This window comes from Canis lupus, chromosome 6, assembly GCF_003254725.2.
Source record: "Canis lupus dingo isolate Sandy chromosome 6, ASM325472v2, whole genome shotgun sequence".
Taxonomy (NCBI): Eukaryota; Metazoa; Chordata; class Mammalia; order Carnivora; family Canidae; genus Canis; species Canis lupus.
The window spans coordinates 37,941,037-38,007,562 of record NC_064248.1 but is presented as its reverse complement, the minus strand read 5'-3'; the positions used below and the strand labels follow the sequence as shown (position 1 = coordinate 38,007,562).

At 55.1% G+C, this 66,526-nt stretch overlaps 5 protein-coding genes, 1 long non-coding RNA gene and 2 other non-coding genes across 14 annotated transcripts; 6 read left to right on the top strand and 2 right to left on the bottom strand.

Moving 5' to 3' along the window:
- Window positions 1-127: 127 nt before the first annotated feature.
- On the top strand, window positions 128-3,814 carry IL32 (interleukin 32). Of its 2 annotated transcripts, XM_025416777.3 has the most exons (7): window positions 128-197; window positions 306-353; window positions 2,144-2,182; window positions 2,306-2,365; window positions 2,751-2,777; window positions 2,959-3,018; window positions 3,396-3,814. In XM_025416777.3, the coding sequence occupies exons 2-7, from the start codon at window positions 339-341 to the stop codon at window positions 3,714-3,716; spliced, it is 522 nt and encodes a 173-aa protein (XP_025272562.1). In that variant the 5' UTR covers window positions 128-197; window positions 306-338; the 3' UTR covers window positions 3,717-3,814. The 2 variants fall into 2 exon arrangements, with proteins under 2 accessions (XP_025272562.1, XP_025272564.1); XM_025416779.3 differs by lacking the exon at window positions 2,144-2,182 and having other exon boundaries at window positions 138-197.
- A 3,087-nt stretch (window positions 3,815-6,901) lies between these two features.
- ZSCAN10 (zinc finger and SCAN domain containing 10) lies at window positions 6,902-12,296 on the bottom strand. 2 transcript variants are annotated; one of them, XM_025416738.3, is made up of 5 exons: window positions 11,206-12,296; window positions 10,732-10,999; window positions 10,466-10,530; window positions 10,231-10,288; window positions 6,902-9,304 (listed from the first exon to the last, which is right to left on the bottom strand). In XM_025416738.3, the coding sequence occupies exons 1-5, from the start codon at window positions 11,599-11,601 to the stop codon at window positions 7,743-7,745; spliced, it is 2,349 nt and encodes a 782-aa protein (XP_025272523.1). In that variant the 5' UTR covers window positions 11,602-12,296; the 3' UTR covers window positions 6,902-7,742. The 2 variants fall into 2 exon arrangements, with proteins under 2 accessions (XP_025272523.1, XP_025272524.1); XM_025416739.3 differs by lacking the exon at window positions 10,732-10,999 and having other exon boundaries at window positions 11,206-11,583.
- A 15,764-nt stretch (window positions 12,297-28,060) lies between these two features.
- ZNF205 (zinc finger protein 205) lies at window positions 28,061-37,948 on the top strand. 5 transcript variants are annotated; one of them, XM_025416754.3, is made up of 7 exons: window positions 28,061-28,287; window positions 30,698-30,835; window positions 33,822-34,035; window positions 34,358-34,449; window positions 34,829-34,949; window positions 36,375-36,476; window positions 36,665-37,948. In XM_025416754.3, exons 2-7 carry the CDS (start codon window positions 30,779-30,781, stop codon window positions 37,786-37,788), a joined length of 1,710 nt encoding a protein of 569 aa, XP_025272539.1. In that variant the 5' UTR covers window positions 28,061-28,287; window positions 30,698-30,778; the 3' UTR covers window positions 37,789-37,948. The 5 variants fall into 5 exon arrangements, with proteins under 5 accessions (XP_025272539.1, XP_025272540.1, XP_025272538.1 ...); XM_025416755.3 differs by lacking the exon at window positions 28,061-28,287 and adding an exon at window positions 29,931-30,066 and having other exon boundaries at window positions 36,722-37,948; XM_025416753.3 differs by lacking the exon at window positions 28,061-28,287 and adding an exon at window positions 29,931-30,066.
- Window positions 37,949-46,822: 8,874 nt separating this feature from the next.
- LOC118354930 (uncharacterized) lies at window positions 46,823-57,835 on the bottom strand. The gene is made up of 2 exons (XR_004816382.2): window positions 57,701-57,835; window positions 46,823-48,036 (listed from the first exon to the last, which is right to left on the bottom strand). It is a non-coding gene; the product is annotated as an uncharacterized LOC118354930 (long non-coding RNA).
- ZNF213 (zinc finger protein 213) lies at window positions 47,338-51,770 on the top strand. The gene is made up of 5 exons (XM_035717258.2): window positions 47,338-47,736; window positions 48,458-48,581; window positions 48,787-48,857; window positions 49,082-49,205; window positions 50,141-51,770. The coding sequence occupies exons 1-5, from the start codon at window positions 47,338-47,340 to the stop codon at window positions 50,875-50,877; spliced, it is 1,455 nt and encodes a 484-aa protein (XP_035573151.1). The 3' UTR covers window positions 50,878-51,770.
- On the top strand, window positions 51,911-59,133 carry LOC112640472 (caspase-14-like). The gene is made up of 11 exons (XM_025416764.3): window positions 51,911-53,037; window positions 53,112-53,252; window positions 53,359-53,554; window positions 53,655-53,743; window positions 54,530-54,637; window positions 54,769-54,936; window positions 55,439-55,661; window positions 55,978-56,094; window positions 56,496-56,570; window positions 57,074-57,177; window positions 57,774-59,133. The coding sequence occupies exons 1-11, from the start codon at window positions 52,963-52,965 to the stop codon at window positions 57,885-57,887; spliced, it is 1,410 nt and encodes a 469-aa protein (XP_025272549.1). The 5' UTR covers window positions 51,911-52,962; the 3' UTR covers window positions 57,888-59,133.
- On the top strand, window positions 58,497-58,569 carry TRNAR-CCG (transfer RNA arginine (anticodon CCG)). Its single transcript has one exon. It is a non-coding gene; the product is annotated as a tRNA-Arg (tRNA).
- An 854-nt stretch (window positions 59,134-59,987) lies between the features above and the next one.
- On the top strand, window positions 59,988-60,060 carry TRNAR-CCU (transfer RNA arginine (anticodon CCU)). The gene has a single exon. It is a non-coding gene; the product is annotated as a tRNA-Arg (tRNA).
- Window positions 60,061-66,526: the final 6,466 nt, after the last annotated feature.

The window sequence follows — 66,526 nt, the reverse complement described above, 5'->3', positions numbered from 1 at the left end:
AGTGTTCCCGTCTGACCTTTGCTTCCATCTCTGTGTGTCACATAGACACACACACACACAAACACTCACATCCCCGTATCTTGCCTTTAGGACAGGCTCCACCCTCCCTAATCCCGCCCCCCTCCCTCCCACCTCCAACCTCTTAAAAGAGCGGCTCTCTCTAGAGCTCCAACCTCGGCTGGAGAAACTGCAAGAAGGTAACTGGCTCAGTGGAGGCCGGGGAGGGAGCTGCAGCCAAAGGGACTTTCTGTGGGGGTGGCAGTGGGGCTGCTTCTCTTTTCCTAACATGTGTTCCTCCCCTTCAGGTCATAGCCCCTGGAGCCCTGAAAGATCAAACCATGCACTTGGCCGAGGTGAGCTAGAGCGGCAGGCGGGGGTGGGGGGATGGGGGGGTGGGGGTGGTATGTCTGGGTGATGGTGGTGGTAGGAGTTGGGGGGAGGGGGCGGGAGGGGAAGGGGGTCGTGTGGGAACCACTTCCCTGCGGAGCATCCCTCCCTCCCACTGCGCTGGCCCCAGGCCTGCTGATCCCTCCACATGCACCTGGCTCTGTCCGGTTCTCTGGGGCCAGTGGGGGATCCCACTGGGGAGGCAGGAGTCTGAGGCTCTCAACAGGGCCCCAGTCTCATAATGACCCTGACCTTTGTTTGGTGGAATCTCTGCCCTCGCCATCTGGAAATTCTAAGTAATTGTTGACAAAAAACTCACAGTCTCATTCTGTTCTGAGTCATTCACTTTATACAGCAAGTCCTGATTGTGGGTGATTTTCTGTCTGGGGTGAGCTATGGGGGCAGCTCTGTGTGTGTGTCTTTGGCTGTGTGAGGGGCACTGAGAACAGCGCAAGCTATGGGACAAGCAGTTACTCTAGGAGTTAGACACCACATGTTTGTGGGGCAGCTGGAGGATGGAAGGTCCAGAGGGCCAGAAAAAGCACCAATCCTCAAAGACTCTATACCCTAGAAACCTGAGGGGTGGGGCAAGTTGGTTTTGGTTTCCTTTTAAGATTTTATTTATTTATTTATTCATGAGAGACACAGGGAGAGGCAGAGACACAGGCAGAGGGAGAAGCAGGCTCCATGCAGGGACCCCAATGCGGCACTCGATCCTGGGACCCCAGGATCACAACCTGAGCCCAAGGGAGACTGTCAATCACTGAGCCCCCCCAGGGACCCCATCCTGCAAAGTTTTCAAATTCCTCTCAGATGCCTGGACCTGCAGCCCAGGACCTGAATCAGCCTCTGTGTCTATTCCTTCCTTTCGGGGTGCCCTGTAGCCTCCCCTACACCCTACTGGTCTCCCGCTACCACAAGTTTGACCAGATGCTCCAGGCATCTCCTGGCCTTGTGGCAATGGGATTAGGGAATGACCCCAGGCTTGGTGGCCAGGCCAGTCTGGGAGGATGGGTTGGAGAGCAAATTGTTCCCACCGGCCCCGGCCCGTTGGGTCCTTCTTTTGTCCCATTTCGTGTGACAATGGGCTGACAGGATCACCGACTGAAAAAGCATGTGGACAGATGCCTGGGGACAGATGCCTGGGGAAAGGCGTTTGCCCGCGGCCTGCCCGTGGCACTGATTCCCCGGGGCTGCGGAAGCCAGCACCGCGGTTAGCCCTCAGGTAGAGCCTGGTGAAGGGGGTCTGGGGGACCTGGCACTGCCGGGGGTCAAGCCAGGAGTGTGGGCAGCCCAGAGAGGTCTTCAAAGTCAGCAGTCATGCGCAGCCTGGGTGGCTTAGCGGTTCAGCGCCTGCCTTTGGCCCAGGGTGTGATCTCGGGGTCCTGAGATCCAGTCCCCATCGGGCTCCCTGCATGGAGCCTGCTTCTCCCTCTGCCTGTGTCTCTGTCTCTCGTCTCTATCTGTGTCTCTCACGAATAAATAAATAAAATAAAAAAAAAAAAGTCAGCAGTCAGGAAGAGCTGCTGGCCACAGGCGTGTCTCTGTCACCGCCGCGGAGGACCGGATGCCACCACCTGTCCTCCCCTCCGCCAACCGAAAGGACAGAGAGGGTCAGGTATCGGGAGCCCCGGTCCACCCTGCACTCTCCACAGCAATGTTCCTACCTCTGCATGTGTGTACATGTGCTTGTGTACGACACACGGGGTGGGGGTGGCAAGGTCACGTGAGCCTGGATGTCACTGTTACCCCACAGAGACGCAGAACTCCCATGGAAAATCTACGTATCCAATTGGTAAGAAGCTCTTCCCGACGTGTGGTTGGGGGAGTGAGGGGCGTCGGGGCCCTGTGGGTGGACCTGGGACCCTGAGGGAGAAGGACCGGGTCTCTCCCATCTCTGCCTCTCCTCTCCGCACAGCACAGGGTGGTAGACGATTTCTGCGACCAAAATCGAGATCAACCAGAAGGACAAGAACAGGTGGGTCACCGTGCCCCCACTCCCGTGCTCCCTCTGATTTGGCATGGGTGGCTGGTTTCACGGTGATGGTAATGATGGGGAAGAGGACGTGCTGCCCCAGGCTTCCTCGTTCCTTCCGCCGCAGAGAAATACTCTCTCAGTTCACACCTGTGTGGCAGGTGTGTGTGCCCAGGTGAGGAATGCCGGGGCTCAGGGGGGCTTAGGAAGGCATCTGAGTCACTGGGCATGTTGATGACAGGCAGGGATGCCAGATACCTGGTCCCCAGAGCCCCAGGGCTGGAGCCAGTTACTGGGGACCAGGACACAGGGAACAGGCTGGGGCTTGGGGATCAAACGGTGTGGGAGAAGCTGGGAGGTTTTAACTGGTGTGGCTTCTCCCCAACAGGAGCAGTTAGTGCTGATGGAGCTGGAGGTGAGAGTTTTGGGCCTCGGCCCTCTACCAAAGCTTAGCCCCTGGGGTGGTGCTCAGCCATGTCATTGGGTCTGAGCTCCTAGCTCCCTGGGGACTCACCTGGACCCCTGGAGGCCCCAGAGGGACTGCAAGACCGCAGGGGCAGGAGCAGGGCTGCAGCTTCCCACCCGCCCCTCCCCAGATCAGCATCAATGAGGCCTTGATCAACACCGTGGATCTGCACTACCAGAGCAACAGTGAGGTGAGCGGGACGTGCCCACCACGGCCCTCCTTGCTTCCCCTCCCCGTCCCCACCTGTCCTGAGCGGGGGTGAACGGATGCCCCCAGGATGGGAGGTGGCAACCTCCCGGCCTGGCCTCAGTTCCACGTGTGAGCTAGGTGCGGACGCCGGGCAGCGACACACATGCATGAGCGCCGTGTTTTATGCCACGGAGAGGAATCCGGGCCTGAGTCTTCGCGCGTGTGGCGCTGTTGGCAGGAAAGCCACAGCCTCCATCGGCAGGCTTCCGTCTCCCAGAGTCTCACAAAGATTGAGAGTCCTCAGCCAGGGCCACAACCTGGACCTGGGGCTGCATCCCCCAGGGGGGACCCTGAACAGCCCCCACCCCACCCCTGCAGGAACCTGCCCTTCCTGAGATGCTGTGGATGGAATTGCGCTCCAGAGTCTGCAGATCCTCTGTCCCTGTTCTGGAAGGGGAGGGTCCAGAGGCCTGTGACCCCGAAAAGAGCTTTTGTGACAAAGCCCTGAGGTTCTTTCTAAGGCTGCTATGCTACCTGCACCAGAAGTGGCAGTTGGCACTGGCCTGGGTGCGGGAGGTGGCTGCTGGCGTGCAGACCTTTTGCAGGGCGGTGGAGGTCATCTGCAGTGTTCTGCAGGAGGTGTTGCAGGATTTCTACTATGGTGTGACCCAGGTCTTCAGGAGCACCATGCAGGCCTGATTAAGCCCCCTGCTCCCCACCCCTGGCCAGCCTCCTGCTCCAGGTCTGACCCATTGCTCTGGCTCTAGTGTCTTAATAAAAGCTGCTTGAATCATGAAGCACCTGGGTGGCTCAGTGGTTGAGCATCTGCCTTTGGCTCAGGTCAGAATCACAACCCCCCCTCCCCGGACTCCCACATCAGGCTCCCTCCCTGCAGGGAGCCTGCTTCTCCCTCTGCCTATGTCTCTGCCTCTCTCTTTGTCTCTCATGAATAAATAAATAAATCTTTCAAAAAAAACCAAGTTGGTTGAATCAAATCTCAAATCGGGTGCTTGTTGGGTTGGGACCAGGGGTCCCCAGTGGTTGGCGTGGGGCCGGGGCATGTGTCACATGAACCTGAGCTGGGGTCTCTTGACCTCTCTAATCTGATCTATACATGGGACACTGGTTACAGCTGGTCATGGACTTGTGCTGAGGACTGGAAGGTTATGGCCTTGCTTGCTGCATAGTAGAGACCCTGAATCTGTTTCTGGAGCAGCAGGGAGCTCAGGCCTGAGGAACTCTCAGTCCTCATCTCCTGCCCTGGGTCTTCATCCTTCCCCAGGCCACGGAAACTCCATTCACCTTCCAAGATCAGAGACTTTGGGTTGGGGGGCACAGAGAGGGAGGGAGGGGGAAGGAGGATGGACCCCTGGCTGGGCCCTGCAGAAAGGCACCCTAGGGCCTAGGGCAGGGCAAGAGGCCCCCAGGCCACTCAGGCCTGTGGCCTAGTGTGGGCCTACAAATGCTGTAACTGGGGAGAGGAGACCAGGGCTGGAGGGGTGCAGCCAACTCATCATTTCTTTTCCTTTTTTTTTTTTTTTTTTAAAGATTTATTTATTTATTAATGAGAGACACAAACTGAGAGAGAGAGGCAGAGACATAGGGAGAGGGAGAAGCAGGCTCCCCACAGGGACCCCGACGCGGGACTTGAACCCAGATCCTGGGATCACAACCTGAGTCAAAGGCAGGCGCCCAACCACTGAGCCACCTAGGCATCTCTCTTTTCTTTTCTTTTTTTTTAATATTTATTTATGAGAGAGGGAGATAGCACATACCCATGCCTGCAAGAGTGTGTGGGGAGGGGCAGAGAGAGTTTCTTTCTCATCTGCTGAGTTTGGAGCCCAAAGCAATTCTGGACTAGACTTCCTGAGATGATGACCTCCATCCGAAACTGACTGAGCCTCAACGAGCCCCACCTCCCTTTCCCCAAGCTTCTCCATCCCCCACTGAATTCCTGCCTCTGGCTCTGCACAAAGATTTTGCATTGAGACTGTCTGGCAGCAGCTGAGGTGCAGCTGGTGGGGGGTGGGGCTCCAGGGCCCTAAGAACAACGGGCCAGGTGGGAAGGGGCTTGGGAGCCAGGGGCCTCAAGGTCTGGGGGCATTTCTGTGACTCAGCATCCCAATTCCCTGGGTCCCAATTCTCTGTCCGCCAGCTTCTTCAGACCCTTTGGATCATAGGAATAAACTCTTGATTCTTAGAAAAATCACCTCCCTGGGGGCCACTTGTGAGTGCAACAGGAGGTAATGGCTAGACCATAACCTGATCATCTTCAAGGACCCTGCTTGCTCACAGACCCTGACCTGCAGGAAGAGGATGAGGGGTACTTATTGACCCTGGCCCTTTCTTTCCAAGTCAAAAGACACCCCAATATGTGGGTTCCTGTCAACAGAGGCCCGTGCAAGCCCACATCTTCTTTTACTTTCAGGAGAACCTTCTGACAGCCTTTTACACTGGAAGGCCCATCTCATGCTGGGGTCCCCAGCTCCAAGGGGTCACTCAGTGCCAGGGCCTGATCCAGCACTTACTTCCCCTTGACCATGTCCTCTCTTCCTACTTGCTGTCAGCATCCAGGTTCTAGATCCTTGCCCTGCATTTTCAAGTGACCCTGTGTCAAACTGCCACTTCATCTTATGACTTCACACTGAACTCCCTTGACAAAACCTTCCTCCTGTGCTGAAGCCATCAGAGGCTTTTATGACCCCATGGCCCCATCAAGCTTACCATCATCTGGAGCCTAGACAGCTTCTAGTCTTCTAATTGATTTCCCTGGTTTTAGCTCTTTCAAGCCAAATCTATCTAGCACCAGGGTCAAAGCAATTTCATTGCAAAGTGAAGTAACTCACTGTCTAAAACCCTCCCCTCTTCCCATCACAAATATACTCTGACCTTGGCCTATAAGGCCCCCGTTTGTGTCATCGGATTCCTACAGAGCTCCCCCATAGACAGTGTTCTTCAGCTGCCTGCTCAGTAGCTCAGGACCTTTGCACATGCTGTTCCCTCTGCTGGGGATGGCCTTCCCCCAGTTCTGTGGCTGCCTCTCCCTTCTATTTCAGGCCTGTTCTCCTCAATAGCCCAGCACATTCCCTAATACATAGTAGGTACTCAAGAAATAATAAAGCCTTCAAATGATCTGGGTCCTCCCAGTTCCTTACTCTCATTCTTTGTTGACTCAAAAAATTTCCTTCTGAGGTCTTCCATTAGTCTGATTTTCTCTACAACATCTGGTGACTCTCTCTACCCTATCTAACTTTCCTCCCAACCCCCAAAAGCATAGACCTTCCCCAGGCTCAGAGTTTCCCACTCAGTTGTGCCCAAGAACCATCTCTACTTTCCCAGATTTGGGGCCAGAGCTTCCCCAAGTCCTGTGAACCCCTGTTGACAAGTTCACTTTATATTCGAAGCAACTGCTAAACAGCAGCTATGTGTTAGGTGGAGGGACAAAGACAACCTAGAAATAGAGTATGGGTAAAAAGCCACAGACAGAAGCAGGAAGGGTGTGTGTGCATTCTGTAGTTGAGGGAGGTTGTTTTCTTTCCTGTAGCCTTTTTAAAAAAGATTTATTTGGATCCCAGGACCCAGGGATCATGCCCTGAGCCAAAGGTAGATGCTCAACCACTGAGCCACCCAGGCACCCCTCTTTCCTGTAGTCTTAGAAGTCACATGATTTTAGGGATACCTAAAAAGGCAGACACTCAACTGCTGAGCCACCCCGGTGTCCCGAATAAATAAAGTATTTTCTTTTAAGATTTTATTTATTTATTCATTCATGAAAGACAGAGAGGCAGAGACCTAGGCAGAGGGAGAAACAGGCTCCCTGAGGGGAGCCCGATGTGGGACTCAATCCCAGGACTCTGGGATCACGACCTGAGTCAAAGGCAGATGCTCAACCACTGGGCCACTCAGGCATCCCCAAATAAATAAAATCTTAAAAAAAAAAAAAAAAAGTCACATGATTTTAAACCTGTCTACTAGTCTGGAAAAAAATCTATCCTCTAGAGTGGAGAACAGGCCAAGATTGTCCGGTGGGTAGAAGGAGGGGAAATTGGCCAAACCAGGTTTGGGTTTACAGGATTATGGGTTGTTAGGGGTCTCCAGCCCACGACCATACCTGGCCATCAGGCAGGTTTCATTTCATCTGCTAGCATCTTCACTTTGAACTGGTCGTACCTCCATTCCAAAAACAAGGTTTCCCGCAATAAGCCAGGATCTGGGATGTTAATTTTATTCCATTTTAATTAATTTAAATTGCCACATATGGCTAGAGGATACTGTATGGGACAGCACAGATTAGGGGCAGACTCCAGAGAAGGAAGAATTGTAGGGTGGCATTCCTTGGCCTTACTCACAGCTGGCTCTGACAGCTGGCACACCTGTCACCCCCCCCCCCCCCCGACTCTGGGCCTTTCTGGGTGTAGGGGTAGTGGTGGACTCCCTCCGGGCCTACTTCTATCTACTATGATAGGTACTATGGTAGGTGCTAGGGGTAGGGAAGGAGAAAAGGCATCCCTGTCACAGTGGTGACGGTAACAGCGTTTGGATGGACCTCGAAAAAATAAGAGTCATTTTTCAAGTAGGCTGTGTTACTCTAGGCACTTTGAGATGCACCCCCGGGACCAGGGAGACATGCCTCCGGGGAAGAACCAGCCTACAGGGTTGGTGGAGCGGTGGCCCAGGACACCAGGGAGAGGCGCGCAGAGCATGCCTGGCGGAACCCAGGCGAGGCTAGTACAGCGTCTCTCGGGCGTGGGTTCTCAGGTGGCGCAGCAGGTGGGAGTTGCGGCTGAAGCTGCGGCCACACTGCGCGCACGAGTAGGGCCTGGCGCCGGTGTGCACCAGCATGTGGCGCAGCAGATTACAGCTGCGGCTGAAGCTCTTGCCGCACTCCCGGCACTCCTGGGGGGGCTCGGCTTGCCTGGACGCCGCCTCGGCGCCGGCGCCCCCGTGGGTGGCCAGGTGCCGCTGCAGGTGCGCGTTGCGCCGGAAGCTGCGGCCGCAAGTCGGGCAGCTGTAGGGCCGCTCGCCGGTGTGGCTGCGGCGGTGGCGGGCCAGGTTGGAGCTGTTTCGGAAGCGGTAGCCGCAGGTGTCGCAGGCGTGGGGCTTCTCCCCGGTGTGGATGCGCTGGTGGCGCGCCAGGTGGGCGCTCTGGCTGAAGCCCTCGCCGCACTCGCTGCAGCGGCAGGGCTTCTCGCCCGTGTGGCTGCGCCGGTGGCGGGCGAGGTCCTGCGTCTGGCTGAAGGTCTTGCCGCACTGGGTGCAATGGTGGGGCCTCGGGCCGCCGTGGGTCAGGAGGTGGCGCGCGAGACCCGCCCGCCGCACGAAGCGCTTCCCGCAGTGGGGGCAGCTGTAGGGCTTCTCGCCCGTGTGCACCCGCTGGTGGCAGACCAGCTGCGAGCTCTGGCTGAAGCTGCGGCCGCAGACCTGGCAGGCGAAGGGCCGCTCGCCCGTGTGCACGCGCCGGTGGGCCCCCAGGTGCTCGCTGCGCCGGAAGGCCTTGCCGCAGTCGCCGCACACATAGGGCCTGCGCTCGGGGCCAGGGCGCAGGCTGCCCGAGCACTCAGAGCACTGGTGGCCCTTGTCCTTGGCGTGGATCCGCAGGTGGCGCTTGAGGCTGGAGCGGCGCTGGAAGGTTTGGCCACAGTGAGAGCACAGGACGATGGCCGGCTCGCGCGCTTCGGGCTTGGGCTCGGGAACGCGCGGGGACTCGCGGTCCTGGGCGTGTGCCAGCAGGTGCTGCATGAGGTGGGCGCGGCGCTGGAAGCCCTGCCCGCACTCCGCACACAGGAAGGCGGGCTCCGAGGTGTGCGTCTGCAGGTGTTTGTTCAGGTGTGAACTCTGGCGGAAGCGGTGGCCGCAGAGGTGGCAGGCGTGCGGCCGCTCGTCCGTGTGCGTGCGCATGTGCAGCTTGAGGATGGAGCTGCGGCCGAAGCTCTTGCCGCAGCACTGGCACGGGAAGGAGCGAGCGCTGGGGTGAGACCGCAGCTGGTGCGCCTCCAGGCGGGCCAGCTGTCGGAAGCTCACGCCGCAGTCCGTGCAGATGAATTTCATCTCTGGTTCCGACCTGGAGGTGCTCCCCGCCACTTTGACTTCCAGAATGCCACTCTTGTCGGGAGGGGACCCTCCTTCACCGGTGCCACTCACTTCAGGGGCCGGCCCCAGCAGCTGACCGTGGGGCTCTTCTGCCGCCCCAGGAACATCTGCCCCGGCCTCTGTTGAGATGCCAATGGGCCAGGCAACCCCTTTGGGCTCTTCTTTAAACTCCTCATCTGGGGTTCTGTTTTCAAACCCTAGGAAAGAAGCAGAAAATGGAGATGGGCAAGCCTATTCCTAGATGCTCCCAGGAATCGCCTTGAACCTCAAGGTCCCAAAGCAGAAAGAAACCTGGGATCCTGCAAAGCTGGGAGGTGCGCAGAAGTTGAGGGTTTAACAAACAGACAACAAAAAGTTTACTATAGTAACCACTTTTTTTTTTTTTTTTTTAAGTAGGTTCCCTGCTCAGTGTGGAGCCTAAATGGGGGCTTGAACTCACTAGCCTGAGATCAAGACCTGAGCTGAGGTCAGTTGGAAGTTTAACTCACTGAGCCACCCAGGTGCCCCAATGACTACCCACTTTAAAAGCTCAAAGTTAGGGGCACCTGACTGGCTCAGTCACTTAAGTGTCTGCCTTCGGCTCATCTCCTGATCTCAGGGTCTTGGGATGAAGCCCCGGGTTGGGCTCTCTGCTCGGCGGGGAGCCTGCTTCTCCCTCTCCCTTTGCCTGCTTTTCCCCCTGCTTGTGTTCTCTCTCTCAAATAAATAAATAAATAAATACTCAAAGTTAACAGGGTTGATGATTAATTCAGACACAATAAGCCTCTAAAATAAATGAATAAATGACTAATGAAGGAAGAAATGAATGAATCCACATCGAAATGGCCCATTTTTATTTGTATATATTTTTAAAGATTTTATTTATTTATTTGAGAGAAAGAGCACAAGCGCATGAGTGCAGGAGGAAGGGGCAGAGGAAGAAGCAGACTCCCCCCTGAGCAGAGGCTCTGAGATCGTGACCTGAGCTGAAGGCAGCCGCCTAACTGACTGAGCCACTCAGGTGCCCCCAAAGAGCCCATTTTTAGGCAAAGAGGCCAAAAAGTCAGGTAGGACCTGAGCTTCATTGACCACTCCTGAAACAGAAAGAACGAGCAGTGGTTGGTAAGCCAGAAGGGCCTCTTACCCAGAGGGTGTGTGGGCCAGGCCTTCTTTGCTGGGACATCTTCAAAGGTCAGAGATTCCTGTAACAAAAGGATGGGCAGAGACCCTCGGTGACCGAGAATGGAGCTCTATGACCCAAGGGGGATGAAGAGCTGTTAAGGTTTAAATTAAGGAAGACATGAATTTGCTACAACGCAGAGGCTGAGGGCAACCGGGGCATGAGAACCATCTGGGGTGAGGGTAGCAGTCCAGCTCACCAGCACAGCTGCCAGCTCCTGATCTCGAGAGTTTTCTTCCAGCCATAGGACAGGGCCCTGGGGGACTGTCAGCACTGAGGAGAAAGAGCTGTTAGAAGCCAGACTTACGCTCCACGTGGCTACGGGGAGTGCACCTGCTGCCAGGGCCCCTAGGGGGACATTAGCTGCCTCCCATCCCTGTCAGAGAGGGAGGCTGCCTCTTTCTCACCCCACCCGCACATACTGGGCTTCCTAGCTCCCACCTTCCTAGGGTACCAGCTCCTCACCAGTCTCCTGCAGGACTTGGAATGTCATCTTGGGACCTGGGCTCAGGGGTTGCTTGGAACTAGGGGGGTGTCTCCAGGTCTCCAGCTCAGCAGGCTTGGAGGTCCCTGGCTGGGATGGTGGGGGTTCCTTTGGTGGCTCCAGGGCTGCAGTTCCTTCTGAGGGCACTTCCTTTTTGGGGCTGTGACTGGAGACCTGGGAAGAGCCTCCTTGTCCCTCCAGAGCAATGTCTGCACGGGGACAGTTCTTGCCAGTATTAAAACTAAAATCCTGTTCAAAATACATCTGTTAGACGACAGGCAGGCCAGGGGGATAATCCGCGTCCTTCTGACTCCCAAGGGAAATGTGACCAAGGAAGGGTGGGAGTCAGAGGAGTTAGGAGGTTAGAAAGGAATTAGCAGAGGGAGGGAAATGGGGTGCACTGAGGTCCCCGTCTCCCTACCTGCCGTCCGGCCCTCCTGACCCCCACCTCTTACCAGGGGCGCCACGGTGCCGGGCTCCCTCTGGATGCCCTCCAGCAGCAGCACCACCTCCTCGCCGTCCCGGAGTTGCTGGCCCTGGAGCCGAGCCAGGAGGTGCGGGGGCAGCACGCTCAGGAACTGCTCCAGTACCAGCAGCTCCAAGATCTGCTTCTTGGTATGCAGGGCCGGCCGCAGCCAGTGGTGGCACAGCTCGCGGAGCCGGCTCAGGGACGCCCTCGGGCCCATGTCCTCCTGATACTGGAAGCATCTGAAGAGCTGGTGAGCCACCTCGGGCCGGGGCCTGGCCTGGGCATGCTGGAGGTCCTCCTGCCCAGCGGTGTCCTCTTCTTCCAGTTTGACGGCTCCAAGCTGCTCTGGCTCCCGGGCGGCCGGGACGGGCTCCTCAGGCATCTTTCAGCTGGGGGAAGGCTCACGGCAGCTGGTCCCTCTCGGGTGGCACCTGTGGTATAAGAAATGCCTAACGGGGGATCCCTGGGTGGCGCAGCAGTTTGGCGCCTGCCTTTGGCCCAGGGCGCGATCCTGGAGACCCGGGATCGAATCCCACGTCGGGCTCCCGGTGCATGGAGCCTGCTTCTCTCTGCCTGTGTCTCTGCCTCTCTCTCTCTCTCTCTCTCTGTGACTATCATAAATAAATAAAAAAAAAATTAAAAAAAAAAAAGAAAAAAGAAAAAGAAATGCCTAACGGTGTGACCTCCACGAGAATCCGTTCTCCCGTTGGTCAGAGGTAATGGCTCGGAGAGCAGGACGCTGACAGGCAGAGAACACTGTTCTGGCTCTACGTTCCCTCCTGCAGCACTTAGAACCCCACGTTCACTTCCCCCCAGGGATCAAAACTGGCATTCCCGAGACAGGACCGTTTAGTTTCCCTGCCTCTTGATGCTGGGCCACGGGGAGTATGCGGCACCACCAAACGTGGGCCCTTGCACCAACGGGCCATCGCCTGCGATCCAGCTCTACTTTCCCAGCTTCGCACTGCCAGGGACGGGGGCGTGGTGGGTGAGTGATGGAATTTCCGGTACAAACGTGTAACTAGGAGTAGTAATACAGAGATTTAATGCACAATATGATGAATATAGGCAATAGTGTGCTGTAATTATGTGGTGTGATAAGTAGCACTCCACCAGCAGTCATACTATTATACATGAGTGAATCAAAGTACCAGGCTGTGCATCTTTAAGGTACACAATGTTACACATCACATTTATTCAATTAAAAAAAAAAAGAGAATAGGGCTCCTGGATGGCCTAGTCCGTTGAGCTTGAGCACCTGACTCTTGGTTTCGACTCAGGCGATGATCTGGGGGGTGGGATGGAGGTTCTGCACTTGTCACAGAATTGGCTTGGGGTTCTCTTTCCCTTTCCCTCTGCCTCTCCCACTTGTGCTCTCTCTCGCTCGCTCGAATAAATACATAAATAATTAATTAAAAACAAACAAGTGGGGATCCCTGGATGGCGCAGCGGTTTGGCGCCTGCCTTCGGCCCAGGGCGCGATCCTGGAGACCCAGGATCGAATCCCACGTCGGGCTCCCGGTGCATGGAGCCTGCTTCTCCCTCTGCCTGTGTCTCTGCCTCTCTCTCTCTGTGTGACTATCACAAATAAATAAATAAATACCTTAAAAAAATTAAAAAACAAACAAACAAACAAACAAGTGAAATGATCCGTTAAGGAAACAACGGAATAATTGTAAATACGGGACATTCCCGCAAAGGAACGGTTTCTTCCGTGTTGTTTTAAAAAAGCGCCTGTAGGGGGCGCATTGCTCCTGAGGAAACTAACAGCCACGCATCCAAATGAATGAACCTGGACTGGAGCCTGACGTCTTTATTTTATTTTTTAACTTAAAAAAAAAAAAAAAAAGATTTTATTCAATTCTTTGAGAGAGAGAGAGAGAGCATGAGCAGGGGAAGGGGCAAAGGGAGAAACAGACTCCCCACTGAGCAGGGAGCCCACTTTGGGGTTTGATTCCACCTCCCTGAGATCATGACCTGAGCCAAAATTAAGGGTTGGCAGCTTATCTGACTGAGCCACCCAGGCGCCCCCGTTGTGTTGCTCTTTCAATGTCTCTGGAAGTTTGAAATTTTGAAGATAATAGGTGTGCGTGTGTGGGTGAGGGCAGGGGGGGGGTTCATGCATCTCATTTCTCCTTGACCAGACATCCTGACTCTCACTTTATGGCTCTGGAAGTGGCGCTCAGCAGTCAAGGCCAAAGCTGCCAGGTGGTCAGTGCACAGCTGAACACCCACCCAGGGTTCCAATCTCCTTGCCAACTGGGGTCCCACCAGAGACAGAGGCCGGGATGAGCCAGAGAGCGGGGATGGGTGGGTGCGTCTCCACAAGAGAGACCAAGACGAAGGCTTACAACTTGCAGAGATCTGTGACTGCTCTGCTCCCGAGGCCGACCACAGCGGCTCTGCCCACTGGAGGCCTCTAGGGGGTTCACTCTTGGGAGCTGGGTGATGGGCAGTGGAGGCAATCATTTCTCTTTCTTTCCTAATTTTTTTTCTAAGATTTTGTTTATTTATTAGAGACACAGAGAGAAAGGCTGAGACACAGGCAGAGGGAGAAGCAGGCTCCATGCAGGGAGCCCAATGCAGGACTCGATCCCGGGTTTCCAGGATCATGGCCTGAACCAAAGGGAGATGCTCAGCCACTGAGCCACCCAGCTGTCCCTCTTCCCTAATTTTTTAAAAAAAGATTTTATTTATTGATTAGAGAGAGAGAGAGCACAAGCAGGGGGAGCAGCAGAGGGAGAGAGAGAAGCAGAATCCCCCGCAGTGTAGGGAGCCCCATTCAGGGATCTATCCTAGGACACGCAGATCATGACCTGAGCTGAAGGCAGATGCTTTAACCCACTGAGCCACCCAGGCGTCCCTAATTTTTTTTTTTTTTTAATTCTAGATTCTTCCTTGGTCTACCACTCTGGAAGGTGTGGGGCTACTGGTTCCTTGTGGGACTGCCCACATCTACCAACAGGGAGATGCCTCGAGTTCAGCCTCACCCAGAGGACTCAGTTCCCTCCTTCAGCACAATCCAGCGGGTTTATGTCGTCCTGAATAGGCCAGCACTTCTGCTCCAGAGTTTTGAGGCACTTTTATATTTTAATTTTGGGCAAAATTATTTTATAGAAACAAAAACCCAAGTTCCAACATCTGTCTGCCTTTCCCCGCCCCTTTGCCTCAGGGCTACAAATGAACTTCTTCCAAATCTGACCCCTGACCCCCACGCATGGACGGTCCAAGCAGGGGCAAGTTTGGAAAGCCTCTGGCATCACTCTCCACCACGTAAAGGGGGGAAGGAGAGCAGGGCCGGGCCCCTGGAGGGCAACACATGGTGGGTGTGCAGGAGTGCTAGCAATTGCTGTTCTCATTACTACTGAGCAAGAACACACATAGCCACAGCTAACACAGCTAGTTGGTCCCATCACTGACCCATTTTATATCTGAGGACACCAAGGCTCAGAGGTACAGGCAAATGCCTAAGGAGCTAACTCGGCCTTGGCAATGCAGCCAGGGAGAAGTCGGCCTGGCCAAGAGCTTTGTTGAGCCCCTTTGTGGCATTACTGCGGGGCTAAGGGTTCCCTGAAGCTCCTGTTCATGCGGGGGCAGTGAGGTGTGGCAGAAAAGAGGAAATCGTGTTTTTTAAACCTGGCCAAGCAGTTCCCACCCCAAAGGAGGAGGATGATAGGGATGCTAAAGACCCAGGCTTCCAGGCAGTGGTTAGCGCCGCCTTCAGCCCAGGATGTGATCCTGAAGACCCAGGATTGAGTCCTGCATCGGGCTCCAGGCCTGGAGCCTGCTTCTCCCTCTACCTGTGTCTCTGCCTCTATGTGTGTGTGTCTTTCATGAATAAATAAATAAAGTCTTAAAAAAACAAAACAAAACACCCAGGCTTCCATCCTGGCCACTGACCAGGCCAGCCCTCGTCTCTCCAGCCTCCCTCCCCCTTCCTGCTTCTCCATTCTCCTACCTAGCCTCCGAGCCAACGTTCTTTCCCACATTTGGCATCTGGCCCCATACGGGGCACCTTCCACCCCTGGCACCTCTCTTCAGGGACTGCACGACACACCAGCAACCTGTCTCTTGCCGTCTACTGTCACTCTGTGCCACAATCATGGTTGGGTGTCTCTCTGCCCTTGGCAAGTAAGAACCGCTTCTCATTCAAAACTGTTCCCCTAGTACCTGGAGTGGCTTCAGTGTTTGTGAGTAGAAGTAATAAGACGAAAATGATAACGCCTACCTGGCAGGTGTAATGATTGAGGAAAGCATGCAAAAATGTCTGGTGCAGAGAAGCTCTCTGAGAAGTGTTCGAGTAAACGGGCTTTTTGTATCATTATGTTTTGGTGGCATGAGCAAAATAATAGAACCAATCATGGGTAATCAGTCACCTTATAATAACAGCTGGCAGGTAGGAGTGCAAGGATGTATGGGCTCTCTGCTCAGGGTTGCTTAATCCCACCCCAGCCCACATGGTAAATTATAACTTCTCCGTTTGACAAGGGCAAAGACCACGCTCCAGAAGGATGGGTGACTTGCTCAAGGTCACACCAAGTAGAATCAAGATTTTCTTTAAGGTAAGAACACTGATCTTGACCTCATGGAAAACCTCAGAGGCAGAAAAGGACCCAATTTCCTGCCTCACCTCTTGCCCCATGCAATTTGCGTAATTTTAGCCAGAAGATGACTGCACGAATCAGGAAAAAAATAAGATGCCAAATTCTAGCCCCCAGGCCTAGACACACACTCAAGGGTGCCCGGAACCTCCAGGTGAGGTCTTGCCAAAAGGTTTGAAAGAGACGGAATTTAGGGGAAGTTGGCCAGAGACTCTCTCCCTCCCCCCCTCAGTCTTCAAGACAAAAGCTCTGTTCATATGCACATCTGTGGGGGGTGGGAGGCTCTTCAGCCTCCCTCCAGCGTTCGACCAGCTTAATCTGGAGCTGAGAGGTGGGGAAGCAATGGCTGGGTCTGCCAAAGGTGGAGGTGCTGCCACCAGACCCACCCAGACAGCAGGAGAGCCCAGAGCCGGGATCCTGGGCCAGAAGCCTCCCTTTCTCCCTGGACACAGCCGGCAAGAGATAGATTGGCTTGTTTTTGTTGGCCAGGCTCCCTTCCCAGTGCCGGGGTGAGTCGATGAGACCGGCCGGTCCACCTGGGGGCACATGGAACCTGCCTTTCCCTCCCCAGTGGGTACAGCAAACCCATGTTTCAAGAAGTCCCGCCACCCTCCTTGACGACCTCACCCCGCAGCTTCAGGGCCGCAGAGCTGGCTGGCACGGTCAGCTGGCATAGACCACCCACATCCCCCCTGAGACTTTGTTTCCAGCTTCCTAATCCCCCATCCCATTGCTGAGGCCCAGGGTCCCCCTTTTTCCCTCCAAGCTGCTAAGAACTCCTTATGTCTCTCCTGGCAACCTGCACCCCAGGCTTCCCTGCAACTCACCACTCGTGGTCCCCACTCCAGAGGTGGAAGTGCTAGGGGTTCTTTGAGGGCCCTAGGGCCAAAGCCAGCCTCTGCCAGACAGGGAAAGGACTCCGGGAAAATTAAACAGGAAGTTCCCTGCTCTAGTCCCGTCCAGGTAATGAAGGGGCTTCCTACAGTTAACCCTTAACCTTCCAGTTTGGGAGGGGGGTGGGGAGAGGGCGGGGCCAGAGAAATGAGGACGGAGTGGCTAATCTGAAATCTAGCCTTGGACCCCGCGAGTCTGACTACCCCTCCAGGTTAAGAACTGCCCACCTCCTAATCAGGACTGGTCTTGTTCTCTTTGGGGGAGTCTGTCAGCCTGTGTTTTCTGGGGGACCAGAGCTGCCCTTTAAAAATGCCTATTATACGGGCAGCCCGGGTGCCTCAGTGGTTTAGCCCCGCCTTCAGCCCAGGGCATGATCCTGGAGTCCCTGGATCAAGTCCCACATCGGGCTCCCTGCTGGGAGCCTGCTTCTCCCTCTGCCCGTGTCTCTGCCTCTCTGTGTGTCTCTCATGAATAAATAAATAAAACCTAATAAATAAATAAAAATGCCTATTATGCGTTGGGACTCTTTGCTAGGCATTTCATTCATGGAACAAATCTTTGCTGAGGTTAACAGGGGGAGCAGGCCCTGACCTCAGCGCTAACATGCATGTGTGTAGGAGCAGTCCCGGGTAAGAAGAGGACAGGACCACCCGATGGGGAAGAAGCGCACCATCAGCGCCACCTGAGATCTTCCTAAGAATCTCGCCAGGTGGCTTTTGTCCGGACTTTCCCAAAGACAAAGCAGGGGCTTCCGGGAGGGGAAGTGACCTCACCACTGGCCTTGAGCCCAGCTCGACCTCCAAAGTCAAGCCTTTCCCTTGCCTCTAAGGGGTCATGCTCTTGGCCGCGGGGCCCGAGGGCACTTTCCTCCGGTTCGCGAGCACCACCTGTCCTGGGGACCCGGGCCACCTGCTCCGTGGCCCGGGGCTGGGCGTGGGCCGCCCCTCCGCGAGGCCCGTGGATCCGTCGGGGCCACACCCTGCGCGGGCTCTGGCTCCGCTGCCGGATCGTCGTCTTCCTGGGCTTATCTCGTCCCTTTATTGTCTAGCGTGGGCCTCACCGGAACACAAGCTGCTGCTCCGCTTCCTCCACACCTAGCGCAGGGCTGGCGTGTGTCAAGACGGACGAAATGGGCAATGGGCTGGGAGCAGGCTCGCGGGCCCCCGCGCTCGGAAGTGCGCAGCGGGCGCGCCCGGCACCCGGGGCTCCACCTCCCGGACTCTGCCCGCCGCAGTCCCCACCCCACTCCCACCCCCGGCAGTTGCTGCGAAACCCCACCTACGGCCCGGGCCTGGTAAGCCCATCCCAGGACGGAGCCGGGAGACCCCCATCTCCTGGAGGCCGCCGGGACACTCCCATCTCCTGGGCGCCGCCGGGACACCCCCATCTCCTGGGCGCCGCGGGAACACCCCATCTCCTGGAGGCCGCCGGGACACCCCATCTCCTGGACGCCCCGGGACACCCCCATCTCCTGGACGCCACAGGGACACCCCCATCTCCTGGACGCAGCCCGGAGACCCCCATCTCCTGGGCGCCGCCGGGACACCCCCATCTCCTGGGCGCCGCCGGGAAACCCGCATCTCCTGGAGGCCGCCGGGACACCCCATCTCCTGGACGCCCCGGGACACCCCCATCTCTTGGGCGCCGCCGGGAGACCCCCCATCTCCTGGACGCAGCCCGGAGACCCCACCCCTTGGGCGGAGGCGCCTTCAGCGCTCCCAGATCTGGACTCCTCCCCACGGTCCCTGCCTCCGCCTTCGCCCCCCAGACCGACCTGCGCGGGGCTGGCTGTGGCCTCGGTAGACATGGCCACGTGTGAGCCCTGGCAGCGGGGGCTGCGCTGCGGGGAAGGGGGCCTGGGCGGCTAGGATGGGGAGAACTGGGCTCTCCGGTGAGGACGGGAGTCCGCACCAAGGGCCCGGGGCAGCTGGCTCAGAGCTGGGCGGGGAGGCTCGGCCTTCGCGTTAACACGGATTTCCAGGCCTCTGACTCCGAAGTGATCCCCCTTTTCTGGAAATGTGTCAGAAAAGCAGAGACCAGCTGGAGCAAACCACCGGAAACAGCACCCGGGCAGAAGCGCCGGCGCCCGCACGGACGCCAGAGCAACACCAGCTTTGGGTCTCCGTCATCCCCAGCCACTCCCTGGGCTCGGCTCGTCCCCGGCTCCCGGCCCACCGCCCGCCCGCGCCCTGCATTCCCTCGGGGAATGTTCGCTCCCCTCCCGAGCGCGGCCCGGCCCTGGCCCTGGGGACCTGGCGCGGAGCGGAGCGGACAGGTACTGCCCCCGTGAGGCTTACAGCTGGGCAGCGCGGGGCCACCAAGCTCGGATTCCTTTGGACTTCTATTGAGTAAAGTGACTTTGCTGAGAAAAGGGCTTAATGAACATTGAAGTCCTTCCATTCCTGCCTCCGCTCTCCCAGCGTTACCCACTAACAGATGAAAATTCTTGTGAAGTTGGATTGTTACTTATTTCCACCTAACAAGAAGATAAACCTCCAAAGGAGAGACTTGTAATAAAAAATCTATCTGTTTGGGGTATATATATTTCAATATCTCCTAAAATTATTTTGAAAATGCACACAAACTATTCTAATTGTTACCTACCTTAGAATTCTTTTTTTTTTTTGAAGTAGCTGGTGTCTAAAACAAAAGCAAAAAAAAAAAAACATTATTTTTGGTTTTGATATAGTAATTCTTATTTTTATTTTAGTAATTCTTTTTTTAATTAAGTTTTTAATTTTAATTCCGGCATGGCTAACACTCCGTGTTATGTTGGTTTCAAGCGTATAACAACTTTACTTATCAAATGTGAAGATGTCTAGTGTCAGCCAGTTAGAGCACCTGATGGGAATCTTCCTCTCTGACGGGAATCTTCCTCTCATCTCTTTCATCTTTTCAGAGATTGCAAACGAAAGACAAATTTTCCTGTATTTTCTGTTTCCGTAGAATTCCCCCATTTAGGATAATTGAGGGCAAAGGGACAAATCCTCCTCCAGCTCGGGGAAAGATTACTATACAGATCTCTATTATCTGTTGTTAAATAGCCTCTGGTTATTCCAGCGGCTTAAATGCCTGTCTCTGAACCGCGTGTTAAGTAACATCCTCACCTGGAGCTGTAACCACAGCATTTTCCTCTGGTGCTTGCAGTGAAGGATTGCAGGGTGTCGAGGGCACAGCCCTCACTGAGGACCAGCCCTGGGACGGAGGTGATAGGGATGTTGAGAGGGGGACACGAGGTGAGCCTTGTGTCAAGCCCCATTATTTCTTTGGCGTCTGTAAAGTTGCACCCCCCATGCCTCTCCTCTGGTCTGTCTCGCTGGCTCCAGAGGCCTGAGCAGTGGCAGCAGCGGCTTTGCCACTTGGCCCCATCCACGTGACTTCAACATCATTTAGTGGAATCCTTTTTCTGCTGCTCACGGCTCCCCCATGTGCGGTAGCCCTGTACCCAGACAGCTCACCCCTGCGCCCATCCACAATCACATCTGCCCTCTTCCTTTGCCTTTCTTTTTCTTTCTTTTTTTTTTTTTTTGAGATTTTATTCATTTATGCATGAGAGACACACACAGAGAGAGAGGCAGAGATACAGGCAGAGGGAGGAGCAGGCTCCATGCAGGGGGCCCGATGTGGGACTGGATCCCCGGTCTCCAGGATCACGCCCTGGGCTGAAGGCCGCGCTAAACCGCTGAACCACCCAGGCTGCCCTCTATTTTTTTTTCTTTTAATTAAATTATTTATTTATTTGAGACACAGAGAAAGAGCACAAGCAGAAGGAGGGCAGAGGGAGAGGGAGAAGCAGACTCTCCAACAAGCAGGGAACCCAGAGCAGGGCTTGAACCCAGGACCCAGGGACCAAGACCTGAGCCAAAGGCAGACAGTTCACCCACTGAGCCACCCGGGGACTCCCCCCACCCCCACTTCATTCTTAATGCCAGTCTCTTTGTGGCAGCTGCTTCTTCCCCTCCTTGTGACAGCATCCCATCTGGGTGCACGCTTGTTCCCCTCTAGCACTTGCCATAATCTCTAATTCACTTGCTGCTTTTTTGTTTGGTTGGCTTTCGTCTGTCCCCCGTGTGGGACTGTCAGCCACAGAGCGTGTCTCCTTGGGTCACTGGTTCCCAGTGGACCTCTCAGGGTGTTTGATCGCCTGTCCTCCTTTTTTATTACTTATCTTCTCTTTCTCCTTTTCTCCTGTCATCCCTGCTTAGCCTTCCTCACCAGCTTCACCTTTGCCTGAGCAGTGAACACTGGTGCTCTGCAAGCTTCCAGCCTCCAGGCCTTCAGCAGCCCTCACGTCTCCTCCATCACATGCTTGTGTCGTCCACTCTCTTTCTGTGGAGCCTGGATTTAGTGATTCACTTCTTTTTTTTTTTTTTTTTTAATTTATTTATGATAGTCTCAGAGAGAGAGAGAGAGAGAGAGGCAGAGACACAGGCAGAGGGAGAAGCAGGCTCCATGCACCGGGAGCTGACGTGGGAATCGATCCCGGGTCTCCAGGATCGCGCCCTGGGCCAAAGGCAGGTGCCAAACCGCTGCGCTACCCAGGGATCCCTTGATTCACTTCTAATAAACAGAATCGAGTACGAGCAAGAGGCCGTCACTTCCGAGATGGGGTTGAAAACAGACTGTGGCTTCCTCATTCGCTCTCTCTTCATCTCTTGCTGTTCACTCTGGGGCAGCCAGGTCAGGAGAGGCCCTCATGGGGAGGCACCAAGGTCAGTCGACTTGGGCCTTCTCCCAGAGTCAAGCAGAGGACTTGACCACAGCTATTGACCTTGACCTAGAGGCTGGACCTAGGGACATCCAGCTAAGCCCCATCGGGTACAGAAACCATGAGATCATAAGTATTTATGGTTTTTTTTCTAAGATTTTATTTATGTATTCATGAGAGACACAGAGAGAGAGGCAAAGACACAGGCAGAGGGAGAAGCAGGCTCCCTGCAGGGAGCCCGATGTGGGACTCGATCCCAGAACTCCAGGATCAGGCCTGAGCCAAAGGCAGATGCTCAACCGCTGAGCCACCCAGGCGTCCCCATAAGTATTTATGTTAAGTGGCAATGTTTGGGGATCATTTGTTACACAGTAATAAATATTTTTTTTAAAGATTTTATTTATTTATTCATGAGAGGGCGGGGGGGGCGCAGAGACATACGCAGAGGGAGAAGCAGGCTCCATGCAGGGAGTCTGATGTGGGACTCGATCCTGGGACTCCAGGATCACACCCTGGGCTGAAGGCAGGCGTTAAACCGCTGAGCCACCTGGGGATCCCCAGTAATAAATAATTAATACACCTCCCTTGCTGGTTTCAAAGCAGCTGTGGCCTCCATAAGCATTCTCAGTGCCAATATCCCCATAATTTATATTTTGTGTCTCAATTCTGTCCATTTGATGTTGCTACCTGGATGTCTCCTAATTGCCCTGAAGTGTTCATGTTCAAGACCAAACAAATGCACCCACATAAATGCAAACTCCATGGCACCGTTTCTGTTGCCCTTTACCGCTTTGTCCCCAGTGCCCTGCACGTAGCAAATCCTCATTAAATGTAGGTCCAATGAACCTTCCACATGACATCTCTGTGTCTCTGGTAATTTGGTAAACATGGGACAATCTATTCAGTCACTCAAGCCAGAAATTGGAATTAATCCTGAATCACCTCGCTTTACCTCATTCTCACATCTCATCAGTCTCCAAGTTCTGTAGGGTTTACCTCAATATTTTTCAAATCTGCCTGTTTCTCTACTTCCACTGCTTGTCATCCAAGTCCAGGCCACCATTGTCACCCTCCTCGACCATAGCAATCGTCTGACTGGTTTCTCTTCATTTACTTTTTTAAAAAGAAAAGTTTTAGGTGTAACATACAGAAATGTACACAAACCAAAAATGAGGAGTGATGATTTTCCACCAAGCAAAGAAAGCGCTTGCCTTCCGGGCCTACTCGGGTGCCCCCTTCTGGCCACTTCCCTCCCCCGTAATTACCGACTTGACTTCCAACCATATAGCAAATACTTTTTGGTCTAGTTTTGAACTTCATGTAAACAAAGTCACACAGTAGGATTTTTTAAAAGATTTTATTTATTTACTTGACAGAGCACAAGCAGGCAGAGCAGCAGGCAGAGGGAGAGGGAGAAGCTGACGCTCCCCTGAGCCCGACACGGGGTTCGAGCCCACGACTCTGGGATCATGACCTGAGCTACCCAAGTGCCCGCAACAGGATTTTTTTAAAGATCTTATTTATTTTTATTTTAAGATTTTTTAACTTATTTGAGAGAGTGAGAGAGCGCATGAGCTGCAGGGAAGGAGCAGATGGAGAGGGAGAAGCAGACTCTCCACTAAGAAAGCCCGATGTGAGCCTGGATCCTGGACCCCTCGATCATGACCTGAGCTGAAGGCAGACGCTTAAGCGACTGAGCCATCCAGGCACCCCTAAGATTTTATTTTTACATAATCTCTAAACCCAAGGTGAGGCTCAAACACACAACCCCAAGATCAAGAGTCACACACTGTACCCCCTGAGCCAGTCAGGCTCCCCAAGGAATTCTTCATCTCACTTACTCCACAGTGGGAGACTCAATCCACGTGCTGCTTGTTTCCTGAATGGTATTGCCTGTTGCATATTTGTTCACCCCACCTACCTAGACAGTGGGTGGTTTTCCGTTTGGGGCTACATCTAGCAGTTCTTGTACGTCTGGTGAGCATGCATGTGAGTTACCACGGGGTTTCTAACCAGGAGTGAATCACTATGTCACAGGATGTACTGTGGGTGTGCAGCTTCAGAATATATGGCCCCACGCTTGTCTAGAGAGCTTGTGCTGTTTCCCCTCCCACCATCTACAGATTCGTTTGGTGTATGTCTTGCCCTGGTCCTAGGAGCAGCCATTTCTCCAAGGGCCTGATTCTTAATATTAGTGATTCCCACCACTACCACCACACACACACACACACACATACACACTATAAAAATATTCACAAAGGGGCGTTATCAGTTAAGCAGCTGACTCTTGATCTCAGGGATATAAGTTCAAGCTCTGCGTTGGGCTCCACGCCCAGTGTGGAGACAACTCAAAAAATTTTTTTTCACAAAAATTGAACTTTTCCTTTTTTTTTTTTTTAAGATTTTATTTATTTATTCATGAGAGACACAGAGAGAGGTAGAGAAATAGGCAGAGGGAGAAGCAGGCTCCTCACAGGGAGCCTGATGTGGGACTTGCTCCCAGGACACTGGGATCATGGCCTGAGCCAAAGGTGGATGCTCAACCACTGAGCCACCCAGGCATCCCCAAAATTGAACTTTTCAAAGGATGAGATAAAGTAAAAACAAATGGAAACTCTATTTTTTTTTTCACATTCAGTGAAGTAAAAAGAATATAAAAGATTCTGTGCGACACCACATGACAAGTAGAGGAGGGAGTCTGAGGCTGGTGGGTGGGGGAAGGAGACTGCCGCAGGACGAGGGCTGTAAGCATCAGCCGAAAAGGCCCTCAAGTGTGGGTGCTGGGTGCCATCGCCGTTTGCTCCTGTGAGGGCCTCCGGTAAGGGTCCTCCGGCTGAACCAAGCAGAATGCCTTCTGAGTGCCTGTGTTACCACCGGCCACCTGCCACAGTGTCTTAGGCTTGCATCAGTGAGGGAATGTAACCTGCAACTTTACCCAAGACTGGGGGACACTTTAGGTATGAGACAGTAGGAGGTGGCAGCGGCAACAAAGGGCATTTTGGGATGAGGACACTGTCCTGGTTTCCTAAAAATGCACCAATCTCTAAAGAAAATTAACTTGATTTACTCTAATTTCCACACCAAAAGCCGGAGTGAGTCTTGAGCTCTGGAGCCTGGTTTCGCTAGAGTGACCCCTCCCTTCCTGTGCTGGGAGCTGACTTATGGTTCCAGGCAGAAACAGTGTTCTGGAAGTTGGGATGTAGGGGCTTGTGGAGCCCAGCAGTCAATTCTTCTAGATTTGGGGGGATCTCTGGCCTTGGAGTCCACAGCTTGCCTGGCCAGGGCTGAGGTTGCTAGCCCTGACAGAGCCGGAAGGAAGTGCTTGGTGTTGCTGCCTAGGAAGAAGCCTCATGCCCTTGTCTGGAGCTTGCCCAGGGCAGGAAAAGGCCATTTCTGCTGACTGTGATGGGCAGGCTACCCGGTGAGCTCCACAAGGCAATACACCACAGCTTAAAAACAACAAGGCATCGCTTGAGTTTTACAGAACTCTCAGCACATAACTGCTCTGTCCAAACCAGCACTAAGAGACTGGACCAGACTCTAGAAAGGCCTCCAGCAGCAGGAGGCTAGGAGGACCCCAGCCCCCACTGAAATGCCTGCCCCATCAGGGAAGCTCAATGCTGCAGGAGAATTTAGGGTCTCTTCCAGCCAACACCTGACCTCCCTTTCTTAGAGCATTTACAGAAAAGGGTTTATTATTGTAAGCATGTGTCTTACAGCCCAGAAGCATCTGTGGGAGGCCTGGGAGCCATTCCTTTGGAATGTTCCCATCAGGAAGGACCCAGCCTCTGTCTCCCTTCTCCTGACTTCCATACCTGCAGGTGGACACACCTGGCCCAGTCCCACTCACGCTGACCAGCTCTTTGTGATCCTCACGATTCTGACTCTAGTGGGCCCTGCTCTCCCCCTCCCTCCTCCTCCCTGTAAAACCCCAGTCAGCTCTGCACAAACCCGAGCTCAGCTCTGTCCCCTGCTGTCAGCTGTTAGGGAATAAAGTCTGCTTTCACTGCTTCCAGGAACGTCTGGTTACTTGGTTTTTGACGCAGCATGTTTTTTTAATTCTCCGTATGTTTTTATATTGAACAAGGTATGTGTCACAGAGGGGGCAGGTCAGCAGCTATCCTTTCGTTGTGGATTTTTTTATACTTTGGTTTTTGAGACAAAATTCAGAACAGGTATATGATGAGATGAGCACTGGGTGTTATATTCCATATTGGCAAATTAAATAAAATATTAAAAAATTTTTTCAAAAGAAAAAAAATTTTCAGAACAGGTGAGTGTCAGGGAAGGAGGCCCAGCCCCGCGCGCTCTCCGGCAAAGGGCCCTGGCGCAGCCAGCCTCAGTTTCCCCGCGGGGTTCGCCGACTGGGGGGCTCGTGGCTATCCGCGCCGCGGTCTCCTCGCCCCGGCCGTCCTCGCGCACGATGCCCACGGGCGGGCGCCGCGAGAGAACCGGGAAACCGGAAGTTGAGATGGGGCAGCCGGACGGGAAACGTGGGCACACCGGCCGGGGGCAGGCGGCAGCAGGGCGACCCCCTCCTCGGCGGGGCGGTCCCTCGAGGGCGCGGGCGGGAGCGCGCAGGTAAGGGCCTCCGGGAGGAGCCCTGGATCGCCGGGTGGGCGGGGCCGTCGGGCGCCAGCCAATCACCGGCGTCTCCCGTGGGCGGGGCGGTGGCGTTGCCTGGGCGACGCGTTCCGCGTCGGTGTCCGGCGGGCGGGGGGCTGGAAGGCGCCGACTCCCCGGCGCGGGGCTCAGGGGCGTCCGGCGGCAGCGAACGCTGGCTTGTGCGGCCGCCTGACTTCAGGGCGGGAGGGCTCGGGTTCGCCGCTCAGCGGCCCTGGGAGTTCTTGTTATTTTCTTTAAAAAATTTGTATTCCTGGGGCTCCACCGGAATTCCCTTTTTTTCCGTAGTCTGCTCTACATCTGCTCTGCTGTTTATTCGATTATTCCTGTTTTTCTTGGCCTCTCTCGCATTCCTTTATCTACCTACCCCTCTTCTCTTCCTAAGGCTAGCTCTGCTTTACCGTCTCCAGCCTGGCTGAACAGCCTTAATTAGTGCAAGCTTTTTTTTTTTTTTTTCTTCTTTTTTAAACATTTTTTCCTTCTTCAGATGATTTTCTTTGTCTAGTTTTTCTTTTCTTTTTTTTTTTTTTAAGATTGTATGTATTTATTCATGAGAGATGCAGAGAGGCGGACAGGACAAGCAGGCTGCATGCGGGGAGCCGGATATGAGACTCGATCCCCACTCTAGGATCACGCCCTGAGCTGAAGGCAGACGCTCAACCACTGAGCCACCCAGGCGTCCCTCTAGTTTTTCTTATTCCGAGTGGTTTTGTAAGACCTAAGTTAGTTCTCAAGTCAATGTCTTAGTTCTCAAGTCAATGTCTCAAGTCAATGTCTGAAAGTAGATCACGATTTTTTTTTTTTTTAAAGATTTTATTTATTCTTCATGACACACAGAGAGAGGCAGAGGGAGAAGCAGGCTCCATGCCGGATCCGGGATCTCGCCCTGGGCCAAAGGCAGGTGCTAAACTGCTGAGCCAGCCAGGGATCCCAGATCATGATTTATTTACAGAATGTAACCTCTTCTTCTTCTTCTTTTAAAGATTATTTATTTATCCTTCTTTTTTAAGATTATTTATTTATTCTTTTTTTTTTAATTTTTATTTATTTATGATAGTCACAGAGAGAGAGAGAGAGAGAGGCAGAGACACAGTCAGAGGGAGAGGCAGGCTCCATGCACCGGGAGCCCGATGTGGGATTCGATCCCGGGTCTCCAGGATCGCGCCCTGGGCCAAAGGCAGGCGCCAAACCGCTGCGCCACCCAGGGATCCCTATTTATTCTTTTTTAAAGATATTTATTTATTCTTTTTTTTTAAGATAGATTTATTTATTTATTTATTTATTTATTCACGAGAGACAGAGAGAGAGAGAGAGACAGAGAGAGGCAGAGACACAGGCAGAGGGAGAAGCAGGCTCCATGCAAGAAGCCCGACATGGGACTTGATTCCGGGTCTCCAGGATCACACCCCGGGCTGCAGGCAGCACTAAACCGCTGTGCCATCGGGGCTGCCCAAAGGTAATCTCTTCTTAAACTCAGCGAAGCCACCAGATGTGGGAGTTGGCATTCCTTGAGTGTTTGCTCTGTCTAAAGCTCAGGGGGATCCCTGGGTTTAGCGGTTTAGTGCCTGCCTTGCACCCACAGAGCGATCCTGGAGTCTCTGGATGGAGTCCTGCATCAGGCTCCCTCTGGCTGTGTCTCTGCTTCTCTCTCTGTGTGTGTCTCTCATGAATAAATAAATAAAATCTAAAAAAAAAAAAATAAAGCTCAGACAGGCACTACCATACATGGTAGTTTTCCTTGTGACAGTCTCCTGAGGTGAGTACATCCCTAAACTGGTGCCCTATGAGCTAAACAGCAAGTGTTTTCTGCTGCAGTTCTATGGGGTTCTTAAATTTTGTATTTGAATCATCAACATTTAAAAGTCAGGATATTTCACATATAAACCTAATTCTTCTCCTCCTTCTACTTCTTTTTCTTCTGGTTTCTTTTGAAAAATCTTCAAGAATTGACAATACTGAACCCCCAACTGCCCCCTTTGAACAAAATATGATTTCTGGAAGTCCCTGAAGCTCCTCCACTAATACCATCTGGCACCCAAGCCACTGGTCATCTATGGTGCTGCCTGCTTGCTGGAGGCGTTTTTGATCTATGCTTTCCCAGGGACCTTTCTGAAATCTTTTAGGGACTGCATTTCCCGCACAGTAAATGTGAAGACTCTTCCTCCTAGACCTGCTTGGTCCTAGAGCCAGCCCTGGAAGTATTTCCGCTCATCTCCAAGAAGAGGCTAAAGTCTGTCACATAGTAAGTGCTCAATATTTTCTGAGTAGTTAAATCAATGTTGAGACTCCATTTGGTCTAGTTTAGGTGACCCCGTGGTGGGATCTAAATTGCTGGGCTTCCCCAGTGTCCCTGAAAGTAGCCCCTTTTGTGTGGTAGAGAAACATTTGCCCAAGAATCAGGACACACACACTTTTTTGAGACTGAGATCCTCCTGCAACTGCTGTGGCTGAAATGGCCTATGTCAGGAATGAATTCCTTTACTCTGGACGTTGATCATGCTCCTTGTTGATGGAGAACCATTCGCAGACTGAGTAGTTGATCTTTTTCCACAGCCCCCTGGGACTTCTCAGTTTGTAGCTCTCTGGCTTGACAATAGTATTGACTTTTGCTACAACTTTGGACATACCTCTCACCTTGAGGATTAAAACGCCTGGAAATACTGACCAGAGACAAACTCCAAGGCTCTCATTTTTAAAAAGTATTTATTTAGTCAGGAGAGACATATAGAGAGGCAGAGACACAGGCAGAGGGAGAAGCAGGCTCTCTGTGGGGAGCCCGATATGGCACTTGATCCCAGGACCCTGGGCTCATGACCTGAGCTCAACCACTGAGCCACCCAGGTCTTCCCCCAGGCTCATATGTTTTGTTCCTCAAACTGACAGTAGAATAGATCAGAATCCTAAAAGATGTTTAACTCCAAAAGCAGAGTCACAAATTCAAAATGCTTCAGGGGTAAAGTGGGGACCAAATGCAGCAACGTGAGAGCAGATCCCGCATGTGGGGAATATGAGTCCAGGGTTGCCCGGTGTTCTGATTTTTCAAGAAAATCAATTTTATGAGAACTTTACTAATTTTTAAAAATATTTTATTTAGGGATCCCCGAGTGGCTCAGTGGTTTAGAGCCTGCCTTTGGCCCAGGGCGTCATCATGGAGTCCTGGGATCGAGTCCCGCATAAGGGGCTCCCTGCATGGAGCCTGCTTCTCCCTCTGCCTGTGTCTCTGCCTCTCTCTCTGTGTGTCTCTCATGAATAAATAAATAAAATCTTAAATATTTTACTTATTTGTTTGACAGAAAGAGCCAGAGAACACAAGTGGGGGTGGAGGATGGCAGAGGGAGAGGGAGAAGCAGGCTCCCATCTCGACAGGGAGCTCAATACCAGGACGCTGAGATCATGATCTGAGCCAAAGGCAGATGCTTAACCAACTGGGGGGAGGAGGTCTAGAAGAATCCGTGTGGTGCTGTGTCTTTTCAAGGTGTGGGGCCTGGGGCTGGGGGTAGGAGAACTCCATGCCAGTATTGGGGAGAGCCCAGAGGACCGGCTCATCGGCCTGGTGGCCTTAAGTGAAATCCAGGAACGTCTCCACGGAGACACCAGAAGCCCTGTGTGTCCAGGAGCATCGTGCCCCCTCCGCCGGCGGTGCCCTTCCTCCTGTGAGGACGGCTTCGATGCCCTCTTTGGAACGTCAAATGTCAGAATCCTTCCACAGAATTTATTTTCCCGTTTTGTTGGTGCCACAAATGAACGCCAGGTAGAGCGACCGTGAGCTGGCGGTGCGGACCTCGGGCTCGCCCCGTGGCCGAGGCAGGTGCAGCCGGGCCGGGGCCTCCAGGCCCGGAACCCTTGAAGCCGGGAACCCTGTAGGGCTGCAGCTGCGTGGGGAACGGGATCTGGGAGGGACTTCCTGTTGTCCCTAATCCCAGTCTCCACCTGGCTCCCCGGCCCGGTGCAGGCTGTGGAGTCTCCCTTCCTGGGGGCGGGGGCCCCCGCCGACCAAGCTGCCCCCTCCGCCTCCACCTCGGTGAGAGGGCCACGGGGCGGGGGGCGTGTGGATCCCGAGATCCACGCGCGTGGCCGGCTGGCAGGAGGGGCCGGGGTCAGAGGTGGAAGGCTTCAGGCTGGTGGGGAGGGAGGGGGTCTGGACCCAGGTTCAGGAAGGGGAGGGCACGGCCAGGCCCGTGAGCGGACGTGAGCGGCGGACCTGGCGGGAGGTTGCCGCCGCGGGCTGCTCTGTTTCTGGAGCCCAGGTGGGGCCGGGCCAGGCGGAGCGCAGGGTGCGTGTGTCCTGGGCCTGGGAGACAGTGGGGCCTCGATTCTCCAGCTGAGCCGCCTGTGACGGCTGCGGACACACGCAGCACCCGTTTTGTGGGATCTCTGCAGACCTTTCAGGTCCAGCCCTGGCTCTCCCTAACGGGGCTGCTCTGAGAAGCAGAGTTCTGACTTAAATGATAAAGGGGACAAAGCAAGATAGCATTCTGTCCAGTGAGGAACCAAAAAACCTCAGAGAGAGTGAGCGAGGTCACTGGAAGGCATCGGGGAGACTTTATTTCTAATCGGGACCAAGGATGGGTCTGTCTGATCCTGCGTAGGGATCTTCACGGTGCTTCCGAGGTGCCCAAGAGAGGCTGGCTGATTTCTTCCTCTTTTTCCAGGCTTCTGGCCAGAAGCTGGAGACGGCTTGGCCAACAAGAGGGAGAAACGACCCAGCCGTGTTTTCTACCTCTGAGATAGAAATGTCTGCAGACGGCAGAGGCACCCGGGCCACCCAGGACAAGGAGAGAGCCCGAGAGGTATGGACGGGGCGCTGGGTGAGGGATGCATGCCCGGGAAGGAATTGGAGCAGGAGCAGATTTTCAAGACAAGGTTTCTAGGCCAATGGGAGAGTTAGGCTCGCCTGGGTGCAGGGCTGGTGGATGGGCTTGTGGGAGGTGTTGAAGAGCCGGTGGTATGACAGGAAATGCCTTCCACCCCGGAATTGACAGCTATCAAACTGCTTTGCTTTGCCTGGTGAGCCAAAGGCTACCAGAAATAGCAAGGAGGTACGTGGGGGTCCTCCTGGTGAGGGTGCTCTCTGCACAGTGCCCAGAGCACACGGGGAAGCCCCCATCTACCCTCCCTTCTGCCTAGGACCACCCCCTCCCCTCTCTCTGGGTCTCAGCACCTAGGCCTTCCCATACCTGTTGCCCACGGGTGTGATTACAAACTGCGCGGGGACCAGGGCCACTGGGCTTGGAATGAAAGGAATATGAATCAGCTGCAGCCAGGTGTGTGACCTTGGGCAAGTCCCCTGACCTCTGGGAACCAGGTGTGTCATGTATAAAATGTCTATCATACATCTGCTGCTCTCACCTGTCTCATCCAGGAGGTTGGGAGGCTCCGAGAAGGTAATTATTGTAACACATAGAATAACATGCACAGCCCCTAGAACCTAGGTTAGAGAAACCTATGGCACCTCAACTAGTATTTCCAGGGGCTGTAAGTTCAAACACACATCAAGTGCAGGTCTTCCCCGACTTACAACCAGAAGTCAAGAATGCATCTAACATGCTAACCTACTGAGCATCACAGCTTCATCTCACCTACTCAGACGTGCTCAGGACACTTACAGCAGCCTGCAGCTGGGCAAAATCACCTCACACAAAATCTATTCTATAAAAGAGCACTGAGCATCTCATGGGAATGTACTGGACGCCATACTGAGAGAGAAAAACAGAATGGCAGGAGAGACAGCCCTGGTCAGTCTGCCGGTCGCTGACGCTCATGACCACGGGGCTGACAGAGCCGTGGCACCTGCCGCCCGGCAGCCCCAGGGACAACCGAGCCACTCACCGCCAGCCAGGCAGAGGAGACTGTTGCAAAGTTCGAAGTACGGTTTCTAATGAGTGCGTGTCACTTCCGTGCCATCTTGAAGTTGAAAGCCGGTTAAGTTGGGCCGTTGTAAGTCAGGGACCGTGTGTCTTAGTTGTCCAGTATCCGTACCAGAGAGGCACAAAGGGGTGTCCACGCTGTTTCCTTTCCCTTCCGTGATGCCTTTGTAGACTGACGGCTTCAGAGTCCCTGACATTCTTTGCTGCTGTTTGGTTCTGTCAACTTACACGGTAGCATGGTAATGATTACTGGCACCACTTTGTTTATCCAGAATGTTCCAGTGTGCAGCTCTTTGTCACAGCTTATCTGTGCGTGAGGCAGAGCAGCTGGGTCTCGGAGGCTATCTGGCCCAGGGGGCTTCCAGGCACTCCAGCTCCTGGTCTAGGGTCCTTCCCTTGGAGACCTTCTGTAGGCGGAGCTCGGGGGGCTGGACAGAGACGCCTGACCAGTCCCTGTGCTGTGGATGGCAGTGAGGCGTCCCCAGGGGCCTCCCTGTGCAAAGGAAGTGACTTTCCTCAAACTGAAGAGGTTTGTGGGAAGGCAGTGCCCACTCTAGGTTCAGCAGTGGGTGAGGGGCTGGCCTGGATTTGAGTCCTGGTTGCCTGAGTCTGTCCCGGGGACCCGGAGCTGAGGCTGCTGTGAGGATGCAAGGACCAGGGGGGAGGACCCTGGAAGTGCCCTTGTGCTGGGTCGTGCCAGGCAAGAGCCAGGAGGTTTTCCTTCCGTCAGACCAAGGTGGGCGCAGGTCCGGGCACGGTTAGTGGTACCCTTGGGCTTTTTTCTTTTTTCTACAAACCCCAAAACTCCCACTTCTGAGACCAAATTGAGTCAGCCTGGAAATGGCCCAAGGCCACATGCTACCGCCCTGTCATCTTCAAGAAATGGTGGCCCTGGAGTTGACTTGTGAGTCACCTTGAGTTCCAGTCCCTGCTGAGCACTCGCGGGCCCTGTGATCTTCGGCTGTTGTCTCATCTCTGAGCCTGAGTGTGTCAGTTTCCTGTGTCTGTGTAACAACCAGAATTTATTCCCTCAGTTCTGGAGGCCAGAAATCCCAAATCAAGGTGTTGGCAGGGCCTCCTCCCAAACTCTAGGGGAGGACCCTTCTGCCTCTCAGCATCTGGTGGCTCCAGGTGTCCCTTGGCTTCACCCCAGCTCTGCTGCCATCTTCACGTGGCTTTTTCTGTGTTTCTGTGTCTTTTCCTCTTATAAGGACACTAGTCATTGGGTTTAGGGTCTGGTCTAAATGCAGGATGATTTCATTTCTAGATCATTAACTAATTACATCAGCAAAGACCTTTCCAAATAAGGTAACATTCTGAGGTTTTGAGCAGACATGAAATTTGGGGGGACTCCATTCAATACACGGCACTTGGTTTCCTCAATGGTTTTTTTTTTTTAATTAAAAAAATTATTTTTTTATGGATTTGGGAGAGCATGAGCAGGGTAGGTGGGTGGGGGAGCAGAGGGAGAGGGATAAGCAGATCCCTTGTTGAGCAGGGACTCCCATGTAGGACTTGATCCTGGGACCCTGGGGATCACGACCTGAGCTGAAGGCAGACACCTAACCCGACCGAGCCACTCAGGCACCCGGTTTCCTTAATGTAAAAGTATAACAGTCCACACTTCTGTGGGAGGCACGAGGCTGGAATTGAGAAAGCATCTGCATCGTGGGCACCTGGCCTGGCCTTGAGCCTTCTTGCCTTCCCCTGCTGCCCCAGCTTGTGGAGGTGAACTAGAGATGTGTGGGTCCCCAGGACCAGCAGAAGGAAGCAAGGCCAGTCCTTCAAGCTGTGCCTTGTATTTGGGTGTGTGTGGCCACCCTGGGTGTTGGCCCCAGGACCTCAGGTGGGGAGCTAGGCTGTGTCTCCTATTCTCTGCCCAGGTGCTGATGGGGGCTGTCATTCCTAGGTTCCAGGTCATGGGCATCCTTGTCAAGAAATGCTCTCTGAGTCAGAGGAGACGGTGCCTTTGGGAGCTGCTTGGGACTCACCCCATATCAAGATGGAGCCAGAAGAGCCCCACCCTGAGGGTGCATTGCAGGGGGACGGGGTACCAGGAGTGCCAAGCTGGGTGTCCCTAAGCCAGGGCTCTAAGGAGAAAACTCTTTTCCTGCCTAGTGGAGGTGAGGAGAGGGATGGAGAGGGATGTTTCGAGAGGCACTTTCTCGGGTGTCAGCTGTGGTTTGGAAAGGCAGAGGCTCGCAGCATAGGTGGAGAGGGCACGAGCTCTCTGGCCATGGAAATGCCTGGATGTCCACCCACCTGCTCCTCAGAGGCCGCTCCCGCACAGCCTCAGAGCCTGCTGACCCTTTTCTTGGGTCAGGTCGGGGGTGGAGTTTGAAGCAGCTGTGGTGTCCCTGGTGAGCCAGGCCTGAGTCCCCTCAGGGGAGCAGCGGGGCCCAGCAGGATGAGGTGGCCTCCCTGAGGACCTCTCTCCTCTCTCAGCCCTCCCCTCCCCCCAGATCCCTGTGCTTTCTCGGGAGGAGAGGACCAGGGACCGGCAGATGGCTGCAGCACTCCTCAGCGCCTGGTCCCAGGTGAGTGTCCCTGCTCTGGTGTGAGGCTGGAGCAGGAGCAGAGGGGTGTGGGGGAACAGCATCTCTGGCTGTGGATCACCCTGTGGATCCTCGTCTGGGTCTGAGCCCTGGGCCTGAGGGAGGGGCCAGAGGGGAACGTGCTCAGAGAGCCTGAGCTTTGCCTGCGGTGCCCAGAAAGGACCCTTGGCTTTGTCTCTTGTCTTCTGTGGTACACAGCTGCCTGGGCGGCTGTCCTGCTTCACCCTCGGACGTGACGACAGACCTCACTCTTGGTCCGCAGCGGGTTGGGGGCCAGGGGGCTCCCCTCATCCTGGAGCCATTGCGCCCCGACAGGGTGTCCCGACATGTCCTGGAGAGTGGGCATTTTGTGTGGTTTCAGATGCCGGTGACCTTTGAGGATGTGGCTCTGTACCTCTCCCGAGAGGAGTGGGGGCGGCTGGACCACACGCAGCAGAGCTTCTACAGGGACGTCCTGCAGAAGAGGAATGGGCTGGCCTTGGGTAAGGGCCCGAGAGGTGCTGGCGGTGGCCACCTCCTAAGGCCTGAAGCCAGAGGGAGGCCGTGTCTCCGTCATCTCCTCCTCACCTTCCGGGGCTTAAGCTCCTTCTCATTGTTCATCTGGGCCACTCTGTTCTGTGCTGATATGGGAACCACCAGCCAGGGGTGGCTGCTCAGCACTAGAAATGTGGCTGGAGCTACCAAGTTTATATTTTATTTTGTTCTAATCGGCTCAAGTTTGAATTGCAATAGCCCCATGTGGCTAGTGGCCGCTGCGTCCGGCAGTGCTGACCTAGAGGTCCTGCTCCTCGGTCCCACCGTCCTGCTCCTCAGAGCCCCACCTGAGAGGCGTCTGTCCAGAGAGCAGGGGCTGCCTGCTGGGGCTGGGGGGTACTGGTGCCAGCTAGTGTCCCCAGGCCCCCGGATCCTGAGCTGTCACATCCACCCCGAGGGGCCTTGTTTCTCGTGGTAAGTAAAGTCCCAGCACCTTGACTCCTCAGTTTCAGACTCTGGTTTTGTTGGCAGAATTTAGGAGGTCTTATGGACAACTGCTGGTGCTCATTCCTTCATTGCCATTCATTTACACGTCCTGTCTGTCTGTCCGTCCGTACACACCAGGGGCATACTTGCTAGCCCAGGGGAGCCGGGGGCTGGTCACTCCACCCTTGACTTCGGGGGTGGGCCTCAGAGTCAGGGCAGCTCACTCCTTTAATTATTTGCTCATCACCCATCGTTAGCACTCCCCAGGGCCCAGGCCGGCAGGTCTAGGCAAGTCCTGGGAAATTAGAGGGAACTTAGCACCCATTTGCAGCCCGACAGCAAGCCTCACAAATGCCCTAAACTCACTGCTGGGTCCAGTGTATTCTTTCCCTCCCATAGGGCGTGGATCAGGGCATGGAACCTGGGCCCCGCTGCTCTCTTGCTGACTAGACCAGAATCCCCAGGCCATGGCCCCAGGGGACTTGGCCAGTGGGCCATTGGTCCTTGACTTCGGGGTGGTCTGCACCCCCAGCCTTTTACCCCAAACCCCCTTCACTGGGCTTCCTCCACCTACTGTCCCTCCTCCAGGAGTCCTTTTTGCTCGTGGTCTGGGAAGATGCAGGCCTGGGAGACATTGCTGGGCCTGCTGCCAGGGGCCCGTGTGACGGAAGGCGGTTTGTTGGCAGCTGACCTCACCAGCCCTCTCCCTTTACTCCTGGTGCTCGCTCAGGGAAACGAGATGGAGCCCCTCAGGAGACTGTGTCTGGCAGTCAGCCTGCAGTGTGCTTCCTAGAGAGGGGTGGACACCTGACCCCAAGTGAGGTAGCTCATATAGTTTTACCCCATGTTTGCAGAGCTGTCTCCCCACTTTTCCCTCTTCACGTGGTGTTTCCTGGGGGTGGTGGGCGTTTCCTGCTGTACAGCATCTCCTGTCTCTTTTTGGCCAGGATTTCCCTTCAGCAGACCTTTCTGGACCTCCCAAGGACAGGGCAAGGGTGAGGCCTCGAGCTCGTGCCAGCAGATGGGAGATGAGGAGGAAGAGAAGACAGGTACGTGCAGAGGTGGCAGGTGGGTGGGTGCCATGGCATGGGGGTGCTATGGGGTGCCCCTTGTCAGCATGGCTGTTTCACCTGGGGCACAGACACGTGGCCCTGCCAGGCGCAGGGCTGCCAGCTTCCTGTCCTCTGCAGGGAGTGGCTTTTACTTCCGGGATCCTCGCTCTTATCTCCATTTCCAGAATTACCCTGGGTCCCTCACGAAAGTCTCTCTCTTGCTGGAAACCCTCTCTCTCCAGGAGTCATTGAGGTGGGGAAGGAGGAGCCGGCCCCGTCCCTGGCAGCCTTTGGGGAGGTGAAGTCTTTCAGAAGCAGGGTGGGGAAAGCCCAGGGGGATGTCCTGCAGTGCGGGCAGCAAGTAGGCAGCGGCCAGAGCTCTGGGCCAGCCAAAGACGATGGGCAGCCAGGTCCCCCAGAGGAGAGACAGGCAAAACCAGCCCCGCCTGACACCAGCCTCACAAAAGCCCAGGAGGGCCGCCTCCCAGAGAAACCCCGAGAGGGGTGGACGGGCACCCCTGAGAGCAGCGAGGAGGGCCTGACCCCCGACGGTGACACCAACAAGAAGACTTACAAGTGCGAGCAGTGCGGCAAGGGCTTCAGCTGGCACTCCCACCTGGTCACCCACCGGCGCACGCACACGGGCGAGAAGCCGTACGCCTGCACGGACTGCGGCAAGCGCTTTGGCCGCAGCTCACACCTCATCCAGCACCAGATCATCCACACGGGTGAGAAGCCCTATACCTGCCCCTCCTGCTGGAAGAGCTTCAGTCACCATTCGACGCTGATCCAGCACCAGCGCATCCACACGGGTGAGAAGCCCTACGTGTGCGACCGCTGTGCCAAGCGCTTCACCCGCCGCTCGGACCTGGTCACCCACCAGGGCACCCACACGGGCGCCAAGCCCCACAAGTGCCCCATCTGCAGCAAGTGCTTCACACAGAGCTCGGCCCTGGTCACCCATCAGCGCACCCACACCGGGGTCAAGCCCTACCCGTGCCCTGAGTGCGGCAAGTGCTTCAGCCAGCGCTCCAACCTCATTGCTCACAACCGCACGCACACCGGCGAGAAGCCCTACCACTGCCTCGACTGTGGCAAGAGCTTCAGCCACAGCTCACACCTCACGGCCCACCAGCGCACCCATCGTGGCGTCCGGCCCTACTCCTGCCCTCTCTGTGGCAAGAGCTTCAGTCGGCGCTCCAACCTGCACCGGCACGAGAAGATCCACACGACAGGGCCCAAGGCCCTGGCCATGCTGATGCTGGGGGCGGCGGGGGCTCTGGCTGCACCCCCGCCTGCTCCCACTTAGGAGGCCGGGAGGGGGGACCAGCATGGGGGAGGCACAAGGGCAGCGTGAGAGGGGGTGTGGGAAGGGAGTGGGAGGTGCTGGCATGGGGTGGGGCATGGCGACACAGGAGCTAGGGTGAGGCGCAGGCTCACGAGGTACGAATTAAAGGCCTTGGAATTCCCATCACCGCTCATGCTCTGTCTCGTGGGGTCCTGGTGGTGAGTCCAACTTGGGGGGCTGCTGGGGAAGCCGTGTCAGCATGGCTGAGGCATCCCTTAGTCACCGCTTGGGGGTTGATACTCTCCTTCCCAGCCCTGACCTGACTTGGGGCCATTCCAGAGCATCTGTATCACAAGCACACGCTTCTGGGCAAAGAGGTTTCCAAACCTGAAGCCAACCAGCCACTTCTGAGGCCATGGATCCCCCGGAGGGGCGGTCCGGTGCTGCGGCCATCAGTCTCGGTCTCCGGGCATTGCCTGAGCCCAGGACCCTCCGTTGGCTCTTCTGTTTGGGAGCTGGAGCAGGGCTGAGCCCTCCCTGTCTCCTGTCACAGGCACTGGGAGCCTGTTTTGTGACTGGACATTTTCTATGTGTTTCCAATGGGGCCCGGCCGTAACCCAGTAAGGATTCCTCCCTTACCAGGGACCGCCGTCCCTTCTGGTGCCTTCTGAGGCTGCTGCCACCTCCCTCTGCTACTTCTCACCCCATTGGCCACTTTGTACATGTCCTTTATAATTTGCCCTATCTGCCCGTGTCTGGATCTTTTACTCTTAGCCTTTTGCTTTTTGACCTCTGTAGCTATTTTCCATTCTCTCTTTTTTTTTTCCCCTGGGGAGGAATGGGCTCAGCCTGCTTATTATCCAGGATTTGTAGCTCAAATTTCAGTTCTGACACCAACTGACCTTGGGGACATCTGCATGAGGGAGGCCGTTGAAACTCCACCTGCCTCCCTGGATCAGGGGGTCCGCGGGGTGGCTCAAACAAGGGAGGGGATCGACAATAGTAATAGCTGACATTTGAGCAGCTGCCCTGCCGGGCGTGCGGCCAAGTGCTGTGGATAGGTCACTTCTGATCTCCACAATGCTGAGCAGTGGACTCCGTCCCGGTCCTATAGATGAGGAAACAGCTGAGAGGCCCAATAACTTAGCCAACAACCAGACAGCTGGAAGGTGGGTGCAGGTCCAGGAATTTCATGGTGTCAATCCCCCAGATTCCATGCACTCCGACAACTCCTGGTATGAGGTAGGGCTGTCTAAAAAGAGCGCAACAGGCCGTAGACTCAACCTTCAGGGGGACTGGACTCCGCTGGAGATGGCGTCGGGGAGCAGGTCATCAGCCAGGTGCCAGAAAGCTGCTGACTAGCGGGAGCCCAGGCAGAACTTGGTTGTGTCTGGGAGGTCTCCGTGGGATCTGGGGTTGGGTTGCTGGCAGGACTGAGCGAATTAGATGGCTCTTTCTTGAAGAGGTGAGAAAGAAAGCTGTTTCCTCCAGCTTGTCTTCATGGCTCCCATCACTCAGAAATGGGATTTCTCTGCTTGGCTCAGTGTAAGGGGCTGTGGGGGACTTGATCACATAAAGGAAGCCTGCTGCTCTCAGGAGCTTGAGATGAAAGAGAGGTGGGAAGGACACTTGTTAAAACGGTACTGGGAGCTTTGGTACTTGGTGCAAGCTTAGCACAGAGTACTTACTTGCTGGGTGTTTGCTTCCTTGGTCTTTCTGGCCACTGTGCCAGGCCTTAAACCACTTAGAGACCTGTGGAGTGAGCCAGGGGAATCATTTAAAGACTCCACTCTGGCCTCTGAGAAACTCAGAGACCTGGAAAAACTGTTCATGGCACCAGAGGAACATGATTCCGAGGGCCCCGTGGGTCTCAGTCCACCTGTCTCTAGAGGCCCATCCAGAGGTCACCATTCTGGGACAGAGCGGGCGAGAACGTCTTAGGAGTGGTACTTGGCAGTTTAGAAAACGTCTGACGAGAGAAACCAAGACTGCAGAGGTAGTGGAGGTGTCGTGGAAAGGCCTGGCGAGGCTGACGGCTGTTCGTGACCTGGCTGGGCGGGGGACGCCCGGGAAGGGCTCGGCCTCTCTGGCCTGCTTCCTCCCGGCTTCTGGGCCTCGGGGAGCCCCACCCGGATGCTCACCGTTCGCCTGCCCGGGAGGGCAGAGGTGGGACTAGCCCTGCGGAGTGCCCACCCTCCCGGAGCGGCCCCAAGGCACGGCCCAGCCTAACCTCCCCGGGCCGGGGTTGTCTCCCCAGCTAGGGGCGACTCCGCGGGTAGCACCGCCGGGACTGGGGCGGGAGAGCTGGTTCGAAGGGCCAACCTCGCTGGGTGGCCTCGCAGCGCGGAGGGTGGGTTTCCGGAAGCCCCGCCCACCAGCGCTGCCCTTAGCCAATCGGGTGTCTGGGCGGGGCGAGGGGCGGGCTCCAGCGGAACCGACCCATTACGTCCGCTTCTCTCCTCTCCCACGCAGCGCGGTTGCCCGGCAACATCCGAACTGGTCCTCTTCGACGCTCCCCTTTACCCGCTCCGCGGAGCAGCAGTTGCCGGAGGGACCCACCAGCGGGAGCTGGACTCCCTCACAGCCGGCCCTGGGCCTACCACCGAGATGCCGAACCTCCCGCGTTCCTAGAGAGGGCGCGGGCGGGGGCCCCGGCCGGAGCCGCTTCCGGCTTCCAGCTCCCAGCTCGGGTGTCTCGCGGCTGGCGGCTCGGGGGACCACCTGCCGCCGGCGCCCTGGCACCTTCCGAGGTCAGGGCAGGGAGCGGGGGGAGGTAAAGAGTGGGGGAGGTAAAGGGCGGGAAACGTTAGGTGGAGGCTTCGCTGCGTTCACTCCTTCGCTTTTCTTTATTATTTATTTTTTTTTAATTTATGTTAGTCACACAGAGAGAGAGGCAGAGACAGGCAGAGGGAGAAGCAGGCTCCATGCAGGGAGCCCGACGTGGGATTCGATCCCGGGTCTCCAGGATCGCGCCCTGGGCCAAAGGCAGGCGCCAAACCGCTGCGCCACCCAGGGACAGGGATCCCTCCTTCGCTTTTCAAATACAAAATGAATGCCTGCGTTCCAGGTTCTTTGCTAAACGTCTAGGAATACGCGATGCCAGAGCCAGACGGGATCCCTGACCGCAAGGGGTTCCGGCCTAGTGAGGGAGACCGCCGAGCCCGTGAGTGGCACAAACACTGCTCTCAAGTAGTGACAGGTACCGGAAGGAATGGAGCGGGAAGGCAATGGAGCCTGTTAGGAGCGGACTGTCAGAGGACCCCGCTCAAGGCGGGAGCATTAAGCCGGGACTTGGAGAATGACAAGAGGCCATTTTACAAGGATTTGGGGACAACCTTCCAAGCAAGGGGAGCAGAATGAATAAAGACCCTGCCACGAGGAAGAGACTGATGTGCCAGGAGCTAAAATGACACCTCCGGTGGGAGGGAAGGGGGGGAGGTGACCTAGACCACTTGCCAGGGGCTATGGTCTGGGGTTTCTCCTTGGTGTACAGCAGAGGATGGAGAAAGGGAGGTTATGAGAATGCTCCAACTTCCCTCATCCTCATGCTCCTCCGCCAGCCTGTGATGTGTGGCCTGCACCTCTGTCACCTCCTGGAGCACCCCAGTTTTTCTGTTCTCAACTGACAAAGGTTGAGGCTAGTCGTGAAGATTATTACCACAACCCGATAGGCCACTGACCAGAACAATTTGGGCTCAAATCTTCACGGGAAAGTGGAAAAATGCCTGGAAGGCCTAAATTCTGCAGCCTCTCATGCCCATTAGGATGCTCCTGTGGGCATGTCCCTGTGACAGGTTCCTGGCAATGCGTAACTCCCTGGGACAAACAGCTCTTTATTGAGCACTTCCTATGTGTTAAGAGTTCTGGGCTAAGTGCTCTACATGTCTTCCTCATTTATTTAATCCTTTTTTTTTTTTTTTTTAAGATTTTATTTGAGAGAGAGAGTACAAGAGCACAGGTGAGGGGGAGAAGAAGAGGGTGAGGGAAAAGCAGACACCTCGCTGAGCAGGGAGCTTGATGTGTAGCTCCATCCCAGGACTCTGAGATCATGATGAGCTGAAGGCTGATGCTTAATCAACTGAGCCACCACCCAGGCACCCCTCATTTATTGAATCCTTATAACAACCCTGAGAGACAGTGGATCACTTAGGATTCAATTCAACTATGAATAACAGAAATCCAAAATAGGATCTTAACCAAGGTGTAAGTGCATTTCTCAAGGTAATATGTGCAGGTGGGCTGGAAATAGGCAGCCTTATGTCAGGACTGGTATGGCAGGCCTATCCTACAAAGTCAACAGACCCCCAGACTCTTCCTAGCCTACTGCTCCACCACCATTAAAGCACCATCCTATGATCCCAAACAAAGAAGATTTAACCACATATGCTGATTTTTAACATTTTAGTTAAATGGGAATGCTATGTACACTTATATATTAAGAAATTTGAAGTTGTAGATGAAAGGGATGATTTCCTAGAAAAACAAAAATACTATCAAAATTTAGTCAGGAAGACATGAAAGTTCTCCATGGGAGAAATTATAAAAAAATATTTTTTTATGTCCTATTCTTTTTTTTTAAAGATTTTATTTATTTACTCATGAGAGACACACACAGAGAGAGAAAGAGAGAGAGAGGCAGTGACACAGGCAGAGGGAGAAGCAGGCTCCATGCAGGGAGCCGGATATGGGACTCAACCCCTGGTCTCCAGGATCATGCCCTGGCAGAAGGCAGCGCTAAACCGCTGAGCCATCCAGGCTGCCCTTATGTTCTATTCTTAATGAAAAACAAAACAAAACAAAACAAAACAAAACCTCATAGGCAGTAATGCTAGTGTGTACATTGGTTGTAATGGAAGTCTGAAATAACAGTGGCTTAAACATGGTATCTATTTCTCACATCACTGCCTGCATATAAACCTGGAGCTAGTTTGGTGGCTTCACAATCATCAGGAATCCAGTACTTTCTCTCTTACTGCTTTGATACCTCGGTGTTACTCATCTGCATGGTCCCTGCCACAATGTCCAAATTCCTGCTAGCAGCTAGTGAAAAAAGAATAGGAAGCAGGACCCATCCTTTTTCTATGTAAGATACATACATCATGTCTGGTCACATCTCATTGCCTTCAATTCAATTACGTGGCCATACTTAGCTGCAGAGAAGCCTGGGAAAATATGCTCCTTATTCTGAATCGCCATGTGCCCATTGAAAAATTCTTACTGTAGAAGGAGAAAACTGATATTGGGGGAACAAAATGGTAGTCTTTCTGCTGCAAATGGGAATAGATGCTCCTTAATACAGGCAATAGTTATATATCAGAGAAAAACAATGGGCAACTGTAGACCATTAAAAGTATTTTCATTAACCAAGACAGTGATGCCTTCTGTTCTCAATTTTTAACATTGTTTAGAGAGTTCTGGATTAAGAAAAATAATGAGTATAAATCCTGGAAATGAGTATAAGTTTCCCAGAAAGGAAATTTTGACTTTTTCATTATTTACAGATTATAGTTCCTAGTTAGAAAAATAAACTAAAATGCTTTCAGAAAGAAAAGAAAGTGGGTGCCTGGGTGGCTCAGTCAGTTGAACATCTGCTTTCTTTCTGCTCAGGTCATGATCCCAAGGTCCTTGGATGGAGTCCCACGTTGGGCTCCCTGCTCAGCGGGGAGTCTGCTTTTCCCTCCTCCCTACTCGTGCTCTCTCTCTCTCTCTCAAATATATAAATAAAAATCTTTTTTAAAAAAGTGTTATTGGGTGGTCAATGTAATTGTATACAAGTAATTTGCCCTATACCAGCAGTACCCAGTAAAATATATGGTAAGTGTACCAGCTATTAATTTGTTTCTCAGCCCCCAATACACTTTTTTTTGTCTGGTTTTGTGATATTAGAGCTTGTAGACCTCCTTAGCTCGCCAACTTGATGTTAGCCTTTGCCAATAGAGGGCGATGGAAGAACACTAAGTCTACACCTAGAAGAAGGGACTTTTTTCAGGTTCCTTTTCCCTTGTGCAGTTTTCCACGGGGCGGGTAGAGGGAGGGGAGGGAGCCCAGAAACATTCACTCCAGCAGTCTTCACAGAACAGTTTTGACACAAGCCCTCCAGCAAATTGTTAAGCAAATGTTGGAAGGTGGGTGTTTGTATAAATGATCTACAAATACAGAAAAAAGGAAACAATATAAATGTCCAAGAGTAAGGAACTTTAAATAAAATATGGCACTTCCATGGTATGGAAACTATGTGGTTTGCAAAACAGATACCTTTTATTTATTCACGGTGCTATGGAAAGCAATCCTTGATAGACTTTTGAATCATCAACAAAACACTTATATAGAAATATTCCAGACTTACATTAGAAATATCCATAGACGTAGGAGTGTAAGAACAGATTAAAACAATGCTCACAAAAAAAAAAAAAAAAACAAAAAAAAAAACAATGCTCACTTTTTTTTTTTCAAATGAGTAGTTTTGTTTGTTTGTTTGTTTGTTTTTAATTCATGAGAGACACACGCAGAGGGAGAAGTAGGCTCCATGCAGGGAGCCCGATGTGGGACGATCCCAGGACTGCAGGATCAGGCCCCAAGCCAAAGGCAGACGCTCAACCGCTGAGCCACCCAGGGATCCCCAACAATGCTCACTTTAAAAAAAAAAATTTATTTATTTATGATAGTCACAGAGAGAGAGAGAGAGAGAGAGGCAGAGACACAGGCAGAGGGAGAAGCAGGCTCCATGCACCGGGAGCCCGATGTGGGATTCGATCCCGGGTCTCCAAGATCGCGCCCTGGGCCAAAGGCAGGCGCCAAACCCCTGCGCCACCCAGGGATCCCCAATGCTCACTTCTGAATGGCCTTATTAGAAATATTTTTTACCTCCAGTTTTCTTTGCCTTCAGTTAGTCGATAAATACTGCGCCGGGCACAAATCCAGGTGCTAGGAGTAGGGCAGTGAAAACACTGCCCTCACGGAGCTTATAGTCCAGTATTAGGGGACAAATCTTACACAAGGATGTCAGGTAATGATGGAGAAATAAGGCACAAGCATGACGGGGGTACTGTTTACATAGGGTTAGCGAAAACCAATTGGAGGGAGCGACGTTTGAGCAGATCGAGGGTGTTAGCCTTGTGGGTATAGACAGCTTCATCATTTTCCACAGTTTACTCATTTTTTTTTTCTCCACTAGGCATGCAATGCTTGCATAATCAAAACAAATCACGAGAGCTCTTGGTTTCAGGAATGGATCCGGAGTCTCAGATCCGCAGGTAGAGAGGCAGAGTGTGGGTGCAGGTACAAATGCCTGGGAAGGAGAACCCACAGCTGCCCAGCCGCAGGGACCCCGCCGTCCCGCAGACGAGGCTGCCGGTGGGAGAGCGGGTGCGCCCCGGGGTCAGGGTATCCGCGGGCCGTGTCCTGCCGCACGACCCCGGCCAGCGCTGAGCTCGGCGGCGTAGAAGGGAGGCTCCGGGACCCTCACTGGACTGCATTTCCCAGGAAGCTCCGCGCCCCGCTAGGAGCCGATAGGGACTTCGGCGAGGGCGGGACCTAGGAGGCTAGAAAGGAGTCTCCCGGGCCCGAGCCGCGCCGGCCTCTGGCCTTCCTCCTTCCACCCATTCGAGACAAGAGCGGGTGGCGGAAGGCAGAGTCCGATTTCAGCGGATCTCTTCCGGTGGATCGGGCAGTCTAGTCGTGGCTGGGCCAGACGCGGTCTCGGCCCACTCGGCCAACCTCGGCTTGGCCTTTTCGCCTGTCACCCGTCCGGAAGGCGGAGAATTCTGAAAGATCGAAGTCCAGACGCAGAACTCAGCTCGGGGTCACAGGTGTGGATGCGCGGGGAGCCGCTGCCTCCTGATTGGCCAACTCCGGGGATTCTCCTCGTTCATTGGCTATTCCTCGGACTCAGTGGGCAGCGGCCTTCTGGGGCGGGTAGTGCGAGTGCTGGCTGCGGCGCATGCGCCGTGCTGCTTCCCGGCGAGCCCCGCGCGGACTTCCGGCGCAGGGACCTGGTGGCGGAACCAGGAACGCCTGGGCGGCTGTGGGCGGTGTGTATCCCGGGGGCGGGACCGGCGACCCGGGCCGCCGAGCTCTGCTCTCGAGTGCTGGGCTCCGGGCGTCCGCAGACGGCGCCCGGAGACAGAGGCCGGAGGGGGCGCGCGCTGCTGGGAAGCGCCGCGGGTGGGGCGCCTGCGCTCGCCCAGCCCGCCCGCCGCCGCCTCTCAGCCGCGCGCAGGCAAGGCTGCTGGGGTCGGAGCGCGGGGCTCCGGCCAGGTCCGCCGTCCCGCCCGCCGCGTCCTGCCGAGCGACCCTGGTGAGTCCCTGGCCCTCTCCGAGCGGAGCCTTCTCCTCGGTCACTGGAGGATGAGAACGGAGCGCGTACCTTTCGGGGGTGTTGTGAGGCGTGGAAGAATAAAGTAAAGCAGGCGCTTAGCGCGTGTGAGAGAAGGACTGCAAACCAGCCCGGTGCCTCACCCGGGTACCTGTTAACCTGGAGCGCGTCCACCCCGTGGAGTCTCCCAGAGCGGCCAATGAAGAAGCATTGTTAGGCAGAAAAGCAAGCTACAAAATAGTGCGTGCAGGAGGACCTCATTTACGTAAAACACACAAAAACACTTGGTTTTCCCCGTTTCTGTAGATAAATTTTCAGTAAATGGACAGGGAAAAAGTCCAGGAGGTCACATGTCCTACTGTTCACGGGAGGTTGCAACTGCATTTGGAAGGGGGTTTCTATTTTACGTGTTTCTGTATTGTTTAAATTCTCTCACCTTATTAAAATTATAATGCTCTATGTCACTTTTTGTTGGAAAAAAAGAGCAATTAAAGGAAATTTCAAAATACACGCTTTTCAGGACTATTGTAAGGAGTAGCAACGTAGGGTATAAGTATGTCATTCATACCTACCTGTGGATAAATGGCTTAGCTGGTGTCTGTGAGCTCTTTGCTGACACCCCAGGGCCAAGATGTGTTTTGTAATTCCGAAAATTTCAAACTTGAAGAAGCTAATACAGCACACATGGCATATCGAGTGACCCCACCAGCAGAATCTGCAGCAGTTCTCAGTAATCAAATGTATTAATTAAATTTTTTATTGAAGTGTAGTGCACATACAGAAATACACATGGTAAATATAGCTCGGTGAATATTTCCAAACAGAAGAAACACATAAAGGTTTTTGCTGTGAAACCTATGAATATGAAATTAAATGAGATAAGTGGAGATCATAAATATGCTCACATCAGTAGGCCAGGGAGTAAATATGCCTATATCAGTAGGCCAGGGAGTAAAAACCTGGGAGTTTTGGATTTCAGAGCTGAGGATAAAGGGCTGTAGCTGGTGTGGGTAAAGAGCTTGTCATAGGAGTGAGGCATTCCGGGAGAGCCTAAAAAGACTTCAGGGCCAGGAAAGGACAGGAGCAGGCTGGCTGGTGTTTGCTCATGTACTGCCCCCCCCGCCACTTTTTGCTCTTTCCCCAGGAATGCGTGTCCAGATGCCCACCCGGCTGCCACAGGGGATCCCTCTGGGAGACTGAAGGACTGGCTCCCAGGCCCGGTGAGGCCAAGCAGTCCTGAGCTTTAGGCCAGGGGAATGGCAGCCCCCCCAGAGTCTCAGGAGGAGGCCCCTGGGGAGGGAGCAGGTCTGCTGATCGTGAAGGTGGAAGATTCTTCCTGGGAGCAGGACTCTGCCCAGCAAGAAGACAGCAGGGATTCTGAGGCCTGCCGCCAGCGCTTTCGGCATTTCTGCTATAGGGACGTGGGTGGGCCCCACGAGGCCTTCAGCCAGCTCTGGGAGCTCTGCTGCCGCTGGCTGCGGCCGGAGCTTCACACCAAGGAGCAGATCCTGGAGCTGCTGGTGCTGGAGCAGTTCCTGAGCGTGCTGCCTGGAGATGTCCAGGACTGGGTGCGGGAGCGGAGTCCGGGGAGTGGCGAGGAGGCCGTCGCCCTGGTGGAGGTCCTGCAGAAGCAGCCAGTGAAAGCCCAGCGGCAGGTGAGGAGCCCCTCCCACACCCGGTGGCACCTGGGTGGCACCTGGCTGAGGAGCGGTGGCCGTCTCAATAGAAACAAGTCCTCCAGGGATGGTGGGATGCAGGGCCACAAGGAGCATCAACAGGAGCACATCATGACAGGTGTTGCCTTTCTGAGCGACCCTGTCCAAGTGACTCTGGTTTCTTTTTGGAAAGGCTTTGGAGGGTGGCAGCAGGACCAAAGTAGGCATGCTCCAGAAAGGCACTTTTAGCGTCACACAGCTTCTGCAAATATTTTTTTATGTTCTGCTGTAGACCAGGCCCTGGGGATACAGTGATATGTGTAATGAGAGCAGCAGAGTGGGTGTGAGAAGGTAGCTGTCCATGGGAACCCTGTTCTCGGTGGGGCATTGGATTCTTGACACTTGGGGAGGTGCTAAGGAGCAGCTGGCGTGTGGAGGTCTGCCCTTGGCATGGAGGTCTGTCCCCACACCCTCTTACTAAGTGGCTCTGTGATTTTGGCCTTTGGGATCTGTTCTGCCTCATGCTTGATCAGGGACTATCCTTGGGCACACGGCACTGCCTGGTGTCACATTCTCCTCGGGATTTTTCTGGGACCCCATGTTCTCCTTCCCCACCCCCCTGCATCCTGAGGGACGTGTCCTGTGTCTCCTTCCCAGGGATTAAGCTCTGTCTCCCCCATCTGGTCTCGGTGCTGATGAGCATGTTGTGGTTCCTGCACAGGAAGTGCCCTCAGAGGAGGTGGAACCTGAGGCTACAGTCCAGGGATCCCAGACCAAGGGGCTTCCCATGAAGGTGGGGGCACGAAGCTGGCCACCTGTACCTTGGGAGCAGCACAGCCCTGGTGGTGAGTAAGCTTGTAGGCCACAATCGCTGGGCGGAGGCCTGGTTCCTTCCTGGGCGTTGCACTGTAGTAGGAAGGCCATGTGTGTTCTAAGAAGCCTAGGAATGTGTGTGTGTGTGTGTGTGTGTGTGCGCGCGCACGCCCGCATGTGTGAGGTCTCACTCCTGGCCTGGGCTGGCCTCTGTGAGGCTCTGTTCTTTTCCCTCAGCCCTGCTTCCTGCTCTTAAAGAGGGGAGTGCCAGAGGGCCAACAGATACCTGCTTTGCCTCCAAGGTCCACGTGAGTTACAGTCCACTTGTCCCCTCCAAGGCACTCGGAGCTGTTGAGTCCCACAAATGGACCTTGTCTTTTCATCAAGAAAAGTGCCTTTTCTACCCACCCTGGTCCTGCCTGAACCCATCCTAGTCTCCATCCCAGCCCCCTCTTCCCACCCATGGCTGCCTGGGGGAGTCCAGAGTGGCAGTCCTGAGCCAGGTCATTGTTTTTTTTTAACCTCATTCTAGGGACCTGTGACATTTGGAGACATTCCTTTCTATTTCTCCCGTGAAGAATGGGGATCTCTGGACCCTGCCCAGAGGGAACTCTTCTGGGACATAAAGCGAGAGAACTCCCGGAATGTCACCCTGGGTAAGCAGTGGGTGCAGACAGGACCCTTGGGGGTCCCAGTGACAGAGGGTGGGCTCAGGCAGGCCGTACACCGAGTCTTCCTACCCCCTCCTTAGGTGGCTCAGAAGTGGGCTTTCGCTGGGTCTTTTCAAGAGCCCTGGATGATTTTTCTTTGGGTTAATGTTAGTTTGTCTTTGCCCATAAGTGTGTGTTACCATATCATGGGCGCTTGCAACGTGCCAGCACTGTGCTGAGCTCGCAAACGGGCATCTTCTTGTGATTCTCACGACCTGCTGCATAGAAGGGTTGACGCCGTTCACAGACGAGAGATCAAAAACTCAGAGGGGTCAATGGACACTGGAGGGGCTGAGCCAGGACTCTGTCTAGACAGTGGTTGTGAGGAGAGGTGCTGACAGTGAGAACATCTGCTGTCTGTGCGCCGAGGCCTGGGCCCTGCTCTTCGGAGGCCACTCCATGCTAGAGCCTCTCTGAGCACCATTTGGAGATTGTCTCATTTAATCTGCATGACCCAGTGGGAGGGCTAGGATCCTTCCCTGTCCAAATCTGCCCTTGAGTTTAGGGGACAAGAGCTTGTGGGGTGAGAACAGCCACAGAGGCTGAACCCATGTGGGTTCTCGGTTTTGTGTAAGAAATACTGGGAGTTTGGCTACTTTATGAACTACCTGAATGTGTTCCGCTTTGGACTTTGAATAGCCAGGGTTCAGAGGGTGGGACATTGGGTGCCAGTGTGGCCCTGCCATGGGTGTGGGAGGGTTAGGTGTATCATTAGTGCCTGTGGGGCAGGATCAGCCCAGCTGGACCCCTTGCCGCTGCCTCTGAAGTGGTGCTCTGCTGGCATTTTATCACATCCCTATTTTACGGATAAGGAAACTGAGGCTGGGGTGTGTGCAGCCCAGGGCTTTCGGAACCTGAGTCTTTTTTCTGCCTCGCCCCAGCTCTGGTCCCAGAACCCAGTGGAACTGAAGAGGCCGCCCCCTCTCGGCTTGCAGGTTTGGGGCTCAAGAGCCAAGGCCAGCAGGCTGGGCTGGAGGAGACAGTGGCATCTGCAGGCCAGGCCGGCAGCAGCGGCAGTGGCAGTGGGCGCAGGGACGTGACTGTGTCCTGGAGCCCCAAGGAGCAGCCGGAGGCCTGGGAGGGTGAAGCCCGGCCAGGGGCGCCCCTGGCCTGTGCTGCGGGGGCGCGGAGGGGGCGGCCGCCGACCCGCCGGCAACAGCTGCGGGACCTGGCAGCGGAGAAGCCACACAGCTGCGGCCAGTGTGGCAAGCGCTTCCGCTGGGGCTCGGACCTGGCGCGCCACCAGCGCACGCACACGGGCGAAAAGCCGCACAAGTGCCAGGAGTGCGGGAAGAGCTTCCGCAGCTCCTCGGACCTGGTGCGCCACCAGGGCGTGCACACGGGCCAGAAGCCCTTCTCCTGCTCGCAGTGCGGCAAGAGTTTCAGCCGCAGCGCCTACCTGGCCGACCACCAGCGCATCCACACGGGCGAGAAGCCCTTCGGCTGCAGCGAGTGTGGCAAGAGCTTCTCGCTGCGCTCCTACCTGCTGGACCACCGGCGGGTGCACACGGGCGAGCGGCCCTTCGGCTGCGGCGAGTGCGACAAGAGCTTCAAGCAGCGCGCCCACCTTATCGCCCACCAGAGCCTGCACGCCAAGATGGCCCAGCCTGTGGGCTGAGGGGGCTGGCAAGGGCCCTGTGGCCCACGGAGGCGCTAGGCTAGGCTGGGGTCACCTCAGGGCGCCTCGGCCTCTGGCTTCCATCCCAGCTGCCTGCCCGCCTGCACCCGTGCCTGGCACACACTCCAGAGTGGAAAGCCCCAACCACCTCGTGGCCATTCCTCTTCTGGCTTCATGAAGCCCCAGCACATTCCTGGCCCATGGCCTCTGCGTGGGAGGAAGGCTGGGGCACCAGGGTGGGGTGAGGACTCTGGCAGGACTGGGGTCCCCTGCCCCCAGCCTTGCTTCACTCCTCTGTTCCCTGCCTGCCCTATGGGCTGTCTGTGGGCCTGGCCCTCTGCCCTGCCAAGCTGTGCCTTCCGGTGGGTGTAGAGGACGGGCCTTGACCTGCAGGATGCTGCTGGGCCCTGGGAGGGACAGCCCATCCCTGTGAGGATCTGGGTCCTGGGTGTGGCCACAGGGGCTTTCCGGCCACATCCCCTCCCATTTTCAGGGCATGACCACTTTGCCCCGTCTGGAGACGTGGAAACTGCCTAACTCTGCTCTTAGCTGACTTGCCCCCAAGTTAGTCCCAAAGAGCAGCCCCCTACTGATCTGGTGATGGTGGTGATGGCTCTGGGGACTGGAGTCCGACACCGAAGACCAAGGGCAGGGCTGGCAGAGGCTGGCTGCTCCCTGGGGCTCCTCTCTCCAGAGGTGTGGGGTTTGTGATACTTAACACTAGCACTCTGTCAGCGGTTAGTTGCTGGTTCCTTAAGCACTGCATTCCACCGTGCCCTCTGCATTGCTGGCAGATTGGCATTCCCAGGGACAGACCACAGGCTCTCCCGAGGAGCTCCGCCCTGCTGGTCTCAAAAGGGCAGCAGAGGACTTTGAATAAATATGGAAACTTCCTCTGGGCTGTGCTGTTGTTTATGTGGTTGCTGGGCCAGGGCCCTGGCATCCAGACCTCTCTGCCTCCTGGTTCAGTAGTCCTGGTGGCACTGGTGCTGGGTGGTCACGAGGTGGAGCCACATTCTTGGCTTCCAGGTTGGCTGGGCCCCGAAGGACAGCCGCGAGTCTCAGGACTCTTATCCGCCTGTGTCAGCCAGTGCCTGCCCGGGCTGGGGCAGCCCATACCACCCCAGCAGGGCAGCGGGGAGCTGAGCAGGCCTGCACCAGGCCACCCCCTTTCTCCTTGTTGGTGCCGTGAAGAAACAGGCTTGGGTGTGGGGTGACTGGCTGGGGGCAGTATGCTCTTGCTGTTCACGGAGATCCAGAACTCTAAGCTGGTGCCTGCGCTCAGATCCCTCCGTGGAAGAGGACTGATGGGTCAGCGTGGGCTGTGCCCCATACCCCACACAGCCCTTGACCTCTGACCCCCACCCGGCCGAGGCCCCAGCCTAGAGCAGAACTGGTGGGTGCATGGGCACAGTTTGCCTGGTAGTGGCCTCTGCAGTTTCCCAGGGTGGTGGGGGCAGACTGATACAGAATGTTCTGTCCCTTGGTCTGTGTGCCAGCCCCGCTGGTCCCAGGGCCCTTCCTCAGCCAGCCCCCCATTTAACACTTGCTTCATCCTGAGCTCCCTTCGATGGGTCTCATTTCCGGAATGAAACAGCTGGAGTCCCATTGTGGACAGGTGACTCCAGTTGGGGGTTTCTGCCTCGGAGGCAGCACCCTTCACCGCCCCTCGTACCTGTAAGCACCAGGCTGCAGTGTGGACAGGTGTGGGTGCTGTGCATGAGTGGGTAGGGGATGGGAGCAGGGACTTTTGGTGCTGGTGGCCAGCTCAGAAGGGAGACACTGCTGTATAACTAGATCAGATAGGAGGTGGGCCAGGAGCTAAGAATAGGATTGGGCATAGGCTCTTGGCTCAGGTGGGGGTGTGCCGATGCCAACCAGGAAGTAGCCCGCTGGAGCCAGAACAGGACAGGGGCAGTGGGGCCCAAGACCCAGGCTTCCAGGGAAGGAGCAGAGTCCAGCTCGGCTCATAAACAGAGCTGATAGGACAGGGCTCAGGGAAACGGCAAGTACTGGGACCCGGGGCATTGGTGCCGGGGTCAGGGGTTAAGCTCTGTGCTCAGAGGAAGCCCCCACCCTGCCCCCATGGCCTTCCTGGTGGCTGGGACCCTGCAGGTGGCCTCGCTGTTGGCAGATGCCCGACAGAGTCTGGAAAGAAAGGTAATAGGTGGCCCCGCCCACTCCTGGCTCTCAGGGGAGCCCCTCCGCAGCCCACTCTGTCCTTGCCTCCCCAGGGGAAGTACAGCTTGCAGGGTCCCAGGGTGGCCCTGACTCTCAGCACCCCTGAGGTGTCAGCCTCTACCGTGGCTGTCCTGGAGGCCGTGTTCCGGACCCTGGGTTTCGAGTGCTGCCAGAGGACCGAGGCCTCTGTCCAGGTGGGTCCTCACCTGTCTCCCACCCATCCACCCTCAGCCCGCACCCACCTCGAGCCCCACCCTCAGGCTTCCCTGGACTCAGCCCTGGCCTTTGCTCTTGCCCTAGGGCTTCCTCGGGGAGCTGGCTGGGTTCCGGTCGCAGCTGGACGGCCTCGGGGGCCCTGTGGGCTGTGCTCTAGTGGCTCTGCTGGCCCCCCGTGGGCAGCTGGGGCAGCCCCAGCAGCTGGTCCGGGAGCTGAGCCGCTGTAGGGCCCTGTGGGGCCGCCCCAAGGTTTTCCTGCTGCTCTCAAGTGCTCCTGGGGGTGAGTGGCCCAGGGAGACTGGGGGTGGGATGGCGCGAAGCAGGGTGGGGGCGGCGGGGGCCACCAGCTGCCTCCAGCCCACGTGCTGGTCCCTCCGCAGGTGCCCTGGAGCGCGGAGCCTTCCTCACGGGCCTGAGCCGGCTCTGTGGCCGCTGTCGGCACTGGTCCCTGCTGCAGCTGCTGACGGAGGTGGGGGCCCAGACGGGACGTCTGCCCTGGCTCTGCTGTGCTCTCCTGAGTCTGTTCGGCAGATTCCCGTGCCCCCCCCCCCCACAACCCACTCAGGATCCCCCAGACCCTCCACACTGCTCCTCAGCTCCGTGCGTTGCCCACGCTGCTCCATCTGTTTGGCCCGCCCTCCTGTTGTCCCGGCCAGCCCCACACATTCCCTTCCAGGCTGCCAGTGATGCCCGTCCTTGGGCTCCCCGAGTCAACACTTGTGCTTCGGCCCACCCTGTTCACACTCACACAGGCAGGGACCGTCCGTCGGACTGCAGGTGAACGGTCCAGCTCTGGTCCGGGCTGGAGGCCCAGAGGTCTCACTGGGCAGTCGGGTAGCCACTGGTGAGCCCGGGTGAAGGGTGGGCCCTGGCTCCGCCCCACAGCTTTCTGCAGCCTGCTGCCCTCCGCAGGGGGAACCTGCCCTGTGAGTCTCCCCAGACAGGCCCCAGCTGCTCTAGGGAGCGCCCCTGCTCTGGGCACACTGATCCCGAGGGTGGCGAGTGGCGTGGTTAATGGCATGGCCACTGGCCACTTCAGGAGTCCATGTCCAGGGAAGCCCATGACATTGAACCTGAGAAGGACACCCCTTCATGCTCTCCCCTTCTTTTGTCTGTCTTCTCCCTGCAATCTGGACCCCAAAGAGACTGGTAGCCATGAGCTAGCCAAGCTGTTCCCTGGATCTGGTGGCCTGTTCCCTCCCCAAACTGCACCTCCATGGAGCAGCCCCCTAGGGGTTCTCTGGTCTCCCCCCAGGTCTTCTACAGGACAACTGAAGAGTCAGAGGCCACCTACTGCCCAGTCTTTCGGAGCTCCTTGCAGGGCACACTGTGCCTGGGGGATGTGGAACCTTGGGAGCCGAAGGTGAGGGGGACAGGGTGGGGTGAACCATGTGACAACAGTTGCAAGTGGGACAAAGGCTCAGGGAGACCTGAGATGGGGTACATGAGGTGCTAGGAGGCTCTCAGACCACTCTGAATGCTCCTTGTCTGTAGCTGGAACCCAGCCCCAGGGCTCAGTATGACCTGTCCGGGACCAGGGCCGCCCTCCTCCTGTCGGTGATCCGCAGCCGGCCCGGGGCCAAGCACGATGTGGAGGCGCTGGGGAGCCTGTGCCAGGCCCTGAACTTCAAGATCACCCTAAGGACAAACCCTACAGCCCAGGTGAGGTGAAGGCCAGAGCTCTGGTGGTGGTCTGGAGGAAGGGCACCCCCCACCGCAGGCTGGAGCGACTCTCGGGGCCTCTTCCCTCACCATCTGGCTTCCATCCTCCCTGCTGCATGCGGCGGGGCTCACGTCCCTGCCTCTGGAAGCCTGCTCTCCCAGAAACACTGGCTGTTGCTCCACTCCTTGGGCCAGGCCCCAGCTGGACCCTCCAGCTTTTCCTGGAAAGGTCTCAGCTTCCTTCCCAGACACCTGTCAGCTGTTTGCTTTCCCCTCGTGCCTTTTCACTTTTTGGAGCATTTTCCCTGCCCTGGCCCAGCTGCCAGAGGCTAGATCCACATGTCACCCCCAATTAGGCCATGCCAGCTCTCCTCTGTGGGCCTGAGGCTGGCAGGCGGTGGGAAGTAGGGTAGGCAGGGACTGGAGAAGCCTCCTTGGAGGGCCCTCAGGCCCTGGGGAGGCAGGAGCCTTGGCCCAGGCCTCAATTTCGTCCCCACCCCAGGCTTTCCAGGAGGAGATGGTGCAGTTCCGAGAGTGCCTAGATGCCCTCAGCGCCCCGGTGAGCTGTGCCCTAGTGGCCCTGATGGCCCACGGGGGGCCCCAGGGGCAGCTGCTGGGGGCTGATGGCCAGGAGGTACAGCCAGAGGCACTGGTGCAGGAGCTGAACCGCTGCAGGGCCTTGTGGGGCTGCCCCAAGATCTTCCTGCTTCAGGCCTGCCGTGGGGGTGAGTGGGGCCCGGGGCCTCCCTCCTGCCTCCTCCTGCCCTAGCTGTACACATGCAGCCCTCAGCCTCCCAGGACTTGCTGTCCACCTTCTCTGGGAAGCCTCATCGTTGGCACTTTACCTGCCCCGTCTCCTAGCCTGTCCTAGAAGTCAAGTCCACCAGCTTGAGCTTTACCCGCAGCACATGCCAATCCATGCTCTGAGTGCTTCCAGCCTGGCAGGCCTGCCCTGGAGCCCTGGGGGCTGGGCTGTGCACACCTGGGAGCACCCCCAGGTATCTGCTGAGCAGTACACATCTGCGTGTCCCCCCCTTCCAGGGCATAGGGATGCCGGCGTGGGGCCCACAGCTCTCTCCTGGTTTCGGCGCTGGCTGCGGGCATCACCGACCACCCCGTCGCACGCCGATGTCCTTGAGATCTACACTGATGCCCAAGGTGGGGTGTGCCTTCCTCTGGAGCCTGGGCTTGGGAGGCCTGGTGGGAGGGCTGTCTGGCGTACTTTTCCAGGGCTCTGACCTGGGGTCCTGCCACTACCTGCATCCTCTTTGCCAAGAGGTTGGGAAGGAAAACCTTCCTACACTGCGAGGGCCTTTGAAAATCGAGGGCTTCTGGCCCTACTTGAGCCTCGAAACAACCCTGGAGGAGGAGGGTAATACAGCTTTTCTAGGGTCACACAGCTGGTAGGGGGCAGAGCTGGATTTGAGTTCTGATTTGCCTCTTCTGCTCTGGGCTCTTTCCACTGACTGCCCGGTGGGCCCCTGAATCAGACTTGGGGGCACCCCTGGGGCTGATAGAGCCCCAGGATGCTGGGTAAATGTCGTGGATCCTTCTTGCAGGCAGCGCCTCCCGGGGCCCCACTGCCGGGAGCTCTGACCAAGCAGACATCCTGATGGTCTATGCAGCTGCCGAGGGTAAGGGGGACGGCTCACCAAGGAAGCCTGCTACCTAGGGCCCTGCATCCTGGCTGGACACGGGGAGGGGCTTTAGGGGCAGCCAGGGCAGGGCAGGGGGGCACGGGGGCAGCAGCCCAGTTGCAGTTCAGCCATCCTCCTTCCACGTTTATCATTTATAATCATAGTAACCACGGGGAGCTCATGGGGGCGGCCTGTGCCGAGCACCGGAATTTTGATGGGGGATCTGCCTCAGGCCCTGCTCAGCGCTCGGCACAGGGGCTTCACGGCGGGCGTGTGCCCTATGCATTCGGACTGTGTACTTCCTAAATAGCCAGCAGGAAGTCATTCTAGACGCAAGAAGTTCCTGCTCTTTGCGCGGCCCCCTTGCCTGACCCCTGGGGTCCTGCCTGCCGGGCCCCCTCCTGCCCCTCCGCCCCCTTTGCACCAAAAAAGAGTCGCTGGGGCCTGGAAGGCAGCCGCAGGGGCCCAAGTCTGACGCTCTGCCCCATCCTCTGGCCTAGGCTGCGTAGCCTATCGTGACGAGAAGGGCTCGGACTTTATCCAGACTCTGGCCGAGGTCCTCAGAGCTGACCCCGGGGGGGACCTCCTGGAGCTGCTGACCGAGGTGGGCTGGGGCTAGGGGCAGGGGCCTGGGGAGAGGGGTGGGTGGGATTCCGCCCTGTGGTGGGCCGGGGCTCTGATCACCTCCCACTCGCCTGTTGGTGGGCCAGACGCACATCACCCTGCGCATCCAGCGCCCCCGCACTGGCCGGGTGACAGCCACAGCAGTTCCCAGGGCACACACTCCCGGGGGAGGAGGAGTGCCCCCCTCCAGGGCCACTCAAGGCTGCAGTCAGGAGCAGTGACCCAGCAGGGGCTGTGGGCCGCAGGCTCTACAGTAAGAGTGGGTGGGGTTCCCTGGTTCCTGCAGGAGGATGTGACTGGCTTGCTTGAATAATTTCATGGCCTGGCAGGGAACTGAACCCCAGAGACTGAGGACAGTGGAGTGTGGCTGGTCGGACTGGGGGGGAACGAACCGGCTGGGCCGCCTCTCCTGCCATTTGAGGGGCACATCTGACAGGAAGGAGCAGGGCGCGCACGGGGAGGGCCGATCACGGCAAGGCAGCACTTGAAATGTTAGGCCTTACCATCCCCGGGGCCCCAGGCTGGGTGCCAAGGGACCCGGGAGTCCTGGGCACAGGCTGGGTGCGGTCCTCGCAGGTCAACCGGCGGGTGTGCGAACTGGACGTGCTGGGTCCCGACTGCCCGGAGCGCCGCAAGGCTTGCCTGGAGATCCGCAGCTCGCTGCGGCGGCCGCTCTGCCTGCAGGCCTGACTGCGCGCGCTGCTCCCCGGGGGGGACGCGGGGTGGGGTGCAAAGGGCGCGGCGCTCCGTCTGGGTGCACTGGCGCTCCTGCGAGGGGCGGAGGGACGGGGGAAGCCCGCACGGGCTGGGCTGGGCTGGACGTCCCGAGAGCGGGCAGCCGGGGCCCACAGCGCCGCCTCTGCTCACGCACCCACTCGCGCCAGCGCCAGGCCGTGGAAATGTGGGAGATGCGCCGCTCAGCGTCGCGTCTGGGGCCACAAGACTGGCCCGAGCACTGCCCACCGAGGGCTGCTGCGATGCGGGGCGGCGGGGGCGGCGGGAGCAGTGGGCAGCCCCTGACCCGGCGCGCCCAGGGCCACGCGGGGGAAGCGCTCGCAGCGGCCCGAGAGAGCAGTGGGGGCCTGTGCGGCTTCACCCGGGCTCGAACTCGCAGCGCAGGTCGGGAGGGCGGTCCTCGCCCCGCCCGCGGGCTCATTTCAGCGCAGGCCCGGCTCGCGGCCCCGCCCACCAGGGCCCGAGGGGCGGAGCTCCTGGCCGGTACGAGCATGCGAGTTGCAGCGCACCACGCAGGCGCCTGCAGCAGCTTTATGAGAGAAGCTGTGGAAACGTCAGTGCTGGGGCCGCGTGGCCTAATGGATAAGGCGTCTGATTCCGGATCAGAAGATTGAGGGTTCGAGTCCCTTCGTGGTCGCTGCAGTGGTCGTTTTTTCCAAACCCTCGGGGCTTTAAATTTTCCCTGCGTCGGGACCCTGCCCCCCGCGGAACCTCAGGAAGCTCGGGCGGTGCGCCCCGCCCCGCGGCACCGGGAAGCTGCCCCGAGTGTCCAGGCTCGGGGCTCCGGAGCTAGGCCCGGCCTGCACCCCGGAGCCCCCGCGGGCGCGGCGGGGCCAACGCCGGCCGGAGCCCGAAGGCACCCTCAGCAAGTGCAGGAGCCCCTCGGGGACCGGCTGCAGGACAGTGCAGACGACCGGAGCTGTGACAGACCAGGGGGGGGATGGACTGCTGCGGGGGGCGGGGGGAGTTGTCCCATGGGTTCAGGGGATAGGTGCATTTCAAAATATAATAGTTGTGACAAAAAGGTTTTGGAAATAGTGGTGGCGGTTGGATGATTTTGTGCATGTAACTGTTGCCATTGAATACGTACACTTAAAAATGGCTTAATTGGTCTATTTAGCGTTATATATGTATTTTTTAGATATATAACGTTATATATCTATTTTTATCTATTTTTTAAAATAAAAGATATTTTAAAATATCTAAGATTATTTCGATTTCTTGCAATGATAGTGCCCAGGATTGTGTTATCATTTTACCTGGGAAAAGTGTCTTTACCTGCGGAACCGAGTTCTCGCCAAGAGACTCTGGCTAAGCCAGGTGACCTAGGTGATGTGACCGCCGAGGGGAGGCAGCCGGGGCGCACATTTCTGGAAGGTGGGCGCCGGTGACCTGGGGCCCTACAGGGTCCTACTTTATTGTTTTTGTGATGCTTCAGCGTCATTAAGTCATTGAGGTAAACGTTCCGGAGACGGGAAGAGCACGCTGGGTTCTCTGCCCGAGGAGACTCCTGCGCCGGGCGCGTAGCCCGAAGACCTTAGGCCGCTGGGCTCTGTTAAAACCGCGGACACCTGGGCGCAGGTGACACCTCCTGTCTCCGGGGCAGTGTAGGGAGGAGCACAAGGACAGGGATGGCACTTTGCCCAGGCGCCGGCCTGGTACCCCTCTTCTCTCCTCGCCCACATTTTGCAGAGCCAACTCCTCGCTAAATTATCACCCGGAGTCTCCTACATGGAGAAGGAAAGGCTCGCCCAGGATTTGAACCCCCGATTCTCGCACCCTAAGCGAGGATCATACCCTAGTCCACGAGCTGAGCTGACTGATACCTGTGGCCCGAGTTCCCTGGGCTCCATCTGCGCGTGCGCGGTCTCTCCGGGGTCTGAGGATGCTCTAGGGGCGCCCAGTCCCGAGCGCCGGCGGGACGCGGGTGCGGAGACCCCGGGATGGAGCCGGGATGGAGCCGGGAAGGAGCCGGGAAACTGTGTGGAACCGGTGGGAACCACGGGGAGGTGATGGAGAGACTGCTCTAGGACCATCACAGAGCATCCCCTGCCGGCCCCGGTGGCCTAATGGATAAGGCATTGGCCTCCTAAGCCAGGGATTGTGGGTTCGAGTCCCACCCGGGGTACAGAGGGTTAAATTTTAGACCTCCCCCAAGGAAAAAATGAAATACTTCCCCAGTGAAAGAAGCCAAGTTAAGGGTTTCTGGAGATTATCCAGACGCAGTCCTAAACTATTAAACTATTTCGCTTTATTTTCTAATAAGGGGTGCACATTTCCAGCTTTCAGAAAGGAATACTGGCATCATTCACATTTTAAAAATAACCATTCATTCTACTTGATGACAAAAAGGAATAATTGTTCATTTTTCCAGGTGTGTTCATTTTACCAGGGTTCCATATACTTTTAAAAGTTCTTACCTTTTATAAACAGACCCAATTATTTATTTTTTTTTATTTTTTTTTAATTTTTATTTATGATAGTCACACACACACACAGAGAGAGAGAGAGAGAGAGGCAGAGACATAGGCAGAGGGAGAAGCAGGCTCCATGCACTGGGAGCCCGACGTGGGATTCGATCCCAGGTCTCCAGGATCGTGCCCTGGGCCAAAGGCAGGCGCCAAACCGCTGCGCCACCCAGGGATCCCAGACCCAATCATTTAAAGATTAAATTGTATGACAGCTGTTTTGCTTTAATACAATGGGCTGGGTGCTGACAATGGTTCTTCTTCTTCTTCTTCTTCCTCTTATTATTATTATTATTATTATTTTAAGATATTATTTATCCATTCATAGAGACCAGAGAGAGAGGCAGAGGGAGAAGCAGGCTCCATGCAGGGAGCCCTACACGGGTCTCCAGGATCACACCCCGGGCTGCAGGCAGCGCCAAACCGCTGCGCCACCAGGGCTGCCCTGACAATGGTTATTAATACGGTATTGGAATACTTGCAAGTTGTTTTGAAACAAGATCACCACACACAGAGAAAAGGCAATTATTTGAAGGGATGGATGTGTTAACTTGATGGTGGTAAATATTTCACAAATGCCTATGTGTATCAAATCATCACATTGTACACCTTCAATATATATTTTTATTTGTCAATTATATTTCAATAAACTAGGGAAAATATAATGGGTGGAGTGGAGATATAGACAAAACAAGGGTATTTGTGAGTTGATAATGCCTTAAGCTGGGGGACACGAGGACACGTTATACTATTTCTCTGCTTTAGTGCATGTTTGAAATAGTCCAAATAAAGCTTTCTCTTTTTTTAATCCATATAATCCCTGTCTTCATCCTAGAGGTAAAAGTCTCCCAAACTACAGGACATGGTGTGTAGTAATATCAGAAGCCTCTTCTACCACGTACCCATAGAAGGGAAGACCACTGGAGTTTTGTCATATACACAAATAAAAACAGTTTTCTTTTGCCTTTAAAAACTGGCGCTGGCCTTACTTCTCCCACTTTCCCAAATATCCGGGGCCCCGTTACTCCACTGGAATCAACAGCCTCATCTCAGTGCAGCGTCTCCCACCATCATGGGCCACCCGAGGAGAATGGGGACCACAGAGCTCTCCAGGATGCTGGTGCTCCCCTCGCCAATGTTTCTCAATGTCTTATTGAACGGAATGTCCTCTGGGCGCTGTCAGTGGGCAGTGGGGGTGCACATCGTGTGTGATGGATCCACTCCAGCATTCCCATCGCACTAAGTCTTTGGCTTCCTTCCTCTACTTGAGGCCAGGGACGTTCTCACATCTCAGTCTCAGTAAACATAAGCTACCGCTGAGTTCAAAGCTCAGCCAACCAACCAAGAAACACGGCAGAGCCACATTCAGCGGCACACACACACAATAGCGTGTGAAATACAGGATTTCTGCGAAGTGCTCCCAGGTCAATAAGTTTACCAGAAGCAAAATTGTATCTCATCCTCCTTACTCCAACATGCTTAGATTCATTCCCACATATATTTCCTGGGTTTCTGCTGGCATAAGTGAGCAACACTTGCAATTCTTTGGGTGTATAAGCTATTTGCTCCTGGGTCAGCCTTTGTACTCGCTGCCCACCACTTGCTGGCCTGACTGTCCTTACAGGGGCAAGGGCTAACAAGGGTGGCTGGTGTGGGCTTTTTGGAGAACTGGTATCCCCTTGCAAGACAACCGCTCCAGGTGAGATTATAAGACATTCCAAGACAGGAAGGCTACTCTCCATAGATACCAGACTGATGTTGCCAGCAAGGAAGCTCTGAATGACTCAGAGATTCGAGATTCTCAGCTTTATTTGAACTCACCGGGAGAGGTCTCCGTGTCTTTGTCTCCACTGCATAATCAGTGCCATTTCTTTCATGCGAAAGAGTTCCCAAGGCTGTGAACTCAACTTCCATTTTCATTCCACAACATGCATAATTCAGTGATGTGTTTTATCTTTAGCAACATCAGCCCTGCAGCCATAAGATTATTCTATGGTGGCCATGAAATGTTCCTGGGCCTCTGACCATGACTTAGGCTGCAAGTTTAAAGGAAAAAGGAAAGTTTATTTATTTTTTTATTCTTAAAGATTTATTTATTCATGATAGACATAGGGAGAGAGGCAGAGAGAGAAGCAGGCTCCATGCAGGGAGCCTGACGTGGGACTTGGTCCCGGGACTCCAGGATTGCGCCCTGGGCCGAAGGCAGGCGCCAAACTGCTGAGCCACCCAGGGATCCCCCAAAAAGAAGGAAAGTTTATTTTTTTTTAATTTTTTATTTTTTTATTTTTTTTTTAAGAAGGAAAGTTTAAAGGAAAAGGTCTTGTCATTTCCTTTCAGTGAGCAAACCAGTGCTCCAGAAGAATTCCTTCCAGGCCACAGTCCTGGTAGTCACCTTTATTGCCTCAACAGTCTAGGACAGCAGCCAGCAGCCATGTGGTCACTGATTCTTCATAACCAACCAGGTGATACGGGCTCGATCATGATGCCCCCGTGTGCCGTGAGTGACCAGCGTCCCATTTCCTGTGGGCAAGGAGCTCAGCTGGGTTCAAGCCCAAACTTATTACCAAATCAAGGTCCAGGCAGTGGACCCCTCCATGAGAAAACCCATCCGTGGGTATTGCTGGTCAAAGGGTACAAACTTTCTGTTGTAAGATGAAAAAGTTGCGGGGATCTAATACCCGGTGAGTTGGTGATAGTAATAGGGTAGCAGATGCCTGAAAGTTTCCAAGGGAGTAGATCTGAAGTAACCATGTGAGGTGACGGATGTGTCCGCCTGATTGTGGGAATCATTGCACAACCTACATCAAACCATCGCGCGGAGACACCACCTTCAATTCGTAGGTTCTTACTTGTCAATGATAAATGTCTCAATAAACCTGTGGGAGAACAGAAACGTCCTCTGTTATTTTCACAGACTATTGAGTGAACGAGTGGCCACTGAGGCAGCAGCGGAGGCAGGAAGGGAACGCAGGCAGCTGCGCCCCGCAGGGGGCGGAGTGTGGGGGGACAGGTTGCTGATGATTCAAATTCAGAAGCTTGCAGAGGAGCCTGAAGGCCGATCTCGGGAAGAGAGAGCCGCCCAGACGCCGTCACCACGGACGGACGGTGTCCCTGAGTTCAGGGGACGTTCGGGCGGCAGGCAGCTGGCCCGGAGTCGCCGTGCGAGGGGTGCCTGTGGGTGTTGGGAAGGACCAACTGGGTTCAGATGGAGTGAACTGCTGCTGCTGGGCCTGGGGCGGGGGGTGGCGCAGAAATAGGGAGGAGGAGCCCTTCCTCTCCTTCCAGGCTTCGGTCTGTGACCCCGGCAGCGAGGCCGGCGCGGTCAGAGCGGGTCTCACCCGGTAGCGCCTAGCGGGTGCCTGGGGGCGGGGAGATCTGAGCGCCAGCGGGGTGCTGGGGGGGCGGGGGAGGGGAGGAATGGGGGGCGCGCTGTCCCGCCTAGCAGGTGCCTGGCCGCGGGGAGATGGGAGCGCGAGCGGGGGGCGGGTGGGCGCGCTGTCCCGACCCCCGCCTCCAGCCACGCGCCTCCTGGCCGGTCCGCCTCGGACTTGCTCCTGGCCGGGTGGTCCCGCAGCCGTTGGAGCCAGACCCTCAGTGTGAGAGCGTGAAGCTGAGCGATCGGCTGGCGCCGCCCGAGGCCCCCTCCGCGCGTGCTGGGGACTCTTGAGAAGCGCTGCTGTGCCGCGGGGTTCAACGCCCCGTTAGGAAATGAGCGCCCCAGAGACGCAGCGGGAAAGGTCTGCTGAGGACTGTGGGATGATGGGGCTGCTGCCAAGTATCTTTTTGTTTTGTTTTGTTTTCTTAAGTTTTAATTTTCATTCCACTTAGTTAACATATAATGGCATACTAGTTTCAGGTGTACCATATAATGATTCAACATTTCCATATATCACCTGGTGCCCATCACAGCAAGCGCACTCCTTAATCGCCATCAACTGTTTCAACACACACACACACACACACACACACACATTCTCCAGGAACCACCAGTTTATTATCTATAGTTAAGAGCCTGTTTCTTGATTTGTCTCTCTCCTATCCTTTCCCTTTGCTTGTTTCTTTTCTTTTTTTTTTTAATTTTTTTTTTATTTATTTATGATAGGCACACAGTGAGAGAGAGAGAGAAAGAGGCAGAGACACAGGCAGAGGGAGAAGCAGGCTCCATGCACCAGGAGCCTGACGTGGGATTCGATCCCGGGTCTCCAGGATCGCGCCCCGGGCCAAAGGCAGGCACTAAACCGCTGCGCCACCCCGGGATCCCCCTTTGCTTGTTTTCTTAAATTCCGCATGAGGGAACTCACATGGTATTTGTCTTTCTTTAAGGGACTTATCTTAGCATTATACTCTCTAGCTCCATCCATGTTGTTGCAAATGGCAAGATTTCATTCCTTTTTTCATGGCTGAGTAATATTTCGTTACATATACACACATGCCGCGTCTTCTCTATCCTCATCAATCGATGGAGACTTGGGCTGCTTCCATAATTTGGCGGTGGTCAGTAACACTACTATAAGCATCCGGGTGCATGTATCCCTTTGAATTAGGGTTCTTGTATTCTTTGGGTAAATACTCAGCAGTGCAATTTGCTGGATCATAAGGCAATTTCGTTTTTGACTTTTTGAGGAGCCTCAGCACTGTTCTCCAGAGTGGTAGCACCAGTTTGCATCCCCACCAACAGTGCACGAGGGTTCCTTTTCCTCCTCCTCCTCGTCAACACCTGTTGTTTCTTGTGTTGCTGATTTTAGCCGTTCTGACAGGTGTGAGAGGTTATCACACTGTAGTGTTGATTTGCATTTCCCTGATGATGAGGGATGATGAGCATTTTTTCACATGTCTATTGGCCGTCTGGAGGTCGTCTTTGGAGAAATGCCTATTCATGCCTTCTACCTATTTTGTTAATAGGTAGACGCTCAACCACTGAGCCACCCAGACGTTCCGCCTTCTATCTATTTTTAAATTTTTAAAAAAGCTTTTAGGGCAGCCCTGGTGGTGCAGTGGTTTAGCACCGCCTGCAGCCTGGGGTGTGATCCTGGAGACCCAGGATCGGGTCCCATGTTGGGCTCCCTGCATGGAGCCTGCTTCTCCCTCTGCCTGTGTCTCTGCCCCTCTCTCTGTGTGTGTCTCTCATGAATAAATAAATAAAATCTAAAAAAAAAAGCTTTTAAAATTTATTTATTTATTTATTTATTTATTTATTTATTTATTTATTTATTTATGAAAGTGAGAGAGTGAGCAAGCACAAGCAGGGGTAAGGGATAGAGAGAAGGGGAGAAGTGGACTCTACCACTGAGCAGAGAGCGGACTTGGGGCTCCATCCCAGGACCCTGGGATCATGACCTGAGCCAAAGGCAGACACTTAACTGACTGAACCACCCAGGCATAGAGTTTTAAAAACATTTTTTTAAAAAGGGTTTTTAAAAGATTTTATTTTGGGGGGAATCCCTGTATGGCTCAATGGTTTGGTGCCTGCCATCAGCCTGGGGCATGATCCTGGGGACCTGGGATCAAGTCTTACGTCAGGCTGCTTCTCCCTCTGCCTGCATCTCTGCCTCTCTCTCTGTGTGTCTCTTATGAATAAATAAATAAAGACCTTTAAAAAAATTTTTTTTGAATTTTTAAGCCATTACCCAACGTGGGTCTCGAACTCACAACCCTGAGGTCGAGAGTCACATGTTCCACTGACTGAGCCAGCCGGGTTCCCTCTGCTCATTTTTAAAGTAGATTATTTATTTTGGGGGGTGTTGAGTTTTTTAAGTTCTTAATATATTTTGGATACTAACCCTTTATCAAACATGTCATTTGTCAACATCTTCCATTCCATGGGTTTATTGCTTTATTCACTATGCAGAAGTTTTTGTTTTTCGTTTTTTGTTTTGATGTAGTCTCAATAATTTATTTTTGCTTTTGTTTCCCTTGCTTCTGGAGACATCTAGAAAGATGTTGCTATGGCTGATGTCAAAGAAATTACTGCCTATGTTCTCCTCTAGGATTTTGATGGTTTCATATCTCAAACTTAGGTCTGTAATCCACTTTGAATTTATTTTTGTGTATGGTGTAGGAAAGTGGTCCACAGTTTCATTCTTTTGCGTGTAGCTGACCAGTTTTACCAGCACCATTTGTCAAAGA

Coding starts and splice junctions, on each gene's coding strand:
- IL32 (XM_025416777.3), top strand. Junction 2,183..2,305: donor AAAATCTACGTATCCAATTG/GTAAGAAGCTCT, acceptor CTCTCCGCACAG/CACAGGGTGGTAGACGATTT. Junction 3,019..3,395: donor ACTACCAGAGCAACAGTGAG/GTGAGCGGGACG, acceptor CCACCCCTGCAG/GAACCTGCCCTTCCTGAGAT.
- ZSCAN10 (XM_025416738.3), bottom strand. CDS start 11,601: ATGCCTGAGGAGCCCGTCCCGGCCGCCCGGGAGCCAGAGCAGCTTGGA. Junction 10,531..10,731: donor CCAAGTCCTGCAGGAGACTG/GTGAGGAGCTGG, acceptor CAGTGCTGACAG/TCCCCCAGGGCCCTGTCCTA. Junction 10,289..10,465: donor AGGAGCTGGCAGCTGTGCTG/GTGAGCTGGACT, acceptor CTTTTGTTACAG/GAATCTCTGACCTTTGAAGA.
- ZNF205 (XM_025416754.3), top strand. CDS start 30,779: ATGTCTGCAGACGGCAGAGGCACCCGGGCCACCCAGGACAAGGAGAGA. Junction 34,450..34,828: donor TCCTCAGCGCCTGGTCCCAG/GTGAGTGTCCCT, acceptor GTGTGGTTTCAG/ATGCCGGTGACCTTTGAGGA. Junction 34,950..36,374: donor GAGGAATGGGCTGGCCTTGG/GTAAGGGCCCGA, acceptor CTTTTTGGCCAG/GATTTCCCTTCAGCAGACCT.
- ZNF213 (XM_035717258.2), top strand. CDS start 47,338: ATGGCAGCCCCCCCAGAGTCTCAGGAGGAGGCCCCTGGGGAGGGAGCA. Junction 47,737..48,457: donor CAGTGAAAGCCCAGCGGCAG/GTGAGGAGCCCC, acceptor GTTCCTGCACAG/GAAGTGCCCTCAGAGGAGGT. Junction 48,582..48,786: donor GGAGCAGCACAGCCCTGGTG/GTGAGTAAGCTT, acceptor CTTTTCCCTCAG/CCCTGCTTCCTGCTCTTAAA.
- LOC112640472 (XM_025416764.3), top strand. CDS start 52,963: ATGGCCTTCCTGGTGGCTGGGACCCTGCAGGTGGCCTCGCTGTTGGCA. Junction 53,038..53,111: donor GACAGAGTCTGGAAAGAAAG/GTAATAGGTGGC, acceptor TTGCCTCCCCAG/GGGAAGTACAGCTTGCAGGG. Junction 53,555..53,654: donor GCTCTCAAGTGCTCCTGGGG/GTGAGTGGCCCA, acceptor GTCCCTCCGCAG/GTGCCCTGGAGCGCGGAGCC.